Here is a 60,948-nt window from a genome sequence, read left to right as displayed (position 1 = left end):
AAATAATTTTTTATATTTCTTTTTTTATTGTGGTGAAATATACATAACATAAAATTTCCCATTTTAACCGTTTTTAAGTGGGCAGTTTGAATGCATTAAGTGTACTGACACTGTTGTGCAGCCATCACTACCATCCATCTCCAGAACTTTTTTTTCCCAGCTTTATTGAGATACAATTGACATTTAACATCATATAAGTTCAAATCATCCAATGTGTTGACTTCATACACATACTATGCAACACTTACGTATTGTGTTACCTAACATCCTCCATCCTGTCACATAATTAACATTTTTTTGTGTGGTAAGAACACTTAAGATCTACTCTCTTAACAACTTTCAAGTACACAATACGGTATTGTTAACTATGGTTACCATAGTGTACATTAGATCCTCAGGATTTATTCATCTTATAGCTGGAAGCTTGTAGCCTGTGACCAACCCCTCCTCATTTCCCCCACCCCTCCCGCTGCTGGCAACCAGCATTCTACTCCTTGATTCTCTGAGTTTGTTTTTTTAGATTCCATGTATAAGTGAGAACATACAGTATTTGTCTTTCTCTGACTTATCCTGGTATAATGCCCTCAAGTTTCATCCATGTTGTCACAAATGGCAGTATTCAAAGGAAATGACTTGTCATTGACATCAACTGACATGGCAATGACTTTAGCAATTATGAACAATGACCATAATATTCTGGACAATTTATTTCCACAGTTTTGATGAAATAAATATTCAAAATATCTAAAAATATGGAATATAAAATATTCCATAGATACAAAAAATCTGAAGAGTATTATAAGTCATTCATTTAATTCCCAAAGTCTGTTGTAATGTCCAAGGCAAAAGTAAATACAAACTTAAATGAAAATTTCATAAATATGTTGCTCTCTTTGCACATTAAAATCTCTTTCTTAAAATATATAAGATAAACTTAAATTTTAAGGATCATAAACTCCATGAGCATTACTCCAAAGTTCACATTAAAATGGGTAGGAAGAGCCACTCATCTGTTTGTAATGAAGACTATGTAAATTGTCTTGGGGCAATTTCATTTTTCTCACTTACTATTCCAACTCCAAAGGCCAGTACAATGGAACCATGGCCCTATCTCCATCCACCTTGCCAGAAGGAAACTGCAGTGGGAGAAAACCAAGTTAATGAGGAGTGAGAGAAGACATTAAGGACCAGCTGAGTCCCAGAGACAAAGCTGAAAAACCATCCAAGGAGGTTGCCAGACTGCAACAGCCACATTTCAGGTACTATAAAGCAACAAATCATAATTCAGTTGGTTACTGATAATTTTTGAAAGTATTTTTTAGGGGACTGAACAATCATTTCAAAGTCTAAGGGTACAATTCAGTGGCAATTCCTGCGGGCTGAGGTGCTTTAAAGCAAACAGTAGCTGCATTGTTCTTCTCTGTCAACCTGCTTTTGACAATCAATGGAATCAAGCTGGTGAAGAACTAATCAAACCTTGATGGGTATGGGACTGTCTTGAAATAAACTCCTCCCCTGGGTTTTTAAGGCATCAGCTCTGGCAGATGAGACCTGCAGTCAATCAGATGTGTGATTGCATCATGTAAACGACACCCGCTGGACTTGCCTTATTTGCTTTTATGAAATTCCTGTCAGTTTTGAGACATAAATAATTCAAGCAAATGGCTTTGGACACTAGAGACTGCCAATTATTATTGTGTCACCAACTCACCACCATTTGTTTTGGTCACCAGAGTATTTCCTTTAAAAAACAAGACTTCTGACTCTGAATAAGTTCCACCTTACCGCAATTTTCTTTTCCTCCAATTTATGACAAACTAGTTTTATTTGTATTTTGAAAGAAGAAATGGAAATTTATCATTTAGAATGTCTTTTGTGTTTCTTTGATTCCTCTGCAAAAGTTCAAATATAATAGAGTTGGGAATTAAATAGTACAAGCAATTACATCAGAAAAATGGAGCAAAGCACTTTCTGTATTTTTAAAAGAACCATAAAATTCCCAGAGTACAATCAACACATTTAAGAATTCAAGAGAGAGAATTACAATGCTTACATCAGTCTAATAACTGAAATGAATCCAGCATTTCCATTTTAAAGCCACTAATCCAAGAATAAAGGGGAGATGAAACAAATTCAGACAGCTATAAAAGAGCTATGTTTGGGACTGAGCGTGATGGCTTCGCCTCTAGTTTAGTATTACCTCTGATAGAGCCAGAAGTTGCTAGGTGGGCTGCAAAGTCATGCTGTCTTCTTGGCCCTGCCCCCCCTGTCATTAGCAAGATGATGAACAATGGCATTGATGTCTGTATCATTGATTTTATGTAATACAAATTTTATTATGGCACATTCTCTGCTCTTTTTTTCAGTTCTTCACTGTGCATTGTAAATCACCATCAGAATGTTTTTATACTTTGAAGGCTAATGCCACCAGTTCTATCACCTCAGCTAGCTGTAAAACAAAAGAAAACAAAACAAAACAAACAAAAACAACCTACTGAAAATTAACAGTAGCATGACTTATCCTTGAGCACAAACGATTTCCAGAACTAAAGCTATTTCATTTGGTTCTGCTCTTCACACTTCCATAGGAGAGAAAAGCAAAAAAGCACAAAAAATAAAATAAAATAAAATAAATAAAAAAAATAAAGTTCCCAGCTCTGAATTAGTCATTGACCGTCTGTACTTTAAACTGCTGTTCTATTCTGGTGATCAAATGAAGCTCCATGAGGTGCTCGGCCAGAGCCAGTCAATAAGTCATTAGTCCTCTCAACACTCTTTTGTCATAGCTAAGATTCAGATTCAGTGACTATTGCCATTATTAAAGTGTTAGTCACTCCAAGAAGAGCATATCTGGTATTTCTGAAAGGTGAACACACTGTTCAAATGACTTGTGATGCCTTCCCACAAAGTTTGAGTTGCATCAGCTCTTTCCTTGCTGTTACGATGAAGAGAATGCTCCTGATGTAGGATTGCTAGATTTAGCAAATAAAAATAAAGGATGCTTAGTTAAATTTGAATTTCAGATAAACAACAAATAATTTCTTAGTATGTCTCATGCAAAATTTGAGATAGACTTAAAAATTATGTTCCATACAAATTTTGAAACATACTTCTACTAAAAATGTACTCATTATTTATCTGACATCCAAATGTAACTGAGCGTTGTGTGTTGTAGCGGGCATTACTACCGGACGAATTCACTTTAAGTGGACAAGTGAGACTGCCGATGAAGGAACTGATGGCAGCAGCTGATACTACAAGCTAAAAGTCAAGTAGCACATAGTGCCGCTACAGATACTTTCTTCCTGCAAGCAAAGGGAGATTTGGCTGGCAAAGTAAGTGAAAGGAGACTCTGGAGGGAGGCCAAGCCCTGGGGAGAAGGGTGGCCAACAACAAAGGCCTCACTGGTGCTCATGGGCATGTAATAAAGCACGCGCACCTGCTCCAAATGCGTTTGCACCGTAAGGTAGTTTCCCTGTGAACATTCTTTTCAAGACTAATGATGTGCGACTATAGTAGTCCAGCAAAGCCAGGAAAAGACCTTAAATGGAGAAACTAGTCATCCAGCTTGTTTTCATAATCACCCCTTCTTTTTTTAGGGGTCTCTGTTCTACCCAATCATTCAAAGGAACAAAGTCAAAAAAGTCAAAGTTTATGACTTGAAGCTGACTTTATTTTGAAGAAATTTCCCAAGAGTCTTTTATCACAAATCTCAGATACATCTTGTGTTAAAGTGTATTAAAATAGCAGAAAACAAACTGCATTCCTATTACACGTGTGATACATAAAATTGTGGATGAATATAGAGAGATGGGGGAAGGAGACAGGCGATAACGAAGGCTAATTGATAGTTCAGAGGTAATTTTTATAATTTTCCTATAAAGCCATGATTCTTATGTTTATCTTCATCTTGATGACTCGAAACCCTACTGTGTCCAGTGCCTGTAAAAATGCCTAAATATGGGTTTTATGGCCCCCCAAGTAATCTACTCTGTGATTATCTTTGCACCCTTACAAACATTGCTGAATAAACAAGCACAGGAGATTGAAAGTATGGATCCCCCTGGTGTGACTTCTCTCTCCTTCCTGCCCCATTCTTACCTGTCCTTTAAATATAGTCATGTAGGAGCCAGTGGACAGGTATATTTCTAACTAATGAAGCAAGGAGTATAATATTCATAATAAATATTAAGATGACCTTAATAAGTGAATGGCTTAAGACCTATGTTGCCCAATATGGTAGCCCCCAGCCACATGCAGCTATTTAAATTTAATATAAAATTAATTAAAATTAAATAAAATTTAAAATTTAGTTCTTCGGCAGGACTCGCTACTTTTCAAGTACTCAATAGCAACACATGGCTAGTGTTTCCTAAAATTGGACAGCATAGATATGTGACACTTCCATCATCACAGAAAATTCTGTTGGGCAGTATTGTTCTTTAAGTTATATTTTCATAATGAGCCAGGAAAGGTACACATATTTTAGGTTCCATTTTGCCCAACAATAATTATGAGGAAATAGAAAAACGATAAATAAATTTTAAAAGACATAGTTAAGCAATGTAGTTGGATTAGGCTCTACGAATGGAACAATTTCAGGACAGCTTTGGGTAAATAAAGGCAGAGAAACAACAGATATGTAAGTACGCATTTCAAATATGAGTAAGGATTTGCTATTGCAAGTGTTATTAGAAATAGGCCCCATTGGGAGCACTGAAACAAGACTGCCAATGTAAACCTATTTACCACTTACTAGCTGTTTGGTCATAGGCACGTTATTTGATCTCTCTGTGCTGCTGTTTTTTCATCTAACAAATGGAATAATAATAATATCTACTTTTTCAGCACAACTACCTCATCTATGTAATTGGTGCCCCCTGCAGTTGTGTAGCACACATCTTGTGCAACTCCATAATTAGACTCTCTTCACTGGAATTTGAGGGGATTAAAAAAAGCAAATTCATTTAAAGGACTTAGACAGTACTTGGTATATATTAAGGCACTCAGTAAAAGCTAGCTACATTTAGCCCCTTTCACAAAAGGAAATTTCCAAAAGGGAAGAATCAAATAGTAGAATTTGAAAGTCACTCATAATTAGGATTACCAATAGATGTGGTAATGTGTTTCTTGTGCTTTTTTTTCTTTTCTTTTCTCTCCTATGGAAGTGTGAGGAGCAGAACTAAAATGAAGTAGCTTTAGTTCTTGAAATCATTTGTGCTCAAGGATAAGGTATGCTACTGTTAATTTTCAATGGGTTGTTTTTTGTTTTTGTTTTGTTTTTGTTTTATTTTTTAATATGAAATTTATTGTCAAATTGGTTTTCATACAACACCCAGTGCTCATCAAAAGGTGTCCTCCTCAATACCCATCACCCACCCACCCCTTCCCTCCCACCCCCCATCAACCCTGAGATTGTTCTCAGTTTTTAAGAGTCTTTTTTGGTTTGCCTCCCTCCCTCTCTAACTTTTTTTTTCCTTCCCCTCTCCCATGGTCTTCTGTTAAGTTTCTCAGGATCCACATAAGGGTGAAAACATATTGTATCTGTCTTTCTCTGTATGACTTATTTCACTTAGCATCACACTCTCCAGTTCCATCCACGTTGCTACAAAAGGCCATATTTCATTCTTTCTCATTGCCACGTAGTATTCCATTGTGCATATAAACCATCTACACATTCAATGCAATCCCAGTCAAAATTTGTTTTGTTTTAGAGCTAGCTGAGGCCATAGAACTTGTGGCATAAGACTTTAAAGTATATAAAAAACATTCTGATGGTGATTTACAAGGCACAGTGCAGAACTGAAAACAGAGAAAAGAAACAGTTACCAACTGGACTAAGCAGTGTCTCAGTGAGCAGAAATTTCAGTTTTAAAACCAGGAAAACCCCAGGCAAACCAGGATGAGCTAGTTATCCATAAAAAAAAAAAATTAAAAAGAAGGAATATATTTAACCGCAGGAAAGATCCAGAGTGGATAAAATTTATTCATGCTATTCAATGATTATCAATATTAGTAATAGCATCTGGATAAATATAATGAATTCTTCAAACAAAATACAAGGGTCAGTGGATGAACAGGATTGACATTGTTCTTCACATTAATGCAGAGATTTGCATGAAAGTCAAAATTGTCCAGCTGGAGCAGAAAATAGCACAATCCCTGTGGCTTGTGGCTTTAAAATAACAGCACTGGATATCTCAGCATAGAATCAAATGGCTGAACTAGAGCTGCTTTTTTTTTCCTTTTCTTTTTTGACTGATGTGAAAAGGTTTGACTGTGTATCCCCGTAGCCTCTAGCCCTGGAAACCTCTACTCCAAAGGAAACTGCTGACCAGAAAATCTTTCATTGCTACAGGGCATTTTGTTGTGATGCACTCTTTTTTACAAACCACAAAACAGGAACTGCATTTCGTCCCTACGTATTTATGGCACCACTTTTGTTCAAAAGTAATCCATACCTTGGCACTTGGAGAAAGGAGGCTAGACGTGGTGTTGGTAATGGTCTTAATTAAATCAAGTATTTATGATTTCCTCTAAAGCTCTTTATTCACACAGCCTAGAGCAACAACGCAACAGGGCAGCAGCAGTCAAATCAGTAGAAGAGCAGATAGAATTAGCAGGGTGATCCTAAAGTGCAATATGCCATTTTACTCTACAAGTCTCCCTTCAACTAAGCACTAAATTGGATTTTATTGGGCAAGCCCCAACCACTCAATGCTTTTATGAGTCCCAACAACCACAGCATTATTGTTCATCCACATTGCTTTGGAATGCTGAGCGATAATAAGGGAGAATAACAGGTCATTCCAAATGGAGATCTTCTTACTGTGTAGAAGTTGAATGTGTCTGTTTTCCATGAGAATTCTTCCTGCCTAAAGCTCTATTTCTTAAGTGGTGTTTAAGTGGCTTCCCCACCAGCAGAGTGGTCAGCGTGAGGCCCTGGACATAAAGAAAGGGAATATTATCCTTTGTTTCCTTATCTGCTTCAAAGTCAGCATCTTTGATCTTTGTCTTTATAAATATGTGCGCAAAATTTTATAGCAGCTGTTCCTTTATCCGTTCATGCTTATTATATGAATATAATAATGGGGGGGAGGGGCCGCAGGAGTGGTACTGAATGGGCACAGTTCACTTAGAGCACACTTAGAGGGAAAAGGAAAACATGAATACAGAGAAACCCAAAGTCAGCTTCCAGTTAGGGGTGATCATCAATGACAGGGCAGCAGGGATAGAAGTAAGTTTCTGAAAGTAAAAACAGATGTCATTTTTATTTCACTTAAATTATTTGAAATAGTGTGAGGAGGCATTAGGGAGGAGTGGGAGTTTTATGTTTTGGATGATAGGTCACCAGAATCAACATTAAAATGGATTTTTGCCTCTGAATACTGACAAATTGATCAGCATATCAGGAGGAGTAGAAGACTACTAAGGGATAAGAGGAGTTATTAAAATCATATGGCAGATACCCCTCAACATAAAGTCTCATGTCGGTATTGGGCAAATTATCATGCAAAATTATTTGGCTTTAAAGGCCAATAGATGGATTCTGATGGCTAATAGTTTTAACCATCAGGTTTGTATTGTGTAACATATCATTTTAAACAACAGGTCAAGGTTTGAGTCTTCTTCATGGAGTCCACATCAACCATTAGTCTTCAACAAACATCCTTACAAAGCTCAAGGCAGAATACCAATCAGGCCAGGTACTCATTCTTTCTCCTCTATATAGGAGAGCCTTTGAAGTAAATGAAGCTTCATGCATGGAATAGATGAAGAGACCCATGCATTGGGATGGAAATCAGACTGAATAAGAAGTTAACAAGTGAGAGAGTTTCTAACTTGATAGTGAATTAAACGATTGAAGTCTAATCTAGCTATTCTGCTGACTTCTGGTGCCATTTTTCACTTTATTATGTCCCTTGGTTTTCTGTCTGCAAAATTAGAAGCAGTAATCCTACGCTGAATGTGGAGAACACCAGGTTATTGCACCAAGTGTTGCAAATTATCACAGACACTTGGGCCTAAGGCTTGAAAGAAATTGGGGCATGCCTAAAATAAATCACATCCCAGGAAGATAAATTGTTTCATAAAAATTAAAACTATTATCCTCAGTCCCTGTAGTAGACTTCTCAAAGCCTGTGATATTCACTGGAATCAGACCCTGACACTACTGAGTGAGAGAAAAGACTGTGGACGATTTTGTAGATTAATAAAATTTCCTTTTTTTTAATGTTTTATTTGTTTTTGAGAGAGACAGAGCATGAACAGGGACAGGCAGAGAGAGAGGGAGATACAGAATCCAAAGTAGGCCCCAGGCTCTGAGCTATCAGCACAGAGCCCGACATGGGGCTCGAACTCATGAACTGTGAAATCATGACCTGAGCCAAAGTCAGACACTTAACCGACTGAGCCACCCAGGTGCCCCAATGAAGTTTCTTGGCAAATAATTTTTTTCTTTAATCTATCTGCCTGTAAAACAATATTTAGAGATAGTTCTTGAATTCAAGATTGGAAAGTCAAATCCATCTCAACATGGGAGAAAGACTGTTTCTAAAGATTTTCTATAAAGGAAATCCAATTAACAGATCAAGCTTCCTATATATTTCATGTAGTTGTTGAAATAAATAACTAAGAAAACTAAAGCTCAAGCAATTTGCTTGTAGGAAGTACCATGTAAATGCAAGTGTTCATCTCAACATTGCAGGAGTGCTCCACCAGTGGTTTCCAACTCACCAGTTCTGGTTTCCAGAGATTCTGTATACCTTTGACCCTCTGTTATTCAAAAATTGGATACAAGTAGTAAACTTCTCCCTCAAAATGAGGTTTTAAGGGGATTTTCAAAATTGAAAATTCCTTTTTTATAACTTCTCAAATTTTAAAAGCAAAAGATAAAATAGTAGATTAAAAAAAGAAAACAAAGAGGTTAATAGCTGAGCTGGTAACAGGTTAGCATTCTGATATTAGGCAGATACAACTAGGAATTGGTTAGATACAGAAGTGTTATTCTCAAATGGTTCAGAAATATAAACAATTGGGAATCTGAGTAAACGGTATAGTGGAACTCTGTGTATTTTACTACAACTTTAGTAAATTTGAAATCATTTCAAGACTAACACTTTTTAAAAATACAAGTACTTTTCAAAACAAAAAAACAAAAGAAAATGTTTTTCTAGACCAGCAATTCCCAAAGAGTGGTGTCTGGACCAGCATCATCACATAAAAACGTGTTAGGAATGCAAGTGTCATATTTAATGAAGAATCTGTTATTCACTGCAAGAGAAACTTTGCCAGACTGAGAAGCCAAATGATACGGACAATAAAGGGAAGGACCCATATGCAGATATGCCTCTTGGTTAGTGGGGAGACACCTCAGGTACAGGAGAGAGATAGGAATCCAAGACAGGAATCCATCTGAGGTAGTGGGTACACAAGCAATCCAAAATTCTGGGCTCTCTTTATCTGAATCTTTATGTTGGGGATGACCTGGCCCATGTGAAGGTAGAAATCTCACTACTCAGGAGAGCTAAAAACACAAGAACCTTGACTTTGACAGTGGGCAGAAAGAAGGTAATGTGCTAATACTGGATTAAATATTCCTAGAGAGTATATACTCCTTGAAAAATTACTACATTCATAATAACATCCCCAAAATAGCATTTTTATAAACTATTTTATTTTATTTTTTAATGTTTATTTTTTTGAGAGAGTGAGAGAGGGGCAGAAAGCAAGGGAGACAGAGGATCCGAAGTAGGCTCCACACTGACAGCAGAGAGCCAGAGGTGGGGCTTGAACCCATGAACCATGAGATCATGACCTGAACCAAAGTCAGATGCTTAACTGACTGAGCCCCTCAGGCGCCCCTAAAATAACATTTTTAATACTATGCCAACTGTGATGACTTATAATAAGCTTTCACTTTAAATCTGAAGACGATATACATGCTCACTGTCCTCATATAACTCATAAATAGCCTAAGATAAGTACACAGGAGCAATTATTCCACAAGTAAGGTACAAATCTCCATAGCATTTTAGTGGAAGGGTAGTTATCATTTAGTTGTAGCAGAGGGTCAGAAAAGGTAAAGTTGATGTTTGAAGTGGAACTAGAAAGCACAGTCTTGAAAGAAAAACTGCATATTTCTCTCTTTGCGATTTCTAATGAGGAGAAAAGTTTCTGGTGAAGGGAGGGCCAGGATGCGAACTTTTAGCATGGGCCTTGTATAGCAATGGTTTGATGAATCAAGATAATGAACCAGAATTGGGAGCCAAAATGAAATTAATATAGAAAAGAACATTTCAGATCTAGAGAGTCTATGGAAAATAGTGATTACAACAGAGCAGAGAGACAGAATTTACCAGCATAGCACTGAACTGTGACTGGGACGCAGAATATGGGGCTCTAGTCTCAGCAAAGCCATCAGGTAACTGTGTAGTCTGGACAATTCATTTACCCTTTCAAGACCTCAATTCAATTTATAAAATAGGAAGTGAGAGGGGAGGGGCTCTGAGTAATGATCTCTAAGTGTACTCCTTCTCTGAGAGCGATATGGTTTCCAGAACACAGAAGCTCAGGAAATATGGATTGATTTGAGAGACAGCTGAAAAGCCTGCCTTCTGCAGGTGGCTTTGAAGATGCTCTTACAGAATTAGAAACAGAAACTGACTTGCCAGTTCAGCCTGGGCCTGCAAGCTTTGTCTGCTATGATTAGCACATCCTCATACCTGGACACTATCTTCAGAAAGATTGCTAGCTGCTGCCATTATTGTAGAGAAGTCACTGTAGGACACCATCAAAATATGGTGTCCCTCTGAGAGGAGCTAACCCTTCAGGCCATGAAATCAAATAGTTTTATTTTCAATTATGAAGTAAACATTTTCAAGCAACCCACCTAAATATTACAGTCCACGCAAATTAATAAGATGGTTGTAGACAGAACTCCATGGATGAAATTCTTTTTAAAGCAGTTGTAGCCTAAGGTCCCCAGTTTTACCTGGCAGAATGAAGCTGAGGTGAACTCATCACTCTTCATGGCCTCCAAACAAGGAACGTCAAACAGGAACACCTGGGCCCAATTAGAAACTTCATTTTCCTTATGTAGTAACTTTTATTGTCAAAATTATTGCTCCAGCTATCCAATGTGTTTTACCTGGCTCTAGGCAACCAAAGAGACTTAAGCTGGAAATTACCTGCGAAATCTCCATAGTATGGACAGATAAAAGATCCAGGTGCTTCCTGTGACAAGCAGCACAGAAGCCTGCAATATTGATCGGTTGCCTAAATTTACTAAGAAAATCTGGGCAGAGCAAATTTACTTGAAATTTATGTGCCAACAAGTACTGTAAATTATAAAGAGAACTCACACTGGAAAAAATATCCTTTACTTTAATTATTTTCCCCCATTAGTGATATGATCTTTGAATTTGGAAACCAAATTACTATAGACAGACAAACTACCTATTGGTTAAAATAATAAGGATAACCATTTTTGTATCATTATCTTATATGTAGCTATCTTAATGAGTAGTTTTCTTTTTTTTCTTGAGTTTATTTATTTATTGGGGGGGGCGGGTGGGAGGCAGAGGGGCAGAGAAAGAAGGAGAGAGAGAATCTCAAGCAGACTCTGCACTGTCAGTGCAGAGCCTGACGCGGGGCTCAAACTTATGAACCACGATCATGACCTGAACCAAAATCAAGAGTCAGACACTTAACCAACTGAGTCACCCACACACCCCAAGCAGTTTTCTTAATAGTGTCTATTGGTAGGGGTGCCTGGGTGGCTCAGTCAGTTTAGCTTTCAACTTCAGCTCAGGCCATGATCTCATTGTTTGTGAGTTCAAGCCCCACATTAGGCTCTGTGCTGACAGCTCAGAGCCTGGAACCTGCTTTAGATTCTGTCTCCCTCTCTCTTTGCCCCTCTCCCGCTCACATTCTGTCTCTCTCTCTCTCTCTCTTTCTTTCTCTCTCTCCCTCTCTCTCTCTCAAAAATAAATAAACATTAAAAAAAATTAATAGTATCTGTTAGTAAATACAAGAAGGGAAATAGGCCTTATATACATAATGTTTATATTCACAAATTACTGCAGACATTCTTCCAATTTTAATGGCTAACTTTTTATTCTAAGCATATAAAAACAGGGGAATACAATGTTTTTATGAAAATGTTCCTAATTAAATTTAACTCAAACCTAAACATTCTCCCTCCCCCCTAAAAAATTCTTGAATGCTATACTTTCATAAAACCCCCACCAACAAATAACATCTTGTGAAATTTCTAAGAATCTATTATTTAATAACTTTAATTCATGTTTATTGAATTTTTTTATTTTTATCATCAATGAGAAAAATTAGTTTGCCATACAATTTTCAGTATCTTGTGTGGGCTCTGATAGATTCAAGTTGATGTTTTTGTCCATCCTAACTAGTCCCCAGGGACAACTTGCTAACGCCCTTTTGTACAACAAGAACTAAGAGCACAGTTGTTCTGATCTATGATGTGAAAATACAAAGAGAGAATGCTATTTAAGAAGAAATTGGCTTAAAGAGCCAGTCTAATTAAGTAGAGGATTCTGTGTAATGAAATATAGATACTGTCTGCCGGATGAAGAAGCCCTGCTTCTGGAAACCAACAAAGCCTCAGAGTAAAGGCTTCATTCTGCACATCAGTCTAGACTTCTTTTTTAGCACTGGGAACACATTCACAGGGATAAAAGAAAGTGTCTCTCATTCTTTGCTTTCCACATACCAGACACAGATTATTGTTACAGGGCATGGATAATGGACTACTATCTTTCATAATATAAAAGAAACATGCATTCAAAACTTCTTTTACAGAGCTGTTAGTGACTCCATATTTTCAATGTCAAACAATGTTAGTAGGTTTTATTCTTTGGAGATAAATACAGCCAGAAATATGGAAGCCTTCCCCAGTCTGCATTAGAACAGAGAAATTGAACCGTAAGTTGTAGAGATGTTAATCATAGATGGCTATCTTAAAGGATGACAAAGGACTGTTACATGAAGGTATGGGAAAACGAGTGTATAAGGAGTTGAAGGATTGGCAAGATGAGCGGAGTGGGGGACAGAGTTTGAAGAGATGATTCTAGATGAAGGTAGGGGTTCTGGAGAACGAAGTTCAGAAAACAACTTGGAGCTTTTAGGGGATAGTTTAATCCAATTTTAAAGCTATTTGAAGGAAAATACAATAAGAATTGAAGTAAGAGAGCAGTCAACCTGGGATAGTATAGTAAGATGATGCTGCATTTCAAAAACAAAGAAGAGGCAATGTGAGTAATATATGTCAGAAACTTTGGAAGATCAGAACTCAGTTAATACCTAGGAAAGAAATTGCAAATAAAGCTGAATATACCTTGAAAAAAGAAGATTCTTACTACTGAAGGATATAATATAAGAAAGTTCCATAGTGACCTGGAATGAAAGATGGTCAAGTTAGAGACCTAGGAAGAAATAGATATGTCCTGAGGAAGCTAGTCAGTTTAAAGAGATGTAACATGAAGATTTCTCTCTCTTTGGAAAGTCCTTCTCCTTCAGCACACATGTACTCATGCATGTATGCACACTTACACACACACACACACACACACACACACACACACACACACACAGACTCACTCACAAATACACATTGAAATTTCACTAAAATTTAACACAGGAAATGATGACCAAAATAATTTTTGGACACTTCTCTTTAGTGAAAGACTTTGAGATGCCAGTTTTATCAAAGAGAACAAATGTGTCATGGGCAGAATGTTAACTAACATTTGTGGGAAAAAAAAAAAACTAATATTGTTTGAATCAGGTATTCTTGAAGAAATCCATCTCTTCAATACAGTTAATCACTTGAAACTAAAAAACTAAAGAGAAATAGTTTCTTCATCATTTCTTTTGCCTCTGCATTCCCCATCAAATTTTCCATTCTCCTAAACCGTGTCAGCTTTGTGGAAAAACTGAATGAGAACTTTTTTAGCAACTATGCCTCTTGTCAATAAAGGTCTGGTATAACATCTGACCTAATTATATACAGATAGAGTCATCATCATTACAATAATTTTTTATACTTCAAAATCAAATAGTTCATTCCAGGAATGAATATTTCATGACATAGACAGACTTTGACCCTGTTATGTCTTAGTCTTTCAAAAAGTAAGGAGCAATTTTTTGAAAGAGAAAAGAAGGAAAGTATTCTTTGTTTGATGATGATTTTCATTTTGAATTCTATTTTTGGAAGCTAATATCTTACTTCAACTAAATTGTCTGAGAATTTGTCCCAGTGTTATTAAGGTCTATATGTTTTAATTGCTCTATAATTAAGGCATACCATCAAGGGTCCTGTACCTGAGTAACTCCATTCCTTCATTTACCAACATTTACTAGGCACATATTTTATTCCAGGTATTGTTACAGGCACAGAAAATATAAAGAGAACCCATCCCATCAAGTTGAGTCTCTTGGAAAAAACAAACAAAACAATAATTACAAAACAATATGTCTTTGCTGAGATTCAGGAAAGATATCCTGGGTGCCATGGTGCTTGAAGTATCAAGCAACTGGATGAAAAGGAGAAATTGGTGTTCCAGGCAGTGGTATCGACATATACAGTGCTGTAGAGGTATGAGTACTTTGGTGGATTTGAGAAATTGCCTGTTAATAGAGAAAAGGAGAGTAGAGAGTGGAGGAGATGAGATTTGAAAGTAGAAAGATTAGTCTTATGTGATAAATTAAGGAGTTTGAACTGAAGTCTACTCTCATAAAGTTAAAGGAAACTTCTGGAGGATTAAACAAGGAGTAACTTCAACAGGTTTTCATTTTAGACTGCCCACTCTGTAAGCAAGATGGAAAATGAATTAGTGGGTAAAACCATGAGAAGAGCTATGCCAAAGCAGGGTGTGTGGGCCTTGCCAAGGGTTAGGCAAGAAAACAAGTTCATTACTGGATGTTTTAATTTGCAATTAGATAAACTCAAATCAGCCCATTTTAAACTTGGAAGAAAAACACCTAATTTATTGACAGTTATACTGGAAAGGCAAGGATGAAACTGGATTTACTCAAGATTGAACAAATAGCATCAAAGCATGTCATCAGAACTCAATCCTTCCCCTCTACATCTGCCCATGTGTTGAACTCACCTTGTCAGGCTTCTCTGTGTGTTGAGGAACTTGGCATTCTCAGGATCATTTCTTTTGAGCTCAGAAAACATAAGTAAAAGAAGGTCCCACTCTACCTTCAATTCAGAAAATTCTGGAGGCAGATGGCCTGGCTGGGTCTTGTGCTTTTTCATGAAGCATTGTGGTTACAAGGATGGAGCATTCTAATTGGCCAGGTGTGGGTGCTCATCTCCATGTCCATGGGGGCAGAAGACTATGACTATGGGAAAAGCCGAATCCCAAAAATGTAGCTGCATCTGGCATTGTGTTTAACAGATATAGCTACTAAAAGAAAGATTTGGGGAGAGATGAGAAAGAGGGAGAAGTTAGAAATCACCTCTATTGGGGCGCCTGGGTGGCGCAGTCGGCTAAGCGTCCGACTTCAGCCAGGTCACGATCTCGTGGTCCGTGAGTTCGAGCCCCGTGTCAGGCTCTGGGCTGATGGCTCAGAGCCTGGAGCCTGTTTCCGATTCTGTGTCTCCCTCTCTTTCTGCCCCTCCCCCGTTCATGCTCTGTCTCTCTCTGTCCCAAAAATAAATAAACCTTGAAAAAAAAAATTTTTTTAAAAAGAAATCACCTCTATTTATCTGCTTAGACCTAATGAATGGTGCCATTAACCTCAGTGGGAAATAAACTATTGGGAAAGATGGTCTATTGTTTTTGGTGGTGTCTGGAACATTAGAAGTCTGACACATCACCACAAAAAGAGATAACAAGGAATTGGTGCCAAATTGTCATCCCATGGGGTATCCTGATACAGTAGTTTCAGAGCAAAACAAACCTGAATTAGGATCCCAAGGCCTATCTGGATAGTTGTATGACTCTAATCAAGTTGACTATCAACTGGTTCTTCAAATATAAAATGGGGAGAATGGCAACACCCCCATCATATGTAATGTACATAAGTTGTCCGGCATATAAAAAGAATTCAATAAATTGCATGTTCCCTTCTGACCAGCACCCAAAGGAAATAAATTACCAAAGACTGAGTACTAATTCAAAGTGAAAAGAGGAGTATTTATCTAGTCCATACTATGTTCCAGGACTCCTGAGTATATGATACTATATAAAAGAGGCAGCACTTCTAACCTCAAGGAGTTTTCATTCTTATTGGGATTACAAAACAACATAATTTCAGAATGGAAAAAGTATTTTGAAGGAAATAAACAGGATGATGTGATAAAGGGAAACTGCAGTAAGCCCTACTAACTGACAGGTGATTACTTTAGACTTTTCCATCCTGGAGAGGAGAGAAATTTACCTTTAACAGAAATGATACCTACTCCACACATGGCTTTACCTTCCCAGAAACTCCCACCAACACCACCCTCCAGAGACTTAGAGAATACCTGACTGGTTTGTGTGGAATCTCACACAATATTGCCTCAAACCAATTTAGAACGTTTTCGGACCAAAAAAAAAAAGTGCAAGAATGGGAAAGTAACCACAGGATCCACCTGCCCCAGCATATACCATGCCACTCTTGAAACAGCAATGGAATGGGCTGGTACAAGCTCAGGTAAGAGATTGGATTGGGAGCAACACCCTTCAGAATTGGGGCATATTCTTCAAAATACAGTTTATCCACTGAATCACCAACTGATTCTCTAACTCTATAATGTAGATCTATGATACAGGACCACTAGTAATCATATATGTACAATATGTATGCAAAGAAATTGATACTCCATAGGACAACTCTTTTCCAATGAAGGGAGAGAGATTGTCAGTGACATCTGCTATTTTCTGTCCCTGGTAGAGCAAGGGATAAGTTCTGTGATGTAATCCATATAGCTCCTCAGAACATCCCTAGAGGATGAAGCAGAGTTGACCATAGTATTGATCAACTAGAGAATACACCATTTGGAATTGGCTTTGACTCTCTCTCTTTCCCCTGTTTTATTCCCCCTGTCCTACCCTCCTATCTCCCTAGATCACCTCCCCAAATAAACAAGCTCTTATCTCCAGCTCTGCTTTCTAATGACTCAGGCTCAGACCCTACGTTTCCTCTAATCCCTTTCCTACCGTTTATTTATTATTTTTGCCAATTCTGTGCATTACTATCTGAAATATTGCTTGTAGATACTTTGAAATGTAGTATAATGCAGTGTGTGATCTGTAATGGTTATATAATAAACTTGACCCTCATACCTTCCAGTAACGCATCAAACATGACCCAAAGAGTTCTTTATTTTGGATGACAAATTTTGTGAAATTTAATATGAGATGTTCTCCATTCAAGCTGAGCAACTTAAATAGTTTTCCTTTAAAGGATGTTTCTTGATTACAGATTTTCATAGAGCTATGAAACATAATGATTGAACATTGGCCTCTGATCATTCAGCTAAAAATTGGGACTGTACCATGAATTCTTGATCATCCATATTAATTCCCATGCTACTGAGAGGCTCCCTTTAAAGTCTTTGAAGTATAACAGGTATTATCTCCAGATTATTAATGTTCAAGAGAGCTCACTGTTTGCCAGTCTGTGGGCTTAACCTTACACAAATATTATTTTAATATCTGTTAATCCTTTAAGTTGAACATTTTTTTTTCTTTTCAGCAGCAAAAATAAATTTACTCTTGTTCCTGTGATAACGGATAACTGTTTCCCTAGACAAGGATTTGAGAAAATGCTGATATGGTGGTGCCAGGCTACTTACATTGTTCATGCAAAAGCTTGAAGCATACACAATATGTTGGCTTTGTATAAAGATAGAGGCTTAGGAACTGGAAGGTGTGAAATGTCTTTCCTCAATGTTGTTTGCTCACATCCTGGAGAGACCCACAAGGCTGATAAAGCTGAGCAATCATTCATTGAAGGGTTTGTATAGGTTTCTGTGTGGGAACACTGCAGACTCAGCATGGAAATGAAAGAATGTGAAAAGATCTCCTGAGAGAAGTCTCAAAGCACTTCCTGAGAGCATGCCAAAAGGAACCCCTGACGAAAAGAACTGTGGATTGCACATAGTGGATGAAAATGCAAGACCCTTGAGTCAATTCCCATTAAGTACACTTTCCCTTCTCTTGTTTTGTAGTCCCCTAGGGGGCATCAATTATTTGCACCCCAAGGTACAAGATTTCCCATTTTCCTGAACAAGATGTCTTTGGAGAACTTAAGACAAATTTTCCTTTTATTTCCATGGCTTGAACTCTCCCTAAATTGTACTCCTTTAGTTCAGTTATTTTGAAAATGGAAAAACAAAAGAGTAAACTGCAGTAAGACCTACAAGGTGCCAAGTAAATTCAAAACAACTTACAATTGAAGTTTTCTCAACTAAATAGTCTCCATACCTTGAAATTAGGGAGGCTTTACTCTTTCCAAGCACAACTATGGTTGGAGAAATTTGTGTAATCCCTCTGGATTCTATGAGGAGTCGGCAATTAAAAAGACAACAGCAGAGAGGTCAGAACTCCAGAATCAGTAATGGCCCAATCTGACTCATTAGCAATGAGAAATACCAACTGAAATCCATTACTAACAGCAATGCCGGTTTTTACAATCTATTCTTAAATCAGTCATTATTTGGGAAGAAAAGTCATCACTATTGTGATCTTTAAGAGAATCCTCATATACTTAATGGAAAGGTTGCCTTGTAAGATGACTTAAGACAATAGATTTTTCAAATTGCTATGAAATCTAGAGGATACTTGAACAAAGGCCTTTGCATCTTAGTGTTAAAATCTGTTTAATGAATTGTTGAAACACTGTTACAAGATTTGATTTCCCGATATTTTCTTTCCCCAAAAAAGTCTCGAGAATATATGAAAGTCAAACTTAAACCAGTTTATATGTAATATATTATTGGGAAATCTATTATTATTATTATTATTATTATTATTATTATAGCAGGTTGTTGTGTAATTACAATTATTTATCTCTGCACCTAAAACAACTTACCAATAAGCAGACTAAGGGCCAATTTATGCCCAGCAAAAAAGGGGAAGAGTGTTGATTCTACAGTTTATTGTCTGTTTAAAGAAACAGAACAAAGTGAAAATTTAGGGCAACTGAGTTTTAAATATATTTTCATGTTACTGTGTTGGCTGGTAAGTCTGATTAGTGTTAAAGCAAAACTGGTCTTAGAAGAATGCAAAATCCTTTATGTTTAGAAAAAAAATCAGTATCTTTTATGATTTATCCAGAGCATAGACCAATACAAGTAAAATATAATATGTTAGACTAATCATTGTATTTTGTTTCTATCTGGTTCTTTCTCAGATACTTGGGAAGAAAAATAAGTAGAAGGATAAATTAAGTTGTAAGAGGAAGTTTATATGAAGAAAATCTTGAAAATTCATTATTCATTCAAATAATATTTACCAAACTTTAATAATGTGCCAAAGCATGATTTAATAGTGGTTTTGCCAAAACATTTGCAATTTCTCCTGGCACCTTTTTTAAGCACTTGGCACATAGCTTGCACAATGTAGACCCTCAACCAAAACTGAATGAATGAATGAATGAATGGGACAAAGAGAACATGGGTCTTTTCCTGTCTTGTACAGAGTAAAATCAATAGAGATGACACTGTTTCCTAAAAGATACTATTGCTTATTTAACATGCAGTTTTTAATTTCTTGATTATATATTATATGTATTATACACTTTAGCCTGTATATTACCTAATCTCTATTTTATTTAATGATTTAGATTTTATTCTAAAATCAAATGAAATTATTTTATTAGTGCTTAAAGTGTATGTGGTAAATAGAATTAAGATCCTAGAATAGGCAAAAGATGTGATAACAGGCTTTGATTATAAGTTGTTGTGTTGGGGGACCTTATGCATTCATGACATATTTTAATCCACAGAAGTTGAAAGGCAAGACCTACTACAAATTTTAAAGGACTTGTGAAAAACAATTTTATGCAAATTTGTCCATCATTTATGAGATAAGAGATGATCTTTGTTGTCATTTTAAAAATATAATATTGATTAAAATTAAGTTCAGGAAAAAGAATTAACCAACATCCAAACAAATTTTGAGAAACAAAAAGAAATCAGAAAACATATCATATCTTCTATGGAAGGGAAGACAGTGGTCTTGTCTGGTTATGTTCAAACTAACTCTTGAGAATCATAATCCAATCTCAACCATACAGCCCTGCCTGCATTTAAATTCTGATTTTTAAATTTCTTATCCTATTTGTGTCACATCTGGTATGAACACTGAAATCTTTACTTTCATTCCAAGCCTAACGTTCCTGAATTCTTCCTTGGGATAGAAAATTCTTCCTTGGGATAGGTAGACTCAGAAGTACAGCACTTGGAGCTAAGAAGACTTCTTTGCTCATGATTCCTTCTTCGTAGAAGAGTTAATGTTACTGAGGGAAGGTTCAAAAGGAAAGACAATGTTGTATCCTATTTCTTAAAACTCAACACCTCTTATATCCTTATCTTTCACTCTACCCTTCCTGTCCTGGCTACTATATCTGAGCTAACTGATGCCCAGAAATGAGGTCAGAGCAACTTCTAATGAGAGAATAATATGATCAAGGATCAAGGAGGAAGAATAGTGTATTCTTTGAAAACCACTCTGCAGCTTTCACAGCAGCATAATTAATGATTAATGAGCTGTCCTTTTGTTTGTGAGGATAATACCACTGGCCCAAGACTGGACATTCCTTTCGAATTATTGTTTTGGAAGTGGGGAATGACTGTACAGAATCTTCCACAGCTCATTGATCATTTGCTTTTTATCAAGCAAGTTACAGGTTGGATGCCTAGGATAAGAGAAGTCCGTGACCATTGAGAATCTGTATTTTTTAAATGGAAGGGTGGTGTTGATTCAAATTTTTTGCTGGTTTCCTTTTTTATTTCATCCTTGGAGACTCCTATTTTCTTTCTTCCTTGCTTTTTCTTCCTTTCCTCTTTTGAACTTATTTTTTCATTCTTCACATTTTGACACCACCTCATCATCACATGTTTTCCTCACTTCATCCAAAATGGATTAAAGCTTTCATAGCATATTAATAATCAAGGATTTTTGCATCAAATATTTCTTATTTGTGTAAACAGAATTGTCTTTCAGTAGACTTGATCAAACAAGGTGGGCTTTAAGACTTTGTATCTATATTTCACAATCAAGTCTTGAATTTTTCAGTTAATCTTGACAGACAAAAATCTCATTCCTATCTTAATACTCAAGGTGAAAGTATTATATTACTAATAATTTTGCACCTGAACATACTATATTAGTATCGAATCACACAACTGAAGTATGAAATCCTATTAAAACTTGTTTTCCCTTCATTACACAAAAGACAGCATTGACAGCGTATTTTGTCAACATTGAATACTGTGGACAAAAAGTGCTAAATTACATTTTTAATCCATGACATCACCTTGAATAACATGGTGCTCAGAATTCATCTCAATATTATGGGGAAATAGTAGAATGCTATGAACAATGTATATTAGTGAGTAACTCGTGGCTGAAGTTTCAGGGGACATCTGTAACTAAAAAGCTTTTCTCTGCTGTCCATAATACAGTGATTGAAAACCTCTCTTTCAACTACATACCTCCCACCCTCATTTTAGCAGTCTGTGAAATTTCCTTTGCATCATTGAAATACATTCTAAATGGGGTTTTCTTTGAAGACCACCCAGAAGCTACAGCTGGTGTAAAATGCAGCTGATTGGTCCAATTTGCATTCATATTTAGTCCAGAGTGCAACTAGGCCTACGTGGCTTTACTTAGGCCTGTTTCCTGTGGGTCAAATGACAAGAAGAGCTGAGAGATCCCTCAGCTTTCTCTAAGTTCTCTAAGTTATGATGACCATATAATTTATCACCCAAGCTGAATATTTTCCAGAATTAAAAAAGGTGCTACTAATAATGATACTTCAAGCAAACTGAGTCTTCCAGCGCAAGGAACAGGCTTATGGGGAAACCCATGAAAGATCAACAATCATAGACTCCTTTGCCCACAATGAATTGACATCAGTCTACTGGACATTACCAAGTCATTGACATTTCACTAGTAACATACGCTGATCCATATTGCTGTGGTTTACAGATGGTGATTAATTGTTATTAGTATATGATTGCAACCTATGTTAGGCTATCTTTCCTATATCATAATTTAGTTTAAAAAAATACAATATAAAAATGTTTAAATACATTTTAATTTCCTACTATTTTTTCCATAGCACAGCACTTTTGCCTAATTTAAACTCTACAAAATTAATTAAGAATAAATTCTTTCTCACTTTTTTCTCTTTCCATATCGATACGAAGGTATGCTAGGAAATACCATGAACTAACCAAAGCTTTTTTAAAAAATCTCTTTACTCTCCTCTCCATACCCTTTGCATTCTTTTACATTGTGTCTTCAAACACCTCATATGTTTGATGTGGGTTTGGGAGGGCTTTTTGTTTGTTTTTCTACAAGCCAGGGAGAATTAAATTATTAAACGAGTCAGTTTAAAATGTCAACAGAAAATTCTGTTTCTTCCTCTTCATTGATCCTGGGCCTTTTCAAACCTCATCATCCAAAATGTATTTGCATACTTCATTTTCTCTTGTCTGGAATGAAGTAACTAAACTGGAGTTTGACACTAACAGAAAGTGATTTTAATGGAGAAACAAAGCCTAGAATTGTTAGCAGTACAGGAAGCTGCTTTCTGGTGACAATATGCTGCTGTATGATAACTATACACATGTGCTATTGAGACACATTATACAAAGCAAGACTGATTATATATACAGAGGACACCGATCTAATAATATTAATGACAATGAGAGCCAAGTTTCTCAGTGTTAGGGAAGGAAGTTATAATAAGAAAAGTGAGAAATCTAGAAAGAAGCCTTGAGTTTGAACTGGAATTGGAGATATCAATATAAACTTATGATTTTATTCCAACGTTTATTTATTTTTGGGGGGACAGAGAGAGACAGAGCATGAACGGGGGAGGGGCAGAGAGAGAGGGAGACACAGAATCGGAAACAGGCTCCAGGCTCTGAGCCATCAGTCCAGAGCCTGACGCGGGGCTCGAACTCACGGACCGCGAGATCGTGACCTGGCTGAAGTCGGACGCTTAACCGACTGCGCCACCCAGGCGCCCCTAAACTTATGATTTTAAACATATGCATATAGATACTAAAGAAGAGATAAAAAATGTGCTTAGTGCACATTTTATATTTATATTTATACATAGATTCCCTAACTCCATCCACTGAGAGGTACTAACAACAAGTAGCAACATCCACATTAGATAAGTTTATACATAATACCATGATGCACTAAAACAAATACAGATTCCTTGGAGAAATGCCGGATTCCTGATCACTACAGCTAGAAAGGATCCCTCTAACCTCTGAATCCTTGTAGAGTTTTATGCTAATGAAGTGATAATAATGCCAGCACACTGTGCCACAGGTATTTGCATAGGCATTTCCCCATAGGACATGAACAATGTCCTTTAGATCTTTCTGAATGCTTTGGAGTTCAGTGCCTCCTGAACAAAATAGATTCCCAATAAATGACAGTGGAAGGAAGGAAGGAAGGAAGGAAGGAAGAAAAGGAGGAAGGAAGGAAGGAAGAAGGAAGGAAGGAAAGGAAGGAAAGGTGACTTTAATATGAATTTAATAAAATGTGCTCAACATACTTCTCATGCATAGGATATTGTGTTAGAAATAAAATATTGCCAAAAAGACGATATACCATAGCATGGGACAAAAATGTCCAACAAGTAAATCAGATTCTGAAGATAAATCTTGAAGACTTACCTTGTTGATCTCCAGCCAGGTACCATTCTTGGTGTCATTTGACAGTAGACAGAGAAAGAACCCACTCAGGCACCTTTTATACCATTCTACTTAAGAATTTCACTACCTACTTTCCCAACTGCCCAACTATTTAGCACCTCTCTTCTTATTCCCTTGAGAGGAGATTTCAAATCTTCATGGAAATAAAAACAAACACTCCTCAAAATCTTTGATAACTCTTGGTATAGATTAGGTTTTAGATACACCCATCCCATGCATTACTCATTTTGATGAAAAACAATTAAGATAAGTAGCACCATGGGGCGCCTGGTCAGTTAAGCATCTGACTCTTGATTTTGGCTCAGGTCATGAGATGGAGCCCTACATCAGTTCTATGATGGGCATAGAGCCTACATAAGATTCTCTCTCCCTCTCTCTCTCTCTGCCCCTCCCCCACTTGTTCTCTCATTCTCTCTCTCTCTGTCAAAAAAAAAAATCCATAAAAAAAAGATAAGTAGCACCAGGGCTAATCATAAATGGCACAATTTTCCTTTCTACTTGCTATTTTATGCTGCTACCACTTAATCATAATTTTATTCACTACAATGATCACCAAGTATTTAAATGAAATTGTGGAATATCAGGTATAATTTTTATCTGTGAAATACTAAGATTGACTACAGATGCTCTATGCACATCCAGTCACTTTTAAGCAATGTTTGTATTTCCTAGTGAAATATAAGATGATCCATTTTGCCCGAGTTTCTATAAAAGTGTATGCAGAGGGGCACCTGGGTGGTTCAGCCGGTTAAGCATCCGACTTCAGCTCAGATCATGATCTTATGGTTTGTGGGTTCAAGCCTGGCACCGGGCTCTGTGCTGACAGCTCAGAGCCTGGGGCCTGCTTTACATTCTGTGTCTCCCTCTCTCTCTGCTCCTCCCCTGCTTGAGCTCTGTCTCTCTCTGACTCTCAAAAATAAATAAACATTAAAAAAAATTTAATAAAAAAAATTTTTAAAGTGTATGCAGAGAATATTGGACAAGAAGTATAATATCCATCTTTTATGGGTTAAGGCCAAATGAAGGAAAATTTGATAGACCTTATGATATTATAGCTATATTTCTGACTTTAGGCCATACTTGTAAAATGTTGATCAAAGAGACATTGGGTGTTATAAACTCCTTCTTTTATAATTGGAGAAACTGAGAAATGGCAAGTTTCATCATCCCAAAAATAATTTGGTACAAAGTTCAAGTGAGCCTATTATTCTTTCTACTACATTATACATTGGTTTAATACTGGTTTTGCATGTGCTATTTACCTTAGATCCATGGTCACTTGAAAACCCTTTGCCAACATAAAAAAATCAGGACTGACTTGTACCCAGTATATATAGATTGTTTAATATGTAGAAGGTCTGTGATAAATATATATTAATTTGATTTGCCTGTTTAATTTGCAGCAATCGTTATATCTTTATGGTTGATATCATGTTTGTTCATGCTGCAAAATAAAAATTATTTGAAGCTTTCCACTTCTAAATATTTTATGAAATGATCAATATACTTTTTGTGGTGAAATACAAAAGGCAATGACAACCAGACCTACCAGTAAACCATTTTATATTTTACTTTAATTATCACTCACAAATCTTTAATTATGAGTATAAAGAAGACCTACAAAAATAATTGCCAGCACTTTCCTTTTGATTGTCTTGTGTAATTTAAAATCAATGTTAAAACTAAATAAACATTAAATAAATTTTAAATCAATGTTAATAATTAAGTTATATTTTAGAAATGTAAAACATCTGGGAAAAGACAGTCATCAAATATTATCTTGCAAAAATGCTGCTTTGTTAAGCATCTTGAGATGTAATTTATACTGTCCTCTCTGTCAACTACGCTCGTCCCTGTTTCTCCATAGAAGGTTTAGTAAAATTATGGAGACAGCCAATTTATGCAGAATTTCCTATGTATCTATTCAACTACAAAAATTACTTGGCTAAATTAGGGCCACAAACCCAATACATAAATCATGAGGTTGTTTTGAGGACTTCTCTTCAGCTGCATAAAATGGAACAATTTATCTTTTTATTTAACCAATAGAAAAATCATACAGATCTTTGGATTAATTATTCATGTCATGGACATCAGTAACGAATCTCTTGCATCAGTTCCCTGTTTCTACATGAAGTGAATTTGAAGTTTTTTGCCTTGAAATTGTCTGGGTTTTTTGTGCTTATTATGATATACCTAATTCTAACTAAGCCCAGTGTGTAGCACAGAGTAAACATAAAATATAATTGGTAGAATTATGTTGAATGCTTACCTCAGCATTTATACTCCTTTTGGTATTAAAATATGTGTATTGATATTAAAGTACTGGGCAGATAGATGAAATGTGCATGGTTGGATAGATTACATATATATCTAGATATATGTATACATATACATATATCTAGATATATATATGTGTATATATATATGCATATATACATATATATGTATATATGTATATACATATGTATATGTATACATATATACATATATACATATAGATATATATATGTATATTTATATATCTAGATATGTATATGTATATATCATTCATCTTTGAAAATATCTGAGGCATTAAATATCTATTTATAATTATTAGATCCCTTAGTGAGTTCAACAATAATCTCTGCACTACTGACAAATATTTTAAGCTCCAGCCATCTTATTTCAAGCAATAGTAAAATTCCAGTGCAATAAATAATTTGTACAGTTTCATAGAGGGTCATTGTGCTGGCATTTGATTTTGATTCCTAAATATTGGTTTATAACTTTTAATGTATATTTAGATATCAAAATGGTAGCATTCCCAACATCTCTTGGAAAAAGTTCTATTAAGGAACATAGATTTTGAATGCTAATTCCCATTCTGTAAGTAATATACCAGATGATCCTGACTGAATTCATTAATTTTTTTTTCTTGCTGTTGGCTGGGACCATTTTGGAGGCCATTTATATGACTCCAGGAGAAATAGATAAGCCTGTCTTATTGATTTGTCATAACTTCATGTATATTAAGTTAGAGACCTAAAAGATTATAAAAATTTCTGGCAAGCACCGATATTCATTTTTTCTTACTCTTAAGGTAATAGATGATTTTCTAATTATTTTAGTCTTAACCTAGGCCCCCTTCCCCTTTTTCTTATTTCAACCATTATTATTTAAAATCTTTAGAAAATGTGTTAACATTAATGTTAATAGAATGTAATAGTCAATAGAATGTAAAAAATATCATATGATCTTTCTTTTGATTTTGCATGTTTTAGGCCATGTAGGTTATCTCTGTCAACATCAATGATTTTATAGAGGATGACAGATATAGAAGATGTAGACATGTGCTGATCTTATAGAAGTACTGGACACGTCCTGAGTAAGGCAAACATTCTAGGGTGACTTTTTAATTTAGCTTTCTGACATCAGCTTTGTTGACTTGATTCTTTGCCAGAAAACACAGTTATACTTTTAAACTCCCGTTCATTAACAATTCTGGCTAGATAAAACCAATGTCTTCTTAAAAGAAACTGCATATGAATAAACCTGCACTGTGTTAGTTTCATTTACTTCTAGTTTTGTAATAAGTAAAACAACTATAATTAATTAGACAGTATCTATAAAGACTCCTAAACTTAAATGGAATTTAACCAAGGCTATTTCTCATGCTATTAAATAAAAAATTATTCTATTAAAAAAATGTTAACAAATCAGCCAAAGCCTTCAAAGAGAGTATTTCTATTTTATCCATGTCAAGATGTAATAAGTAAATTTATTTCATATGCCGTAGAAAGATAAGGGAAAATCTCTGGTTAACATTTAGAATCAAAATTCAAATACATCTTCCAGGATCACTTGGTCTTTTCTGGATCTTGCTCTCTTCCCCTTATATGTGCATGGATCAGCTAACAAATGGTCTTGAAATCAAGGACTTCTGAACACTAAGGAAGCAAATTTGGGCCTTTGATCACAAGTATTCACACTCACAACAGGGAGAAACTAAAAGAGAAGAGGGTCATACAGCTGCAGAAGGAAAAGCTTTTTGAAAATTCCAAATATATGTTGAAAACATGAAATAAAACCATGTGATTCTGTTTTTGAGGCTACTAATTATCATTCTAAGATCATTACTGAAAAATTATTGAACCAAAAGCATGTTTAATGTATTTTTATTGTTAATTCATTTTGAACCACCTGGTAGAAAATCCTCAGAATGATCTCCATTTCTGCTTGCCCAGGAAATACCTGGGTTGAAGAAAAGTCAACTTCATCAATAAACATATGTATGCATGTGCCAACATAAAGGTGGCAAACTATTAGATTCTCTCAAATCTGTACAAAAACAACAAAGTTAGCAGCATACTGAGCTCCCTAGCTGTCTGAGTTTCCCACACTGGGGTTCTTTTACTGACAAGAAGCTATGATTTGTGTTACCAAAAACTGTCAGCTCCTAATTCGGATGGAGCTGAGATGAATTATACATAGGTCATTAGAAGCGGTGTGGTCTACAGTGAAAGGGATCTCAACAAAATTCAACCACTGACATGCTGAGTGCTTTGAATAAATCAATCATTAGCCATCTGCCTTGATTTAAGCATTGAAAAATGGGGGTGCGTAGAGAACTACTTATTAATATATGCCTGTAAATTATTTTGAACTTCTCTTAGCAAAAACATCAAAGAAAAAGAAAATATTCCAAATTATCTATAGTTACCATTATTTCATTTTCTTGTGGACTAAAATGTTTCTCCTACATTTTGAGTCCCTGTTGCCCAGCTGTTCCTGCTGATTTGTTTTCTAAATGACCACTTCTAATGATTTTTTGGTCATCTCTTATAGGATATTGTATATCATTCCCTATCTAGAAAACACAAAAAAGAAGTAGGGGGATGAGGAGTGGGGGCAGGGGGTGTGGTCTGCATCATTATAACATTTATGTCAAGCAGCAGGGAAGTCCCAATTAAGGAGGGTACAGTTACTTCCCTTTATAGGAAATCTTATACTCCATAAGAGAGATCTAGGCACAGGCTAGGATTGGGACTAAGAACAGGAAAAAAATGACACAGAACATTCTATAACCATGAGACAGACTGTGATAGATATTTCCACTAAGAATCCAAATAGCCAAGTATTACAGAGTTCTTAAGTTCTAAGTGGAGGAACCATTGAGCTACAATGGCAGTCAGATGAAATCCAAAATCCTGAAAGTAGTAAAACCAAAGAGAATCAAGGTCACCTATCAAAAGCAGTGACACTGAGAATAATGCCAAGAATTCTAGTAGACTCTCATGGACCCAGCTATCTAACAGACACATTCTACTGGTAACAGAGAAATGCAACTGAGAATAAATGTAATCTGTTTAAAAAAAAAAAAAAATGCATCATCTCCCCTGGGAAAGTAGCTCAAAAGACATACTTGTTTATATTTAAATCTATCACAACCAAAACCCCATCTTGCATATATCATCAAGCAAAATAAACAGGCTTTTCTAGGATACAAACTTCCTATGAAGAAATATAGCTAAGACTGGCAATAATATGAACCCATGAAGCGGAAGATTATTCCTATATTCCCAACTCACCTTCCTCAGAGATCTTTGAGAGAACACTGTATGAGGAGAGAGACACCATGAGGATTGACATTGCTGAAGAGACTCCAGTAGCAAAAACTATTAAAAACTAAACCATAAGCAGGGAGACTCAATCTGAGCCACAGAAGAAAAATAAGACAAATAAAATTTTTATAAACCAAATTTGCTTGTCTTGGACATTTTGCAAATGGAAAACATTATATTAAATCTTAAGTTATTTATCTAAGGTTGATACTTTACATTTTGAATTTACACCACCACCATTTCATAACATCAAAGCAAGTCTGTTTAAACTTTTCTTCCCTCATCCTCGTACCAACATGAAAGCTGAATAGGAAAAACCAATCTGGCCAACATAGGTAACTTAATGTATTCTTGTCCATATTTCAAAATGAACTGTCAGGACTGTGGAGAGAGAGGGGAGAGGGGAAAGAGTGCATCTAAAACATAATAGTGAACAATGTATACCTGTTGAGGATCTGGTCAAGAATGACCAGCAGCTGACCATTAAAGCTGCCACCCGTAATTGAAAATATTGAAGTTGCCCAATTTTGAGCACTCTCATCCATAGCTGCCATGGAATGCCAGCTGTCATTGTGTTGGCGCAGGCAGTATTGTTTCTTCTCCTGCCAGGCACACACATCTCATTTGCTTCCCCCAGTTATTTTTCCAAGCCAACCAGCCCTCTGGACAGCTCTCCCTGCTGTATCTGAGATGCAGTCTTTTGAGATTTCCTACCTAACTTGACTTCAGTATACTTCAGTGGGAATAAGCTAAAATTTACTAGACATTAGAAGAAGTTTTTGTTATTGTTGTTATTATTCTAAAGGTAATATAAAAAAGAGGCAGGGCCTCCACCTACAGCCATGTGGCTTAGACTGCATACCACACAATACCATGCAACTCCATGGGATGACATTGATATGGACCATGATGTCACTGGTGCCTCCAAAAGCTGTAAAATTCAATGGCTCTATCCTGTGGCCTATTACAGTATAGAGAGTTTAACAATCAGATTAAACCTGTTCGTTCTTCTCAGACATCTTCCTAGCATTCTTCCTAAAAACTTATGTAAATCTCTCTTTTATTTTCAAGGTATACAGAGAATCTCTGTACAATACGATTTCCATATTCTTTCATGATACATTATTAAAAGAACTAAAGAGGGAGAAAATCTTAAATATCTGATTTTCTTTACCAAAGAGAACATTTCAAAAAGAAAGAAAGGTGTTTAGTTTTGTTTTTCAGCTGGTATATTCACCAGAATTCAACAAGAATATTCTTTTTTTTTAATTTTTTTAATGTTTATTTATTTTTGAGACAATGCAAGAGACAGAGTGCAAGTGGTGGAAAGACAGACAGAGGGAGACAGAGAATCTGAAGCAGGCTCCAGGCTCTGAGCTGTCAGCACAGAGCCTGACGCAGGGCTCGAACTCACAAATTGTGAGATCATGACCTGAGCCGAAATCGGATACTTAACCGACTGAGCCACTCAGGTGCCACAAGAATATTCTTTATTTTAATGTTGTAATTGTTTAAATTGTATTTTCTGAAAAGAACATTTTAAATCTGCACATAGTCTTCACTATGTTATTAATTCATCAAGTTAAATAATTTTAGACTTAAAGTGTTCTATTTACATCTACTACTCTTAAAAAGACAAGAAAATGATTGAATTTTTATTGGATTTAGTTTGCCTTTTTCCCAATCATTAAATGTGGAACAATTGTTTACAAGTGCTGTTGTAAATCTAAAAATGTCAATCTTGGGGCGCCTGGGTGGCTCAGTCGGTTAAGCGTCCGACTTCGGCTCAGGTCATGATCTCATGGTCCGTGAGTTCGAGCCCCGCGTCGGGCTCTGTGCTGACCTCTCAGAGTCTGGAGCCTGCTTCAGATTCTGTGTCTCCCTCTCTCTCTGCCCCTCCCCCACTCATGCTCTGTCTCTCTCTGTCTCAGAAATAAATAAACATTAAAAAAATTTTTTAATAAAAAAATAAAAATTAATTAATTAATTAAAATGTCAATCTTTATGATTGTCCCCTATTATATTTAAAAAGTGAAGGCCCTTGGGAATGATGTATGTCCTTCTCCTATTCCCCCAAGCAACACTGAGAAGAAAAAAGTCCCAAATATATTTTTAAAAATCTCACCAATACCCTCCCCCCCAATCTGAAGGATGTGGTCTAGCGAGGAGAAAGCGTGACAACACAGAGGATATACAACGTCCTTCTAGACTTTAAACCCTTTTCCCCACAATAGATCATAACACACCAGAAGCCAAAAGTACTCCCTAAATTACAATTTGGTTTTCTCTCACTTAAAATTAAGCAGGAAAGACTCATGTAGTGACTTACCAAAAATAATTGAACCCACTGCAAATGCTTAGCAAAACTGAATCCTAAAAGGGGAAAATCAAGAACACACTAAAAGGTTAATCAACTTGGTAAAAGAAAATTAGAAAGCCTGTGTGAAGATCACCTGCTTTTTGCAATTAAATAGCACCAGAATTACCTGGAAGACTTCTTACATTTTTACCTTTACTTTCAGCTCCACAGACAGTGGAAGCAAGGCAGAGAGGCAACTGGAAAGAGAGAGATGAATGAGAGCTGCCGGAAATGAGAGCTTAGCAGAACAGAATGTGAAATCCAAGGACGTTTTCCAAGAGGTAGGGATAAAGATCTGATAACAATGACCTCTATGAGGTACACTGGGGAGTTCCCATAGCCCAGTACACTCCCCTGACTCAGGACCCTCTGCTGTGTTTCTCTTGCCCCAACATTCAGCCCCATTGGACTGGGTCCTGAGAAAACTTAAGCCTGGCTATCTTCTTCATGTGCCCATTTGCCCTTTAGGAAGGCTCTTGGATGTTTGACTCTCACCAAATTACGGAGCACAGCTAACTGCTGGCCCCTCAATCCTTGCCTCACCAGCCGAGGAAACACACCAGCCTGACTCCTGCCTTCAGTATTTTCTGAACAGGAGGTGAGCACAAGTCTCCTCATGTTGCAAACAGCTTTGATTTAATGGATGGTTCTTTTGTGTCCGCCTCCCCCCACTTGCCTTGAGGAAGTGGGAATGAACTACCCTCTCCTATCCTTTTCCTTCCCATGAGTGAGAGGGAAAAAAATGCCACAGTACCCCCCACTCCTAAAAATTCTCTTTAAAGAACTCAGCTGATACATTTCTAGCCCTTTTTTTAAGTTTACTTCTATTTATTTTGAGAGAGAGATAAGAGAGAGAGAGAAGGAAGAGAACTCACACCCATGAGAGTGGGGGAGGGGCAGAGAGAGAGGGAGAGAAGAGAATCCCACTGATAGTTCAGAGCCTGCCACAGGGCTTAATCTCACAGACCAAACTCATGAACCATGAGATCAGGACCTGAGCCAAAACCAAGAGTCAGATGCTTAACCGACTGAACCACCCAACTTCTCCCCTAGCCCTTTTTTTTTTTTTTTTAATTTTTTTTTTCAACGTTTATTTATTTTTGGGACAGAGAGAGACAGAGAGAGACAGAGCATGAACGGGGGAGGGGCAGAGAGAGAGGGAGACACAGAATCGGAAACAGGCTCCAGGCTCTGAGCCATCAGCCCAGAGCCCGACGCGGGGCTCGAACTCACGGACCGGAGATCGTGACCTGGCTGAAGTCGGACGCTTAACCGACTGCGCCACCCAGGCGCCCCTCCCCTAGCCCTTTTTAATATAGACTAGAGTTGAGTGATGTTCACAGATCTATATGATCGCATATTAAGTGTGTGCTGCAAAGATATATCTAGTCCATCGATTCAGATCATGAAGTACTTATCATCCAATGGCCTCAACTTTGAGATTTAGCCAATGTTCTGAACTATTTACTTTACTATCCTATTTACTTTATGTTACATGGTACTTGAAATATTTTGTTTATAACATTTGTTTGTGGCCCCATATTTTGGCTTAGTCTAACATTTACTAAACCAGAATGCCTTGTTGTTCTTCAAAGATTGGAAAAAAATGATCTACCTACATTTTAGTCTCACAGAGGGGCCATGATTTGATTCTTTTGGTTCAATGATTCACAGAAATGTCAAACAAGAAATTTTTTTATTAGTTAAAACAACCAATTTTTGCTAAACTTTAATTTTAATGTCATGAAATTAAATATTTCCCCATAATTTCAGATTTTCTTTTAAAATATCAAAAGAGGTGAGATATGGTTAGGCCTATTAAATGTATCTTCTAAATGCTGTGCTTTTCTTTCAAAACCAAAGTGTCCACCCTTCTGTCTGGAACACAGTATGGATGCTCATATCCACAGACTTGCAGATAGCTTTGGAGGCAAAAAGTAAGAAGCAAATCATTGTAGGGAGAACTTGGATTCTAAGTTGTGTGACTTTTGGCAAGGCACTCAATTTCACTAGGCTACACTTTTTAAAATATACAGTTGATGCCCCTCAAAACCCATGTTTCCCTCTTCTTTCTAGGTGCACAACTGAACTACATTTCCTAGCTTCCCTTACAATTAAATGTGGCCATGTGGCTGATTTGTAATCAATAAAATGTGAACAGAAGTGATGTCTGCCTCGGAGGTTTTATCCCATGAAAAGGTCCCAGATACACACCTCTATGTTCTCTCTTCTGGCTGGCTAGAAAGGAGATGACCCTCAGGGAGACTATGACAGCCCTGCTTATTGGACACAAACCTTTGTGCCTTCTCAGAATGTCTGATTATCTCATTCTTTCCAAAGATAACAGTCACTGGCTGGACCACTCTGCAGCTGCCTTATACTGGTGCCATGGATAAGTTCTTCAAGCTAGCTGGAGCTCTGGGTGAATCTTCGTGCCTGCAGGGCCCTGTGGCCCAGTCATGCCCCTTATTGCTGTCACCCTCTCCACTTCTGCATGAAACACCACACTGAATCTGCAGAGGCTGGCTTGCTAAACAGTCACTGCAGGCCAGACCACACAACCTAGAAGTGCTAAGGAATTAGAGCATGAAACTTGACCACTGAGAAACATGAAATAGGAAGACCAGCCTTGGGATGGAGAAATAGCTCCACATTTAGAGAAGCCCTTTCTGCTGAGTTTCTTTTCTTCTAGCATGTGTTGAAAAAAATGTCTAAGGGGGATTTTCCACTGTTCTCCCTCTCCCGAACCCAGCTGCCTTATTACGCCTTTTTTCTACTTATCCATTGTGTTTAATGTACTTCTTTACTTTTTTTTATATATGTTTCTAGATGCCTGCCTTCTTATATGGTCTACTTCTATTCCAGAGTGGTGATATTCCAATCCATATATATTTTAGAGAGGAGGCAAGTATTATATATTATTTTTCATGAGTTAGCTCTTCCCCTATGCTTGAAGGGTCTGTTTGGTTAGCAGTAAAGTGATGGAGAATATATTTATCTTAATACTCAGACTATTTGAAGTAGGAAGAGTGTGATGACAACTCTAGGTCAATAGCTTTAAAAACATGCACTCTAAATGAACAAAAACTTCCCCTGTTGTGAGAGGGGGATGAATTTAGTAAAAAGAACAAGGACATAGATAACTGTGCTACTCATCTGAGTACTCATCTGAATAGCAAAAAGAGTGCCTGAACTCCCCAAAAGTACTCGAAGCAGATTTTATTCCTCACAGGTGTTATGTGTATCCTTTGCTTTCTTCCTGGGCCCTCTTTACACCAAGCTTCTAATTTTGTTTTGTGCCCAAATTTAGCAACCATCTCCACTTACTAACCATATCATTAACTTGTTTATGTTTCAAGCTCTCACCATAAAATGTGAATAGTATTTACTTCTATAGGTTGTTGGGAGGATAAGATATGATAATGTGCTTAGAATGTTCTAATATACGACCTGTCACATGTTAAATACTCAATATAGTATGTTGGGTCCGTCCCTTTCTATGATCTTCATCTCTGTAGACAGATGAAACCATGAGTCCATGCTGAGCATGATCAGGAAATATAGATCATATCTGACTGTAAGTAAGAAAGTTAAACTATTCTTGCCATTTGTGTGTGAGGGTCCAGAGGGAGGAGAGTTACCTATTATATGAGTAAATGGACTGCTTACAAACATCTGCTTTGATAAGTCCAGTGCTTCTCCTAGAAAATCAAATCCTGCATTAATGGGCTTGCCTTCTTTCTAGGTCACACAGGAAAGTATAGAATCTGGCCTGAAAGTTTCTCTATTCCTTTAAATCATTGCAAATTTCTGCATTTATCTTTCAAAGACAAAACAAAGCATTAAGAGAAGTCAGGCAAGTAGAAAAGAAACTGTACCACAGGATGCTTTCTGTTCATTGATGACTGAATGGAGATTGAAATAAAACAGGGAGGTAGACAACTTAGTTAAATGATATGAGTGTGATTAATGTTTTAAGCAATTTCTAACCAAGTCAGAGCATGTATTTTTACTATTTGTTAACAGACCCTAGAGCCCTTGGTCCAGTTAGTTTTGATAGGCTCCAACCGGAATCCTTAAAAATAAACAAAACCTCACTTCTTGAACTAGAAACAAAGGAGTTAGGCAAATAATAAGGTAAAGGAGTTAATCATTGTTGCTGTGTATATTTTATATCAATTTCTATTTCTGACTAAGCTCATTTCTCATAGATATGTCACCTAGTGTCTCCAAATATATATATATAAATATATAAATACATATAAATACATATAAATATATGAATATATATAAATATATATGTATAAATATATATATATATATTTATATATATTTACCTCCATCTGTAAAATGGGATCATACCGCCATATTACTGTGGGATCCTGTCTCCCAACAGGCGGAAAAATCCTAAAGCAATTAGTATCTAACCTCTTCATATGGCTAATGCCGTTCATTGGTCACCTACTCTGGTATCTAGTAATCCAAATAGTGGTAAATAAATAAAAAGACAAATAAGGTTTGGGTTTTTTTAAATCTATATATTGTGTCCATTTTAGTTCAGGCAATATCAACAAACACTTACTGCTTACATTTCTTACCATGTGCAGACAAAAATATTAGGTGCCACATTTAGTTTATTCAGGTTAAACATGGTGCTGGTGGGACCGCATTTGTAAAATCAAGCTTCAAATGATCCATTTAATATAAATCTATTATCTGGGCACAGAGTATTTACCGAACCCTGGCACTACAAAATTAAAGTTATCCTTTCCTTGCAGAACAGGAAAACCAAGGGAGATATTATGGCTCCATTAGACGAAAGAATGAAGGCATGAACCTACAAAAGGTGAGCTAGTACCCCTTTAGGGAAAGACACAAATCATCTACTGACTACCATACCATCAAGTTTTCCCCCTGCACACATCTGATAGGGAAATTCTGATCACTAATTAGGTACCTATAAGTCTGAGCTTTTTAAAGCTTTATTCAGATTAAAATTTTTTTGACTAACTGCCACATTCTGATAGTGGTACATGTAGCAGGACCTAGGAGTTTCATTTCTAACCCTATTTACTTGTCTTACTCTTAGGATGACACCATTTAAACAGAGGCTTTATTATATCCTTCCTTACAGCTCACCCTCATAAACACAACATATAAATAGTTTTAATAAAGTAAGACTATTTCCTGTTGCTGTAAATAATTTTCATATTGGATGAATCTTCGCTGCCCAAGAGTAATAAACGGGAAGGAGAGAAAGAAGTACCAGAATGGTTGATAGACCCTGGTTGCCAAAGTTTTAAAAATATGATTCTTTCTCTGAAGTCAGATACCCAATACTATATTTTTTATCACTAATGTCTTTAAAATGTTTTTTTTAATGTTTATTTATTTTTGAGTGAGAGAGTGCACGTGCACAGAGAAGGGTCAAAGAGAGAGAGACAGAGACAGAGACAGAGACAGAGACAGAGACAGAGAATCCCAAGCAAGTCTCCTCCATGCTGTAAGCTCTTAGCGCAGAGCCTTATGCTAGGCTCGAACTCGTGACTTGAGCCTAAATTAAGAGTTGGAGTCTTAACGGACTGAGCCACCCAGGAGGCTCAGTAAGTTGTTTTTGTTTTTTGTTTTTTGTTTTTATGTGAATGTTATATTTTTGATTTAGTCAATGTGGTTTGAATTGTGGAGTTAAATACCTGTTTGACTTACTTTGACATTGAGGATGTCAGAGAGGAATCTTTAATAATTGCAAATTTTTATACATTGTTAGTAATGGCTGTGGCTTCATAAATGTTTCTAAGTGTTCAAATTTAAAAAGCCATTGGGACTTTGGAAATATAGAATAAAACTAATTTTAATGTATCAAATTACCTTCAAATTTTTCTACAGTTTTTACTCAGTTAGAAAGAACTCCTAAGTCTGTAAACTTTTGGGTTTTAAATTTTTAGGAATTTATTTCATTAATTTTCTGGAGGAAGTGCACACGTTGTATGAAAGCAAAACCTCTAAAAGAAGCAGAGTTGCTGAACTCGTCCTATTTTCTCTAACCGGGTTTTAAATAGGAGTACATAATTAAAGATCATGTTCTATTTTTTTCTGTTCATTTGGAATATGAGAAACAGAACTGAAGATTTTCCTGTGGCTGCCAAGTCCTAAGCACATATTGACACCTGTCAAAATAAAAATGCAGGCAATCTTCATTATTTAGGGACTCTGTACTTGTTAATTTGAGTACTCACCAAAAGTTATTTGTAACCCCAAAATCAATACTTGCTGTGCTGTTGAGGTCACTCACAGACATGTACAGAGCAGAAAAAAAAAAAAGAGTCATCCGATGGCCACATTCCTAGCTGAAGTTGAACAAGATGACCCTCTGCCTTCTTGTTTCAGGTTCTGTCCTATAAACAAGTGTTCTTTCTGTGGTCTGTTTTAGTGTCACGTGTTTCTCACATTGCTGTGCTTTCTGTTGGTCATTCCGCTGTTTAAAATAGCCCCCAAGCAAAGTAATACAGTTCTGTCTAGTGTTCCTAAGCACAGGAAAGCTTGATGTGCTTCACACAAAAAGTCTATGTGTGAGAGAAACTTCTTTCAGGAGTTCGTTAGGGAGCTGGTGGCCATGAATTCAATGTTAATGTGTCAAGTCTATGTTAAATAAGGTGTCTCTAAATGGAAACACACCTAAAAGAAGGTTATGTATTGATCAGTCATAACATTGATCAACTCTGTTTTCCCTTAGTTCAGTATTCATTAATTCAGTGTTTGTGGCAACTTTAGAGAACACCTCTATCATAAATGAGAATCTTCTATAAGTACTTATGGTCAGAATTAGTGTAGGAATGATCAGATGATGGGTATGAGATGCCTTCAGTTGATCTTTAACCTCCCCCACTCAACCAAGAGTTCTGGTTGCTTTGCCTTCCATCCATTCCTCATTTTTTGATCACTTGTTAACTTGGGATCTCCTAATTAAAATCTGAAACCCTTCTTGGGATTCTATAAATACCAAAATATAGATTTAAATAAATATAAATTCTTGTTCACTTCTGGGGCTCATTCCACTGGTTCTGAAGATTTCATTCAGTCTATGGACTGCCTCAGCAGATTTCCATTAAAAATTATAAACACATAAAAATCTTGGGCACCTGGGTGGCTCAGTCCACTAAGCATCTGACTCTTGATTTCAGCTTAGGTCACGAACCCAGGGTCATGGCATGGAGCCCCACATACGGCTCCATGCTGATACTGTGGTGCCTGCTTAGGATTCTCTCTTTCCTTCTCTCCTGTACCTTCCCTACTCTCTGTGGGGGGGTGGGGGGGGGTGGGGGGGAATACACACACACACACATATGTGTATGTATATATATATTCTCTCTCTCTCTTCCTTCTGCCCCTCTCCCTCACTCATGTGCTCTCTCTCTTTCTAAAAATAAAAATTGAAAAAAATATCTCATATAAGCCATTGATGAGGTTAGTGATACCACCTGAAATGTGGGGGCTGTGAAATAGGACAGGATCATAGTTCAGGAAAACAAGCAACTTTACAGTAAGCAATATGCATTCTTTTCTTGAGATGTCCTTTAGCCACACCACCATTGAAGGACTTTCAGTGCTTAGTCCTCCTCCATCAGGCCTCAGTGTCACAACACCATACTCCATACCCATTTCCTTTCAGGAGCAAAAAAAATGAATTTTATTTTTTCCTAAAGAGAAGTTTACTACCCTATTATTTTGTCCTGGAGCAATATGATTAGTTATACCTTAAGAGTTTCATCATCTGTACCAATTGCCTATCAGTCTTTTTTCTGAATCAAAATTAAAAGGTTTCTCCCTAATAGGAAGTCTATTGCCAGCTTGTTGAATATGAGACTTTTCAATACCACAGAGCTAGTACACAGTGGAGCCAGGATTGTAGGCCACACACTTAGACTTCACAGTCTGTTACCTTAACCCCAAAATTATAATGTGTTCTCTTCACAAATACTATCCCTTCCTCCCCTTAGTATCCTACCTTACATATAAATACTCACTAATTCCATCTTCTTCGCCTTAATTCTAAAATCAGGAGGCCTGGCTACATACAAGTAAGACTGCATCATCTAGATTACACAAAACAATGGAAAGGAAAATTTAATGTATTTTCTGATAGACACAGAAAGGAGCAAGCAAAAGAATATAGAGAGGCATTGCTGTATGTAGTAGACAGGATAGAAAAACTTGTCTTCATGGACAACTTGCACAGTGGGGTCATGCTTTATGCACACCATCTACTCAAAACATGTAGCAAGTGGGTGGAATATTAAGAGAAACCAAATAAGATGCACTCAGATTCGTATAAAAGATAATATCCATACTGTCCAAAGAGTAGGTAGGGGCCGAAGTGTCAAGTGTGCCGCCACCTAGGTCAGTAGGCAGCCATTGACCAGTGGGATTTTGACTCCTGGGGAGGAAGGGATGCTGCAAGTGTTTCATGCAAGACAGGAATAGTAGCGTCACTGCTGAAAATCCGGGCCTTACGTGAGTTCTCTCACATGGACAAGGAAGCTAAGAGAAAAAAGGTGGCAGGCCTGCTGATGGGGACTTTGGCTTCATCAGTAACAGTGAGCCTAAGGAGAAATATGACGTTGGTGCTAGGAGCACAGCTCCACTGCCTACTGGGTCGTCCACACTCCTACGTATCAGTGGAACAGATTATAAATCCTGGTTTTTGACCGGGAGCCCAAAGAACTAAGTGGAGGTAACCATAAAACAGGTCAATAGTACAGGGAGATAGAGAAAACAAAAAACAAACAAAAGCATTCAAAATAAGCCTGCAAATTCTAAAAAGAGAGAGAGAGAGAGAAGCTGAAAAAAAAAAAAAAAACCTATTGAGGAAAAGATTAACCTGGAGGTGGAATTTATTTTATAGAGCATAAAAATTAGCTTGAAATAATGTATGGAAGATTTCAAAAAGAAATGTAGGTACAATATCCATTGAGAAATAATATGATATCGTGAAACCAATATAGGCAGAAAGGATATAAGAACAAGTTGATATTAAAATGATAATGTCGGTGTGTAAGCCCCTACCACACCTTACTCTCTTGCAGATAACAACTATAAACTCTGAACAAAATACAAAAAGCAACAACCTGAAGGCACCAAAGAGAGAACCAAAGCAAGGTTTGAGATCCCATTTTTTACAGCTTTTAGCCTGAAAGCAAGTAAAAGTTGATGCTATACAATGTGGCTAAGATTCCAGTAGGAAAAACCACAATCTTTTTCACCTGAAGAACCAGAGTACAGAGTTCAAATGAATCACAAACAATGGAAAGTTGGGAGAAGGATAATTCTTTGGGAAAAACAAAACAAAACAAAACAAAACAAAACAAAACCACAGACAAGGAAATCCCCAAATTTTTATATAGACTCTATACAAATTTCTAATTCCCTAAACATGCATGCAATGCACAGATTCCACTAAAGATTAAAGAACCCAAATAAGATTTGAGCTGTTTGCCAATGCTCAGTTTGTATTTTGAATCCAACCAAAGTAATGTCTGCTAAAATACAAAAGACAACACTCTTTGGAGGAATATAACAGAGTTTCCACAACGTAACATTTCACAATATCTAGGATAAAATCCAAAATCACCAGGAAATATGATCCATTTTCAAGAGAAAAATATAATAAGCAGTGACCAATCCTTGGCGATCATAAATTGGAAGTAGCAGGCAAGGACTTTAAAGCACCTATTATAACTATGCTCAAGTACATAAAGGAAAATATGTACACAATAAATAAATTTCAGCAGAGAGCATCTGGGTGGCTCAATCGTTAAACATCTGACTTCAGCTCAGGTCGAGATCTCATGGTTCCCGAGTTTGAGACCCATATTGGGTGAGTTTGAGCCCTGCTTCTGGTAAATACGAGCCCCGCTTTGGGTGAGCCCTGCTTCTCTCTCTCTCGATCTCTCTCTCCCTCTCTCTCTCTCTCTCTCTGCCCCTCCAGGGGTTCTCTCTCTCTGCCCCTTGCTCACTTGTGTCCTCTCTCTCTCTCTCAAAACAAAAATAAATAAAAATAAATAAATAAATTTCAGAAGAGAAATGTATTAAAAGATGATGGAAATTCTAGAACTGAAAAATATAATATCTAAAATTATTAAAAATGTATTTGGATGGATTTAATACCAGAAGGAAGATGGCAGAAGCAAGTTAATGAACTTTAAGTTAGGTCAACAGAAATAATTCAACCTGAAGAACAGAAAATACAAAATTGAGAAAAAAAAAAAAGGAACTTGAGGGACCTTTTAGACAATATGAAAAGGCCTAACAGACATACACAGAAGGGGAGTCACAGAAACACACAAGAAAAGGAAACAGAAAAAATATTTGAATAAAAATTACTGAAAATTTCCCAAGTTTGATAAAAATTTCACATTAAAGATTCAGAAATCTCAAAGATCCCCAAGCAGGGCTACTATGAAGAAAAGTATATATGAGTACATGATAGTCAAACCACAGAAAACCAAGGATGACAGGTAAATCTTGAAAGCAGCTAGAGAAAAATGATACATATGCATAGGGCAACAACATTTAGAGCTACCGTTACCTTATTAAGGCTTATGGCAGCCGGAAAGAGTGGAACAACATCTTTAAAAAGCTGGGGAGAAAACATAACTCTCAACTCAATATACCACATCCAGTGAAAATATCCCCATATATGAAGGCAAAATAAGGACATTTTTACATAAAAGAAACGAAAACAAAAAATGTATATTGCCAGCAGGCCTGTACTACAAGAAGTACTAAAAGAAGTTCCTCAGACCGAAGAGAAATGATAGCAGATAGAAACTTAAATCTTCAGGTAAGAATGAAGAATACAAGAAATGGTAAATATCTGGGTAAATATAAGATAAGTATTTCTTTTTAATTTCTTTAAAACACAGGGTTATTTAAAGCCAAAATTACAGCATAGTCTTGTGGGTTTGAAAAGTATAATGAAATATATATGACAACTGTAGCATAAACAACAGGGGTAAATAGGCCTATAGTATTGAAAGCTTTCTTTATTTCATGCGAAGTGGTATAATATTAACTCTGAGGAAATGGAAAAATTAAGAATGTAATAATAGAGCACCTATTAAAAGAAGCAGTGCAGATGTGTGGGTGGCTCAGTCATTTAAGCATCTGAGTTCAGCTCAGGTCATGATCTCACAGTTCCTGAGTCCAAGTCCCTCATCCAGTGAGCATGAGCCCTGCTTCGGGTAAAACATGACCCCGGAGTGAGCCCTGCTTCTCTCTCTCTCTCTCTCCTTCTCTCCCTCTCTCTCTGCCCCTCATGAGATTCTCTTTCTCTCTCTTTGTCCTTCACTCACATACTTAATCTCTCTCTTTCTCTCTCTCTCTCTCAAAAAAAAAGAAGCAATGCAAAGTTATAAATGTAAAAAATAGATCAATTAAGATGGAATTCTAAAATATTCAAATGATCCCATATAAGGTGATAAAGGAGGAACAGAAACAAACAAAAAAGCAGAAGGAACCAACAAAAAAATAATAAAATGGTACACCTACATCTACCATAACAATACTTTCATTAATTATTAATATATTAAACCCTCCAATTAAAAGGCAGAGATTTTTAGAATGGATTAAAAAATAATATGCAATCTAAAGAGATGTATGTTATGCTAAAAAATGAAGACGAAAAGTAAGATGTAAACATTTAAAATGAAAGTAAATGAATGGAAAAAGATGTACCATGCAAACAGTACACCCAAGAAAGCTGAAGGGTTTATATTATCAGATAAAAGAGAAAACAAGAAAAAGACTCCTACAAGAGCTAAAGAGGAAAGTAAATTTCATGATGATAAAAGGTTTAATTCATCATAAAGACACAATAACAGTCCTTCAAAATATATAAAGCAAAAATTGACAGAATGGAAAAGAGAAATAGAAAAGTGCACCGTCTTATTTGGAGATTTTAATACCTCTCTTAGTAATTGATATACCAATTAGACAAAAAAACAAAGTATCAATTTAGAATTTTTTAAATAGTTGAAATGAATATTTAGCAGTGAAAGTAAAAAAAAAAAAAAAAACTTTTCAGACATTCAAAGACTATGAGAGCTTACCATCCATGCACCTGCAATAAAAAAACTTAAAGAAATACAAACCACAGAAGTTGATAATATGTCAGCTATTTTAATAGTAATAATAAAATAAAAATGCCAAATCTGTAGAGTTAGACTGGTAAAAATAAAAATCTAAATAATAATAATATTGCAGAAAGATCCCCAATGCACACTTAAAACATATTAATACCTTTTTATGTTTAGGAAAAGGATGGAAATACTGAATAATGGGAGCCCTGTTAAGGAAAAGTTATAATTAAAAATGTATCTTTATATTTTAAGAGTAACACTAAAATAATAAAAACAGAAGTTATAGCTTCTGAATAAGAGAAACAAAAGGAATTTCATCACTGTAAAGAAAGCAAGGAAGGTAAAAAAGAGAACAATAACCACAAAACACAAAGTTAAAATAGAAGAAATAAACCCAATACATGAATTGCCACAAATAAAAACTACAATAGTTCTAATTACAGCAATTATCAGTTGATTTTTTCTTTAATTCCAACTTAAACACTGCTTTCAAAAAACCTAACTAAAAGAAAAAGCCAAATTTAAAATTGAAAATAAAGGGAAAGAAGCAGAGGTATTGTCAAAAATACTATTCTTGTAAAAAGCTTCAGTAACAACATTAACATCAGGCAAAATAAGGTCAAAAGTCATTAGCCAAGATGAAGAAATCTATATAATAATAAACAATCCACCAAGAGGAAATAATATTCATGAATTTGTATGCACCTAATAGTATAGGTATAAACGTAAAGAGCAAAAACTTTTAATTACCTTTATTAGGAACATACAACAAGAACTTTTTTCTACTACTTCCCAGGGAACTAAGTAAAAGACTTCAAATCAATCAGTTATACTCTGCTCCCTTTTTGTAAAATGGTGGTGTTCATGCTCATCTTACTAAACTCAGTGTTTTTAACTAAACAAATATATACTGATGTGCATGTGTACATATATATGTACATATGTATACATATACATATATATGTGTATGTAAGTATGCATGTGTATATGTATACATATGAATATTAACAGACACAAGATGAGAAAAAGAAGAAAAACAAAAGATCCACCGCAAAAATTCGGTATCATCAGGTACAAATGCCTCTACAAAAGGAAATGGATAAATGACGACAGAGGATAAACCATGAAAGTCATGATGGACATTAAAGAGAAAGAAAGAACTAATTACAAAGATCTAGAACCAGGGAGTTACACATAATAATTAAAATAAATAAAAAATACATTTCCTTTGGGACCTTGCATTATTTAAGTCAAATAGAAAATAAGTAAAATTCTTGACTATTTCATAAGTGAATAGGTTATCAACATTAAAACAGACAAAACCATTGGCTCTAAAGTGTCTCCTGAAGCATCTTTAAAAAAAAAAAATAGGGGCGCCTGGGTGGCGCAGTCGGTTAAGCGTCCGACTTCAGCCAGGTCACGATCTCGCGGTCCGTGAGTTTGAGCCCCGCGTCGGGCTCTGGGCTGATGGCTTGGAGCCTGGAGCCTGTTTCCGATTCTGTGTCTCCCTCTCTCTCTGCCCCTCACCCGTTCATGCTCTGTCTCTCTCTGTCCCAAAAATAAATAAACGTTGAAAAAAAAATTTTTTTTAAATAATAAAAAAATTAAAAAAAATAAAAAAAAATAAAAAAATAAAAAAATAATAAATAAATAAAGGTAGTTGGATTGCATCAGGAGGTATTTGCTCTGATGGAAGATTTTTTTAATTTTTAAGATAAAATGAGCTGCAATACAAAAATATGTAAAATCTGACAATTAATATGACAGATTTTCTTTAAAAATTAGGTACTTTTGTGCTTTAAGAACAAAGTAGTTAAATAGTAATGCAGTTCATAATGAAGGTTGTTGAATTCCTTCTCATTACTTTGATCTCTCACCAATGTGTGTGACAGTACTTAACGCTAAATGGATAAACTTACTAAATTCCCAATGTTCTCTTCTCCCTTGGGAAAGTAATTTCTATTGACATACTCTTCAAAGAAAAGCAGTTGTCTGAAAAACTGAGAACTAGTATAAAACAAGCTAAAAAGAGCAGGTTCCAAAAAGCCTAGTATCTAAGGAAGACAATACTGATAAGATCAGAAGATTAAATTATGTCAACAAAATGCAAAAAAATTGTTTAGTTATTTAAAGATAAGACAGATTATTTCTTGCCTATGGGCTTCTTGAAAGTAGGATCCATGTCTTTTTCAACTGTTTCTCCAGGGACCAACAGAAGGCCAGGCATCAAACAGGCATTCAGTGATTAATTGTTGAATGGACTTAAATTAAGAAGGCATTGGTGCATTTACCTGGATCTGAAATGAAAAGGGAACACAAGAAAAGCGAACATGTGTGGAGAACAATGACATCAGTAAATGGCTGTTTTTACCACCCAGTGCCCATTTGTGTTTCTGTTGGTAACAGTGCCCTGAGGTAGTTCCTCTCCCTCTTAGCACATAGGTTCCAAGTGAGCCCCCAAAGATAGCTTAGGAACATTGGGGTACAAGTGCCCCTATGCATCAGTACTCCTGTATCCCTTGGATAAATTCCTAGCAGTGCTATTGCTGGGTCATAGGGTAGGTCTATTTTTAATTTTCTGAGGAACCTCCACACTGCTTTCCAGAGCGGCTGCACCAATTTGCATTCCAATAGCAGCACTCTCAACAATAGCCAAATTATGGAAAGAGCCTAAATGTCCCTCAACTGATGAATGGATAAAGAAATTGTGGTTTATATACACAATGGAATACAACGTGGCAATGAGAAAAAATGAAATATGGCCTTTTGTAGCAACGTGGATGGAACTGGAGAGTGTGATGCTAAGTGAAATAAGCCATACAGAGAAAGACAGATACCATATGGTTTCACTCTTATGTGGATCCTGAGAAACTTAACAGGAACCCATGGGGGAGGGGAAGGAAAAAAAAAAAAGAGGTTAGAGTGGGAGAGAGCCAAAGCATAAGAGACTGTTAAAAACTGAGAACATGGCACAAAAACAGACACATAGACCAATGGAATAGAATAGAAACCCCAGAACTAGACCCACAAACGTATGGCCAACTAATCTTTGACAAAGCAGGAAAGAACATCCAATGGAAAAAAGACAGTCTCTTTAACAAATGGTGCTGGGAGAACTGGACGGCAACATGCAGAAGGTTGAAACTAGACCACTTTCTCACACCATTCACAAAAATAAACTCAAAATGGATAAAGGACCTGAATGTGAGACAGGAAACCATCAAAACCTTAGAGGAGAAAGCAGGAAAAGACCTCTCTGACCTCAGCCGTAGCAATCTCTTACTGGACACATCCCCAAAGGCAAGGGAATTAAAAGCAAAAGTGAATTACTGGGACCTTATGAAGATAAAAAGCTTCTGCACAGCAAAGGAAACAACCAACAAAACTAAAAGGCAACCAACGGAATGGGAAAAGATATTTGCAAATGACATATCAGACAAAGGGCTAGTATCCAAAATCTATAAAGAGCTCACCAAACTCCACACCCAAAAAGCAAATAACCCAGTGAAGAAATGGGCAGAAAACATGAATAGACACTTCTCTAAAGAAGACATCCAGATGGCCAACAGGCACATGAAAAGATGTTCAGCATCGCTCCTTATCAGGGAAATACAAATCAAAACCACACTCAGGTATCACCTCACGCCAGTCAGAGTGGCCAAAATGAACAAATCAGGAGACTATAGATGCTGGCGAGGATGTGGAGAAACGGGAACCCTCTTGCACTGTTGGTGGGAATGCAAATTGGTGCAGCCGCTCTGGAAAGCAGTGTGGAGGTTCCTCAGAAAATTAAAAATAGCCCTACCCTATGACCCAGCAATAGCACTGTTAGGAATTTATCCAAGGGACACAGGAGTACTGATGCATAGGGGCACTTGTACCCCAATGTTCATAGCAGCACTCTCAACAATAGCCAAATTATGGAAAGAGCCTAAATGTCCATCAACTGATGAATGGATAAAGAAATTGTGGTTTATATACACTATGGAATACTACGTGGCAATGAGAAAAAATGAAATATGGCCTTTTGTAGCAACGTGGATGGAACTGGAGAGTGTGATGCTAAGTGAAATAAGCCATACAGAGAAAGACAGATACCATATGGTTTCACTCTTATGTGGATCCTGAGAAACTTAACAGGAACCCATGGGGGAGGGGAAGGAAAAAAAAGAGGTTAGAGTGGGAGAGAGCCAAAGCATAAGAGACTGTTGAGAACTGAGAGCAAACTGAGGGTTGATGGGGGGTGGGAGGGAAGAGAGGGTGGGTGATGGGTATTGAGGAGGGCACCTTTTGGGATGAGCACTGGGTGTTGTATGGAAACCAATTTGACAATAAATTTCATATATAAATAAAAATAAAAAATAAAAAAATAAAAAAAAAAACTGAGAACAAACTGAGGGTTGATGGGGGGTGGGAGGGAGGAGAGGGTGGGTGATGGGTATTGAGGAGGGCACCTTTTGGGATGAGCAATGGGTGTTGTATGGAAACCAATTTGACAATAAATTTCATATATTAAAAAAAAAAAAAAAAAAACAAAGATAGCTTAGGGATAGCATGTGATAAAAACCGAAGCCAGTAAGCATAGCACATTACCCTGGTCAGCATCAGTTAGTTCAGTGATGGGCGCCTGACATAATTAGAGACAAAGAGACTTCTAAGAATCAGGGTAGGGGTGCCTGGGTGGCTCAGTCGATTAAGCATCGGACTTCGGCTCAGGTCATGATCTCAAAGTTCTTGACCATGGCCCCGCATCGGGCTCCATGCTGACACTCAGAGCCTGGAGCCTGCTTTGGATTCTGTGTCTCCCTCTCTCTCTTCCCCTCCCCTGCTCACACTCTGTCTCTGTGTCTCTGTCTCTTTGTCTCTCTCTCTCTCAAAAATAAATAAATATTTTTAAAAATGAAAAAAAAAAAAAGAATCAGGGGACAGAATCACTATTTTGCATTTGAGATTTGAAGACCACACCACTACGGATTAACAGCTGCTGCTGATCATGAGGGGAGAGCCCTCACAGGGTCAAAGTCAACCAAAACAATGCAGAGATGAGAGAAATCCCAGCTCCAGATTGAGCCCCTGAGTCCAGCTGCACCATGTGTGTCTGCCTCACAGGGTTATTTTGAAACACAGCTTTCAGCAAAGGGAACCATAGTATTTCCCCCATACAATCTTTAATTTTCTATATCACACAATCTTTAATTTTCTATGCTCTTGTCAGTTCTTATTGATATACCTCTTCGTCTTTTCTTCCCTTGTCCGTGCATGATTCCTGGTCCTCACAACCATCCTCTTTATTTTCTGTGAGTTTACTCATTCTACCTTTTTCCAAATACTTGTGCTTGTGTTCCAGAATTGACTTATTTGTATGTAGGCCTGTTTCCTTTCTGAAGTATGAGCTCTCCCAGGTAAGGGATTATGTCTTATTCATTTCATATTCATAGCGCCTACATAATTTAATTTCTGGAACATGGTAGGTACTCAGAGTAATTGTAGACATAGTATGTGTGGTGCTGCAGAGAGAGCTGTAAAGCAAGCCCAACTAGCTCCCAACTGGCTACTTAACTACAGTACAGAATATCGTGGCATCTCAGTTTCCCCTGTATGTAAAATAGGAATAATAATATGACGTTCATGATTGTTCTGAAAAGTAAACAATGTTTGAAACATGTTTCTATGATGCCTAGCTTACAGAAAGTCCTCAATATTTGCTGGTTTTTTAATTCCACTTCCAATAAACTTGATAATTCAAGCAAGCAATAATGAGAATGTAACCAAGGACTATAGTTACAGGGCAAAAGAAGACCAAACTTAGGAGCTAAAGTAAAATCAACAAATTTGGGCAAAGGACTAAATAGAATGAAGAACACAGATAATTAAATGTAACCTAGAAGATTTGGGGACTCAGAGGGACCACTGATGATTCATTATGGTGCAGAAAAAAAGCACAGAGCATGTTATCAGCTGGTTAAGAAAGAAATCCTCCTCCAGAGCTCTAGTAATGTAACTGGCAGTAGCAATGGTAAACTATAATTCAAGTGCTGTGAACACGTTAATTAGTCAGACTCCAGTTCTCTGTTAGGGCCTCCATCAGCCATTCCAGTAATTAATTGCCCAAATTAGTTGTAAGCATTGAGCTCATTGATAAACAATTTAATGATAACAAAGCATATGGCAACAGCAAAAAAGAAACAGCTGAATATCCAAAATGGGGTAGAGCTACCTTATAGAAATTTCCTTAATACTTAGTACCCTTCTCTCACTAATTAAAGTTTCAGGCCTTTCTATGGAATTTCCACTGAACCTTTCTGATGAAATTTGCTGACTGGAAATGGCAGATCTAACTATCAGAATGAAGTGGAGGTTGAAACATATATTCGACACATAGATACTGTACACATCAATAGTGAAATATCAGCCCACGAATCTCTTTTTCATTACTAGAAAAGAGCAAAGCTTAAGTATGATAATGCATTTTTGCTGACAGACTGGACAGTGCCAATAAGGCCAATGAGATTATATGTGGATTATCTCTAGTATTAACCATGTCTATTCAAGTAATATAAATCTATGTACACAAATTTAGACAAAGAGTGTCCCATATGGGACAAAGAGTGTCCCATAGTATCTTGGCTATGGGACCCTTAGTGAATTCTTTTTTTTGAAAGTTGATTTCTTAATTTTATATATCCAAACTCTTTTATTTAACTATTTGGGTGGGATTCTTTACAAAATAAATTGCTTATTTGCCTGACTCCTTATACAAAGAATATTAATGACTCAAGTTTATCATTATAAATAACAATTACTAAAGTGTTTTTTTGTTTTTGTTTTTTTTTTTAGTTTATTTGTATATATTTTGAGACAGAGAGTGTATAAAGGGTGGAGAGAGAGGAAGAGACAGGGAACTCCAAGCAGGCTCTGCACTGTCAGCACAGCACCCGACACAGGGCTTGAACTCATGAACTGTGAGATTATAACCTGAGCCAAAACCAAGTCGAATGTTTAACTGACTGAACCATCCAGGAGCCCCAACAATTATTAAAGGTTTTTTTTTTTTTTTTTTTTTTTTTTTTTTTTTGAGAGAGAGAGTAAGAGAGAGCACAAGCAGAAGAGGGGCAGAGGTACAGGAGAGAGAATCTTAAGCAGGCTCCACGCCCAATGGGAGCCCAGAGCCCTATGCGGAGCTGGAGCCCATTGTGGGGCTGGATCTTGCAACCTTAAGATCATGAACTGAGCAGAAATCAAGAGTCAGACACTTAACCAACTGAACCACCCAGGCGCCCCTAAAGTCTTAGGTATTTAAATACCCTTTAAATTAATATTTTCATTACTAGGACTTTGTCTTTGTAGCATAGTCAGTCTTAAAGGTGCCCAACATTTTACTACAAGGATATTGATATAAGGTTGGTTTCACACATAATTATTTACAGGATGTATACTCAAACACCGTCAAAATAGTATAGGTAAATGATAAAATATGCAACATTTACATAATTTTTACAAAATAAAAATTATAAGGAACATGTCATGCTTTTTAAAAAAAGGAAAATATAAATGTTACTATAAAAATATGAATCACAATATTATGCAATGACACAGTGGTGACCTTAAAACCCCACAGATGAGCATAGAGCTGTTTGCTCTAACACACACAAAATCAGGCTCTATTATAATCCTTTTCAGGTCTTGTCCTTGAGTTTTGAAATGTTTTGCCTTTCTCCCTGGCAGTACAGCTATGTGCTCTGTCTTCTCAATATTGACAGTACATCTTTCCATAGCAACCCCATTCCGTTTTCATTCTCTTAGAGTCATGAGAGTAAGATGTCAGTGATCATTGAAACCAATCACCTTCTCAATGCTCAAGTCACCCCATTGACACCTCTGTCAAATGCCATTCAGCTGAAACTTGTACCCATACACTTATGACAACTTCTGCCTCATCTGTCTATTCCTTTCAATTATGCGAGTTTCTGTTAGTTCCCTTACAACGTTAACATTTTGGTTTTAGGGATAGTCCTTAAAGTCATTCAAATATAAACACCTTTCCAGTCACAATTCTTGAAATCTTTAAAAATGACTATCATAGTACCCACAGTCTTCTCTTTTCCTTCATTTTTCATTCAGTCAATATACCATTATTTACCACCACCACCACCACCCCCGCCCCCGCTACTTTGTGCTGGGCACTGCTCTAGATACTATTAATACAGTAATGAGTAAGACCAATAAGGTCTCTGTCCTCATCAAACTTACATTGTAATGGGGAAGATAATAAACAAGAAAATAAATAAGTAAACAGGATAATTATAGATCACAGCAGGTATCGGGAAGACCCTAAGTAAGTTTTTGTTTAAGAAAAGGTACTGAGAGGGTCTGAGTACATAGAGAAGGCAATGAATCTGAGTAGATATGGAAGTTGAAGCTCCACCCATTGCAAAAGTCAAGGGAAAAGCATTTTAGGCAAAAGGAACAGAATGTGAATTCACTCTTAAATAAGAAAACTTTCAAAATCATGAAGGAACACAGTGGAGGCAACCGTGACTGGAGAGAGTGAGAAATGGGTGGAGCAGGGAATATGAGATAAGGTGGAAGAGGTAGGAAGCACAGATAAAGTAGGGACTTGGTAAGAGGTTTAGATTTCTTTCCAAATGCAATGGCACGTGACAGGCATGAGAGTGATAACATCTGATTTGTGATTAAAAGAACATTCTGGCTGCCTAAACTTCACAAATTCCTGTAACCATTTCTCACAGGAATGATTTGCATTGCTTCTCTTGGTCCCACCCCTCTAAACAAGCTCTAGTTTTTCTACATTCTTCTCTAGAAGGGAACCCAGAGGGGAAGGCAGTGCTTTGAGAGTGATCTATATCATTCAGAATAAGGTGAAATATTCTGGGATCTTCTATTAATTTAGCTGAAGATTGTTTTCCTACAAGATTGGAAATCGTATAAGGAAGCTTATTAGGAAAAAAAAAAAAAGTAAACTCTGCTTGAGGGCTCAGAGCAGTGGTTCTTTTTTTTTTTTTTAATTTTTTTTTTTTTCAACATTTATTTATTTTTGGGACAGAGAGAGACAGAGCATGAACGGGGGAGGGGCAGAGAGAGAGGGAGACACAGAATCGGAAACAGGCTCCAGGCTCTGAGCCATCAGCCCAGAGCCTGACGCGGGGCTCGAACTCCCGGACCGCGAGATCGTGACCTGGCTGAAGTCGGACGCTTAACCGACTGCGCCACCCAGGCGCCCCAGAGCAGTGGTTCTTAACCTTGCCTGCCCACTAGAATTACCTGGGAAGCTTTGAAAAAAAAAAATCCCTGGTGTCCAGACACTATCCCAGATCAATTAAATCAGAATGTCTGAAGGTAGTCTTTTAAATATCCCCAGGTGGTTTCATTGTACATCCAAAGCTGAACATCAGGACAGAATGGCTAGCCTTGTGCTTCCTAAACTTTAAGGAACAGAGGAATCATCTGAAGATCTAGTTAAAATGTATGTTCTGATTTCATGGGTCTGAGGTCTGTATTTTTTAATAGCTGCCAATATACTTTTGCTGCTGGCTTAAGAACCACACTGTGAGTAGCAAGAGTTTAATCCCAAAATTCTCATACCATGTGCAAGAATCATTTGGAGAGTTTGTTAAGACACAGGTTCCTGGACCCAATCCTCAGAGATTCTGAGTTGGTAGGGTAAGGCCTGAGAATCCGTATTTTTAACAAGTTCCCTGTTGATGTTGATGCTGCTGGTTCAGGGACAACATTTTGAGATCAACTGGGCTCTCCAGTGAGAAGGAAACACATAAACTGTAGGCTCTGATATTCAGAGCACAGAATTTATAATTTTGATTTTCATTACCCAGAAAACTTTTCATCTTTTTTCATTCTCCCCTGAATTCCATTTGGGCACATAGTTATGTATAGTCTCAACAGGAAAATGCTAGCTAAAAGTCAATTTATTTCAGGAAGAAAAAATATGACAATGACAAGCCAGCAAATGTGCTTTGGTAAGAGGGAAATTAATCAGGAACATTGAAGCCAGCCTGATATGTTTCATAAGAAAAACTTATGTTAAATTTTGAATTGTCTCCTTCTCACAGATTTTAGCTATAGCATGTAACCAGTTTCTCTACTTAATAAGATCTTGAATATTCTGAATTCTTTTGTTTTCGCTGTGTATCTGCCTATTCACTTTCTTGTTTCCTTTGTTTCAGTGAGTCTTCGTGTCTCTTTCCTGTGAACATGCTGCATAATACAAACTAATAAAAATATATGCCAGAGAGTAAGGAATTCAATATCATAAATAGAAAATAAAGTGAATTGTTCTCCCAGCACCAAGTATTTCTCAGTAAACATGTTTCTGAGTAATATATTTCCTTCAGGCTCATCTGCATATCAAAACATTGATAGATATATCACACTTCATCTGTCATATATATATGTATATATATACTTATATATTTCTGATATGACACCATTCATTTCCTTTTGCTGTTTATCATTCTAGGAGTTATTATTTAAAGAATTTTATTAATAAACTGTGTTTTTTTTTTTAATTTTTTTTCAACGTTTTTATTTATTTTTGGGACAGAGAGAGACAGAGCATGAACGGGGGAGGGGCAGAGAGAGAGGGAGACACAGAATCGGAAACAGGCTCCAGGCTCCGAGCCATCAGCCCAGAGCCTGACGCGGGGCTCGAACTCACGGACCGCGAGATCGTGACCTGGCTGAAGCCGGACGCTTAACCGACTGCGCCACCCAGGTGCCCTTAAACTGTGTTTAACAAACCAGAAAGTTTGTATTTTCCTGATATAAATAATTATTTACTCAATAAATAAAATGTTCATTGATGTCCAGGAACTACAAAATAATGATTAACTGTCTATAATGTAGATATAAAAACTACCAAGCTTAGCACTCTTCTTGAATCAGTTAAAAATTCAGGGGCACCTGAGTGGTATAGTGGGTTGAGCATCTGACTCTTGATTTTGGCTTAGGTCCTGATCCCAGGATTGTGGGATCGAGCCCTGCATCAGGCTCTGCCCTGAGTGTGGAGCCTACTTAAGATTCTCTCTCGGGGGCTGGAAGAAGATGGCGGCGTAGGAGGACGCTGGGCTCACCGCGCGTCCTGCTGATCACTTAGATTCCACCTACACCTGCCTAAATAACCCAGAAAACCACCAGAGGATTAGCAGAACGGAGTCGCCGGAGCCAAGCGCAGACGAGAGGCCCACGGAAGAGGGTAGGAAGGGCGGCGAGGCCGTGCGCACTCCACAGACTGGCGGGAGGGAGCCGGGGCGGAGGGGCAGCTCGCCGGCCAAGCAGAGCCCCCGAGTCTGGCTTGCAAAAGCGGAGGGGCCGGACGAATGGAGTGTGTTCCGAGAGCAAGCGCGACTTAGCATCTGGGAGGTCATAAGTTAACAGCTCTGCTCAGAAAGCGGGAAGGCTGGAGGACTAAAGGAGGGAGAGCTGCTGAGCCCCCGGATGACAGAGCTCAGTTTGGTGGGGAACAAAGGCGCTCGCCAGCGCCATCTCCCCCGCCCATCCCCCAGCCAAAATCCCAAAGGGAACCAGTTCCTGCCAGGGAACTTGCTCACTCCGCACAAACACCCAACTCTGCGCTTCTGCGGAGCCAAACCTCCAGCAGCAGATCTGACTCCCTGCCGCTGCCACAGGGCCCCTCCTGAAGTGGATCACCTAAGGAGAAGCGAGCTAAGCCTGCCCCTCCTGCCCCGTGCACCTTGCCTACCCACCCCAGCTAATATGCCAGATCCCCAGCACCACAAGCCTGGCAGTGTGCAAGTAGCCCAGACGGGCCATGCCACCCCACAGTGAATCCCGCCCCTAGGAGAGGGGAAGAGAAGGCACACACCAGTCTGACTGTGGCCCCAGCGGTGGGCTGGGGGCAGACATCAGCTCGGACTGCGGCCCCACCCACCAACTCCAGTTATACACCACAGCACAGGGGAAGTGCCCTGCAGGTCCTCACCATGCCAGGGACTATCCAAAATGACCAAGCGGAAGAATTCCCCTCAGAAGAATCTCCAGGAAATAACAACAGCTAATGAACTGATCAAAAAGGATTTAAATAATATAACAGAAAGTGAATTTAGAATAATAGTCATAAAATTAATCGCTGGGCTTGAAAACAGTATAGAAGACAGCAGAGAATCTCTTGCTACAGAGATCAAGGGACTAAGGAACAGTCACGAGGAGCTGAAAAGCGCTTTAAACGAAATGCAGAACAAAATGGAAACGACGACAGCTCGGATTGAAGAAGCAGAGGAGAGAATAGGTGAACTAGAAGATAAAGTTATGGAAAAAGAGGAAGCTGAGAGAAAGAGAGATAAAAAAATCCAGGAGTATGAGGGGAAAATTAGAGAACTAAGTGATACACTAAAAAGAAATAATATACGCATAATTGGTATCCCAGAGGAAGAAGAGAGAGGGAAAGGTGCTGAAGGGGTACCTGAAGAAATTATAGCTGAGAAATTCCCTGAACTGGGGAAGGAAAAAGGCATTGAAATCCAAGAGGCAAAGAGAACTCCCTTCAGATGTAACTTGAATCAATCTTCTGCATGACGTATCATAGTGAAACTGGCAAAATACAAGGATAAAGAGAAAATTCTGAAAGCAGCAAGGGATAAACGTGCCCTCACATATAAAGGGAGACCTATAAGACTCGTGACTGATCTCTCTTTTGAAACTTGGCAGGCCAGAAAGGATTGGCACGATATTTTCAGGGTGCTAGACAGAAAAAATATGCAGCCGAGAATCCTTTATCCAGCAAGTCTGTCATTTAGAATAGAAGGAGAGATAAAGGTCTTCCCAAACAAACAAAAACTGAAGGAATTTGTCACCACTAAACCAGCCCTACAAGAGATCCTAAGGGGAATCCTGTGAGACAAAATACAAGAGACATCACTACAAGCATAAAACATGCAGACATCACAATGACTCTAAACCCATATCTTTCTATAATAACACTGAATGTAAATGGATTAAATGTGCCAACCAAAAGACATAGGGTAACAGAATGGATAAAAAAACAAGACCCATCTATTTGCTGTCTACAAGAGACTCATTTTAGATCTGAGGACACCTTTAGATTGAGAGTAAGGGGATGGAGAACTATTTATCATGCTACTGGAAGCTAAAAGAAAGCTGGAGTAGCCATACTTATATCAGACAAACTAGACTTTAAATTAAAGGCTGTAACAAGAGATGAAGAAGGGCATTATATAATAATTACAGGGTCTATCCATCAGGAAGAGCTAACAATTATAAATGTCTATGCGCCGAATACCGGAGCCCCCAAATATATAAAACAATTACTCACAAACATAAGCAACCTTATTGATAAGAATGTGGTAATTGCAGGGGACTTTAACACCCCACTTACAGAAATGGATAGATCATCTAGACACACGGTCAATAAAGAAACAAGGGCCCTGAATGAGACATTGGATCAGATGGACTTGACAGATATATTTAGAACTCTGCATCCCAAAGCAACAGAATATACTTTCTTCTCGAGTGCACATGGAACATTCTCCAAGATAGATCATATACTGGATCACAAAACAGCACTTCATAAGTTTACAAGAATTGAAATCATACCATGCACACTTTCAGACCACAATGCTATGAAGCTTGAAATCAACCACAGGAAAAAGTCTGGAAAACCTCCAAAAGCATGGAGGTTAAAGAACACCCTACTAACGAATGAGTGGGTCAACCAGGCAATTAGAGAAGAATTTAAAAAATATATGGAAACAAACGAAAATGAAAATACAACAATCCAAACGCTTTGGGATGCAGCGAAGGCAGTCCTGAGAGGAAAATACATTGCAATCCAGGCCTATCTCAAGAAACAAGAAAAATCCCTAATACAAAATCTAACAGCACACCTAAAGGAAATAGAAGCAAAACAGCAAAGGCAGCCTAAACCCAGCAGAAGAAGAGAAATAATAAAGATCAGAGCAGAAATAAACAATATAGAATCTAAAACAACTGTAGAGCAGATCAACGAAACCAAGAGTTGGTTTTTTGAAAAAATAAACAAAATTGACAAACCTCTAGCCAGGCTTCTCAAAAAGAAAAGGGAGATGACCCAAATAGATAAAATCATGAATGAAAATGGAATTATTACAACCAATCCTTCAGAGATACAAACAATTATCAGGGAATACTATGAAAAATTATATGCCAACAAACTGGACAACCTGGAAGAAATGGACAAATTCCTAAACATCCACACTCTTCCAAAACTCAATCAGGAGGAAATAGAAAGCTTGAACAGACCCATAACCAGCGAAGAAATTGAATCGGTTATCAAAAATCTCCCAACAAATAAGAGTCCAGGACCAGATGGCTTCCCAGGGGAGTTCTACCAGATGTTTAAAGCAGAGATAATACCTATCCTTCTCAAGCTATTCCAAGAAATAGAAGGGGAAGGAAAACTTCCAGACTCATTCTATGAAGCCAGTATTACTTTGATTCCTAAACCAGACAGAGACCCAGTAAAAAAAGAGAACTGCAGGCCAATATCCCTGATGAATATGGATGCAAAAATTCTCAATAAGATACTAGCAAATCGAATTCAACGGCATATAAAAAGAATTATTCACCATGATCAAGTGGGATTCATTCCTGGGCTGGTTCAACATTCGCAAATCAATCAACGTGACACATCACATTAACAAAAAAAAAGAGAAGAACCATATGATCCTGTCAATCGATGCAGAAAAGGCCTTTGACAAAATCCAGCACCGTTTCTTAATAAAAACCCTTGAGAAAGTCGGGATAGAAGGAACATACTTAGGGGCGCCTGGGTGGCGCAGTCGGTTAAGCGTCCGACTTCAGCCAGGTCACGATCTCGCGGTCCGTGAGTTCGAACCCCGCGTCAGGCTCTGGGCTGATGGCTCAGAGCCTGGAGCCTGTTTCCGATTCTGTGTCTCCCTCTCTCTCTGCCCCTCCCCCGTTCATGCTCTGTCTCTCTCTGTCCCAAAAATAAATAAACATTGAAAAAAAAATTAAAAAAAAAAAAAAAAAAAGAAGGAACATACTTAAAGATCATAAAAGCCGTTTATGAAAAGCCCACAGCTAACATCATCCTCAACGGGGAAAAACTGAGAGCTTTTTCCCTGAGATCAGGAACACAACAGGGATGCCCACTCTCACCGCTGTTGTTTAACATAGTGTTGGAAGTGCTAGCATCAGCAATCAGACAACAAAAGGAAATCAAAGGCATCAAAATTGGCAAAGATGAAGTCAAGCTTTCGCTTTTTGCAGATGACATGATATTATACATGGAAAATCCAATAGACTCCACCAAAAGTCTGCTAGAACTGATACATGAATTCAGCAAAGTTGCAGGATACAAAATCAATGTATAGAAATCAGTTGCATTCTTATACACTAATAATGAAGCAACAGAAAGACAAATAAAGAAACTGATCCCATTCACAATTGCACCAAGAAGCATAAAATACCTAGGAATAAATCTAACCAAAGATGTAAAAGATCTGTATGCTGAAAACTATAGGAAGCTTATGAAGGTAATTGAAGAAGGTATAAAGAAATGGAAAGACATTCCATGCTCATGGATTGGAAGAATAAATATTGTCAAAATGTCAATACTACCCAAAGCTATCTGCACATTCAATGCAATCCCAATCAAAATTGCACCAGCATTCTTCTCGAAACTAGAACAAGCAATCCTAAAATTCATATGGAACCACAAAAGGCCCCGAATAGCCAAAGTAATTTTGAAGAAGAAGACCAAAGCAGGAGGCATCACAATCCCAGACTTTAACCTCTACTACAAAGCTGTCATCATCAAGCCAGCATGGTACTGGCACAAAAAGAGACACAGACCAATGGAATAGAATAGAAACCCCAGAACTAGACCCACAAATGTATGGCCAACTCATCTTTGACAAAGCAGGAAAGAACATCCAATGGAAAAAAGACAGTCTCTTTAACAAATGGTGCTGGGAGAACTGGACAGCAACATGCAGAAGGTTGAAACTAGACCACTTTCTCACACCATTCACAAAAAAAAAAAAAACTCAAAATGGATAAAGGACCTGAATGTGAGACAGGAAACCATCAAAACCTTAGAGGAGAAAGCAGGAAAAGACCTCTCTGACCTCAGCCGTAGCAATCTCTTACTCGACACATCCCCAAAGGCAAGGGAATTAAAAGCAAAAGTGAATTCCTGGGACCTTATGAAGATAAAAAGCTTCTGCACAGCAAAGGAAACAACCAACAAAACTAAAAGGCAACCAACGGAATGGGAAAAGATATTTGCAAATGACATATCGGACAAAGGGCTAGTGTCCAAAATCTATAAAGAGCTCACCAAACTCCACACCCGAAAAACAAATAACCCAGTGAAGAAATGGTCAGAAAACATGAAAAGACACTTCTCTAAAGAAGACATCCAGATGGCCAATAGGCACATGAAAAGATGTTCAACGTCGCTCCTTATCAGGGAAATACAAATCAAAACCACACTCAGATATCATCTCACGCCAGTCAGAGTGGCCAAAATGAACAAATCAGGAGACTATAGATGCTGGAGAGGATGTGGAGAAACGGGAACCCTCTTGCAACTGTTGGTGGGAATGCAAATTGGTGCAGCCGCTCTGGAAAGCAGTGTGGAGGTTCCTCAGAAAATTAAAAATAGACCTACCCTATGACCCAGCAATAGCACTGCTAGGAATTTATCCAAGGGATACAGAGTACTGATGCATAGGGGCACTTGTACCCCAATGTTTATAGCAGCACTCTCAACAATAGCCAAATTATGGAAAGAGCCTAAATGTCCCTTAACTGATGAATGGATAAAGAAATTGTGGTTTATATACACAATGGAATACTACGTGGCAATGAGAAAGAATGAAATATGGCCTTTTG

General features: G+C 37.3%; 1 long non-coding RNA gene across 1 annotated transcript; it reads left to right on the top strand.

The window, feature by feature from the left end:
• Window positions 1-1,090: 1,090 nt before the first annotated feature.
• Window positions 1,091-34,808, top strand: LOC147584253 (uncharacterized). The gene is made up of 4 exons (XR_015255275.1): window positions 1,091-1,259; window positions 3,176-3,335; window positions 32,064-32,181; window positions 34,730-34,808. It is a non-coding gene; the product is annotated as an uncharacterized LOC147584253 (long non-coding RNA).
• The last annotated feature ends 26,140 nt before the right edge of the window (window positions 34,809-60,948 follow it).

This window comes from Puma concolor, chromosome A1, assembly GCF_028749965.1.
Source record: "Puma concolor isolate L17-30 chromosome A1, mPumCon1.1.hap2, whole genome shotgun sequence".
Classification (NCBI taxonomy): domain Eukaryota; kingdom Metazoa; phylum Chordata; class Mammalia; order Carnivora; family Felidae; genus Puma; species Puma concolor.
The sequence above is the reverse complement of the archived record's forward strand: the minus strand, read 5'-3'. Positions and strand labels throughout refer to the sequence as shown.